Source organism: Daktulosphaira vitifoliae, unplaced genomic scaffold (genome assembly GCF_025091365.1).
Source record: "Daktulosphaira vitifoliae isolate Bord-2020 unplaced genomic scaffold, ASM2509136v1 Scaffold_1, whole genome shotgun sequence".
In the NCBI taxonomy this organism is placed as follows: Eukaryota; Metazoa; Arthropoda; class Insecta; order Hemiptera; family Phylloxeridae; genus Daktulosphaira; species Daktulosphaira vitifoliae.
Genome location: NW_026099572.1, coordinates 23744265 through 23816353, shown reverse-complemented (window position 1 = coordinate 23816353; position 72089 = coordinate 23744265). Strand labels below are relative to the sequence as shown.

General features: G+C 26.6%; 3 protein-coding genes across 8 annotated transcripts in view; 2 read left to right on the top strand and 1 right to left on the bottom strand.

Moving 5' to 3' along the window:
- Positions 1-2302, top strand: part of LOC126896148 (uncharacterized) — a 42939-nt gene extending 40637 nt beyond the window's left edge. For all 5 annotated transcript variants that reach the window (XM_050668656.1, XM_050668654.1, XM_050668655.1 and 2 more), the window contains 3 exons: positions 1164-1433; positions 1499-1517; positions 2065-2302. In XM_050668656.1, the coding sequence (XP_050524613.1) occupies positions 1164-1433; positions 1499-1517; positions 2065-2243 (468 nt within the window). In that variant the 3' untranslated portion in view covers positions 2244-2302. The remainder of the gene's footprint in view (positions 1-1163; positions 1434-1498; positions 1518-2064) is intronic.
- Positions 2303-5660: 3358 nt separating this feature from the next.
- LOC126896155 (uncharacterized) lies at positions 5661-16681 on the top strand. 2 transcript variants are annotated; one of them, XM_050668667.1, is made up of 8 exons: positions 5661-5799; positions 8821-9060; positions 9184-9268; positions 12950-13134; positions 13453-13602; positions 14785-15060; positions 15130-15217; positions 16259-16681. In XM_050668667.1, the coding sequence occupies exons 1-8, from the start codon at positions 5698-5700 to the stop codon at positions 16462-16464; spliced, it is 1332 nt and encodes a 443-aa protein (XP_050524624.1). In that variant the 5' UTR covers positions 5661-5697; the 3' UTR covers positions 16465-16681. The 2 variants fall into 2 exon arrangements, with proteins under 2 accessions (XP_050524624.1, XP_050524622.1); XM_050668665.1 differs by having other exon boundaries at positions 8797-9060; positions 16259-16676.
- Positions 16682-36749: 20068 nt separating this feature from the next.
- Positions 36750-42224, bottom strand: LOC126896147 (testis-expressed protein 10-like). The gene is made up of 9 exons (XM_050668651.1): positions 41898-42224; positions 41473-41835; positions 41224-41404; positions 39689-39837; positions 39448-39630; positions 37690-37966; positions 37302-37557; positions 37076-37230; positions 36750-37012 (listed from the first exon to the last, which is right to left on the bottom strand). Exons 1-9 carry the CDS (start codon positions 42093-42095, stop codon positions 36897-36899), a joined length of 1878 nt encoding a protein of 625 aa, XP_050524608.1. The 5' UTR covers positions 42096-42224; the 3' UTR covers positions 36750-36896.
- Between the last annotated feature and the right edge of the window lie 29865 nt (positions 42225-72089).

Sequence of the window (72089 nt, the reverse complement as noted above, 5' to 3'; positions counted from 1 at the left end):
ACTGATGGAAATGGAGTTGTAGTGTACCGGAAAAAGAATAAACAAAAATAGTACAAACACAGGGGAAAAGTCGAAGATCCGGTGGTGGAATTGAAAGGGGAAAATGAAAAAGAGTTTGTAAAGACGGTAAAAGAGAGGACGATGTGGAATGTCGAGGGAGACATAAATGATGTATGGAATATATTTGCTAGTTGTGTAAAGAATACTGCAAAAGAGATTGTTGGTGAGAGTAGGACCAGATGAAGTGCCAGTAGAATTATGGAAAATATTAGGAAGGGCTGACATAAGGTGGTTGAATGAACTTTTAAATAAAATCTTATTAGAAGGGAAAATTATCAAATGAATGGAGGAATAGTATTGTAGTGTCGATATTTAAAGTAAAGGAGACATGCAGGAGTGTGGAAATTTTAGAGGCATAAAGCTTATGAGTCATAGTATGAAAATTGCGCTATTTTAAACGGTATAATATATACACTTACAAATAATTATATAATATTATGAAGTACTCTGTATAGATATTAAAACAATTAGTTGTTTGGTTGGGTTTTTAATTGCATTAAACACTGTTATATATATATATTAAAAAACCTCAAAACATGTTCTAATATTCCCCAAAAACTGATAAAACATGTTTAAAAGAATGATAAAACCCACAAGTATTGAATTTTTGTTTTCAAGTACAACATATTCAATTGTGTATGTATACATTAATAGTTATTTGTATAAATTTGGTTTTATAAAAATGTTATATCCATACAAGTTATATACTTCTGTATTAAATAGTACAAAACATAACTTCTATACAATAATTGTATAAAAGTTACCTTTATGTTAGTTATTAGACTAAGACAAATAAAAACCATTAAATATTCAGTAAAAATTAACACATTTATATTTCATAAAATAATATTTAGTATAAGTATATATATTTAATATATTAGCTTATTATATTTTTTCTCAGAATAAGATCTGTTTATTTTTAAACAAAATTGTATAGAAGTAGATTATACAATCTTTCAATGTTGCCTCAATCTCAATGTTTCACTTATATTACCCATATTTTCAATATTGTGTTTGTTTTATCACTATAATTAAATAGTTTTTAGATTTTTACGTGATTTTAAAATAAATCTTACATATACATTTATTTTTTAAAAATCTAGAATTACGTTATTGAAGTAACGACAGACCCAATGGTTAACACAAGGCATTTTGTACCAGTTACTCTTCAATGGCAGGCTAGAAAATGTATGCAATTTGGTTTGAAATTAAAAAAAAGTGTTTTTAATCACGATGAACCAGTTAAGTTACTCGGTAATCCAACGGATAGGAACGCAATGCCAAAAAATAACAATAGCCTTTATCATGCAATTTCATATTGGATAACTGGATCGTCTGACTATGCAAAGTTTTTACGAAAGCGTATAAATTCTGTAATATGAAATCAACCCGTACTTAAATCAATTTAATTAAGATTTACTTATTTTTGTTTCTTTAGAAAAAGGACATTACTGATGGTATGTTTCATCTATATTTTTTTTTCTGTTATCATAAATAAAAAAAAAATTCTATGTAGATTACTTAAGCAATTCTTTAGGGACCGCTCTCTAATCGTTTTCTAAATCTATTTTGTAAGTATAGGACTGGCGGCTTTTTGGTATACCGAAAGTAACCGATATATCGTTATTTTTCATATTATAAAATCATTGTCATTTAAATGCATTTCATAAAAACCATAACTAAAATACTGGTATCCAGTTATTAATGTTAATTTGGTATAATTTCTACTATTATTTTGGATAGCAATTCTTAATAGTTTTTGATAAATTGATTTAAATCTTTATCATAGTCTACCTTTGAAACGGAAATTTAATTCAATACCACGAACATTACTCTATTGTATAATACCACTAATCAAAATTATAAAGACTCAGTACTTTTTTCTTTGTTACTCAAACAATTTAATTTCAACTATTATTATTAAATTATATCATTTCCATTTTCTTTTATCGTTAACTTTCAGTAATTAAACTAAACAATTTTTTTTTGTTTTTGTTTGTACAGAATATTTTGAATTTTTTGAGATAGCTCAATTCTTGAACACATCAATTTATCTTCATTCTTTTGGTGTCTGGCAATTTTTTAGTAAAGATGGAATTAATGCTGTAGAAACTGTCCAATCCTGTTTATATTTAAGCAGTGTAGATAAAGTGCATTTTGAAGTTGTAACAAACGTTGAATAATATTTATTTATATTTAATGTGTAATTTTTAGTATTAAGAAATAATAAATAAAAATAATACAGAACTTTTTTTTCTATAATTCCTGGGTAAATTATCTGAACAATTATTTATATAGTAATTGAAATAATTTTAAAAAGTCTTCTAGATGACACTAATTAATTTAGTAAAACTAAATAAATGTATTGAATAAAGTATATTTAATTTTGTAAAAATTATAAAATCAACTAAATAATAAGGGGTAATAGAAATGATAAATCACACTGTAAAGATAAGCAATATTTAAATTACTTAGTATCAGTAGAAATATTTCAAAATGCAGTTGAACCCAACAATTTTAAGACCGGTATAGTGTATGTTTCCTACAAGTCATCTAGGACGGCTAGTTTTACACAGTACAAGAATTCCCGCCTTGCCTTAAGACTGATTCGCTAAAGGTGCGGGTGAAAGGGGTCATTCACCAAAAGTGAAAAGAGGAGGTATAAATTGAAATCTGACAGTAATTAAAATCTTAATACACCTTGCCTAAAGTTATTGGAGAATGTTCGACCAATGGCGTCATTTGCGGGGTAGTAGGATAGGATTTGTCACCCTTTGAAAAATACGTGCAATTTATTTCATTAAACGTTCACAAAAATCAAATGCATGTGAAATAAACTCAATCCTATGCAATTTTAGAATATTTATTATCAATTAAAAATTTTTTTTTACACTACCTAGTTTATTCAAGAATACAGCTGGGTATATACAAATAGATAATATATATTGTCACTATGTGTTACCAATTACTAGTAAATAGTTAAATAATATGTATTATGTATGTTCATTATAACAAATGGGTAGATTAACCTTTTAAAAATTTTCCTTTAGAACATATTAAAATCATTAATATATATATTATTTTTTATAATACTATTAAGTTAAAAATAGATATTTTCATTTAATCAAAATATAGTTAGGATTTTTAAAGATTACTATGATTTTTATTGAAATTATTTAATTCGATATTAATACAAAACAAAATAGTGATTTTAATGACATTTTTAGCTTTTCTCATAAATTTATTTCTAAAAGTAATTATATCTTTAAATTCTCATAACATTTTTAATTTAACAATGTCAATTTCAAACTTACAAATTAAACTAAATATAAATTAGTTCAACATTTAAATTATAAACTTTCATAAAAATCAACTTTAAAGGACTAAAAAAATAAGATAAACATTACATTTTTAATCGACGTTACACGGATTATTTTTGACATATTAAGTATCAAATCAATAATAACTTGAAAACAAATAATTTATTTTGTTTTTAATTAATTTTTATATTTTAGTATATGTTAATACTTGTTTATATTTATTATTTATTATATTTTATGCTCGTATAATCCCGATGTATATATACATAGCTACAGAGGAATTACGGACACTGTTTGTCTTTATTTGGCATCTTTTAATAATAAGCACTCTTATAACAAGAGTAGATAACGTAGGACAATAATTTAAATTTTCATGTTTTGCTTAAAACATTTTTTGTTAAACAAATTTTACCTTTCTTTGTTTATTAGTTTATCTACAAAGGCATTTTGAAACATTTAGAAATAGATATATCCGATATACCTACAGAAGAATTTCTAGCGGCTTTCATTAGATTTTACAAGAAGATTTATCGAAATGAATTTAGATTGTGACACAAACTAAGTGGAAGCGTCTCGTCAAATGTAGACCTTATTCGATCAATATGCGACAAAAAATATATTTCAATCCCGAACATCATGCGTATGGAAGTTTAACCCGCCAACAACACCTCATTTTGGTGGTATCTGAGAAGCGGCTGTTAAGAGTACCACAAGTCATTTAAAAAAAGTAATCGGAGTACAAGTCTTTACAAATGAAGAAATGACGACTCTGTCTCGCATTAAAGAAATTTTAAATTAACATCGATGTCTAGTGTGCTTGGTGACCAAGAGATTTTAACACGGGGTCAATTTTAATAGGATAACCGATTATGGCTTTACCTGACACAGACTAATATCGCCATAAAGCCATTGAATAGGTGGCAGTTAGTGAAACAGGCACAATAATCATTTTGGATACGGTGGTCACAAGAATATCTGGTTACATTGTAGTTACGTCAAAAGTATTCTTCAGCAAAACTTCATTAGATTTTGAAGATACAATGGTCTTACATTCACCATCTCGGCTAATAATGTCATGGCAACTTGAACGAATCATGGATGTTTACCCGCGATAAGATAGTACATGTCGTTACCGTTAAGACAGCGGATGGTGTCTTAAAGCACCCTGTGGTTAAGCTGATAAAACTACAACTTTAACTTTCTACCTCCTTATCCCTTTACTCTAGCAGTATAACAATAAGTATTTATATAGTTTAGTTCTTTAATTATTCAGTACCAAAAAAGAAAACAAAATTTAGAAGAGGGTTCACAATATTGCTTAAGTTCATACAATTATATATACATCATTTTATACATTTTATATATTACTTATATATATATATATATATATTATATTATTATATATATTATTTAATAGAAAAAATATAATAATGTATAATAATTTTTTTATTGGTTTATTTTAGTTCAATGATTTCCTCAATGTATCAATTATTAAAAAAAAATTTATACTCATCTAAGATGTCACTTTATGTTTTCTAATTGCAATACACTAAATTAACTAGATGATTAATTAAATAATAGTCTAATTAAGAAAATGACTGGTGATATCAATTTTTGGACCAGTACTTCAGAAATTGTTAACAAATTAAAGTAATGACTAGAGGTGGAAAATGAGTGCTGCTATTTCTATAACATGACATTTCTTGACCATACTCTTCCTCTTACCTACATATTTATATGTCAATAACTTCCAAAATACTGGTCCAAAAGTTGTTATCAACCAGTCATTTTCTTAATTATACTATTATCTAATAAATAAGCTAGTTAATTAGGAGTTTTGTCATTTTTGGAATTAAAGTTTACAGTTTATTAAGGTTTAAGGAATAAACATATAAAAAAATATTATAATTGAACTAAAAGAAACAAATATAAAAGATGTTAGTATTGCTTTTATTTTTTGGTTAATTAAGTAGTTTATAATAAATGGATCACTTTGTATATGTAAATAAATATTTTTTATATCTTTATTGTTTAATAAATGTTTTGAGCGAGAAAGCCACTCAAAAAATTTGAATTGTCGTCCAAGTCGCACATAATACAATAAATAAATAATAAATAATACAATAAATAATTATTTATCGTATTTACATTTACTTCAAAAATATTAAATCTATAAATATGAAGAGTAAAACACGTGTTTAATGTCTTGAACAAATAATTTACTTAAATGTTTTTAAAATTTTTATAAAAATGTATAAACCAATTTCTACATTATTTTACTGTTTATTCGTTAGCTATTAAATTCTGCTTTAATAGAATGTATTTCTTAAACAATTTTTTAATTTTGATAAACACTTTTAGTGTTTTTATACAAAATCTCAACTCCATTGAAGTTTCTGAAAATGATCCAGAACCATTAGTAAGTCAAAATATTTTTTCACTTTGCTATTAACTATCCTAATCAAACAATTATTAGTATGAACAGTCTTTAAATATTCAAACGTAAATTATTATTAAACGTATTTACAGTCTATATATAACCATTCAATGTTGATCAAGTTACTTTTGAAAGTAACAATGTTAAGTTACTAGTTTAAGTACATTAATGCAATGAAATTAATTTTACGTTACTTACTCATATAAGTAACAAGTAACATTACTTTGTATTATAATAAAAGATATTACATTACATAATATTTACAATCAGAAAATAATTTCGGGGAGAAGGGTTATTATTAAAAAAAATGTTTGATGACCTAATTTTTGTTACTAAAAATTTATCTGCTGCATTGATAAACACCAAAATATTGATAAGTAAAACAAAAGGTCATTAATAATTTTTTACACTGCATCGCTAATTGTTTCGGAGTAGATACTGTAACAAGATATCAACATAAAAAATTTATCAACACATTATATTTATTGTTGTTTAACTACATTTCATCAAAGACTAATTGGTTTTATTGCGAACAATATTTTCTAGAATGTCATATCCTAAAATTTTAATCTAATCGTGGTTCATATTTGTACGCCTTTTTATTTGATCATAGCGTTATTTTTAAAATTCTTATAAAATGCTTGTGAACCCTAATTGATATTCTATAATGAGTTTCTTGCTAACCGTAGTGTGCTTAAGTTTTGTAAAGATTGTCCGTTTTTCTGCTAAATTGTTAAAATACGATGCTTAAAAGTGGCTCTTACACGATCAATATTATTGACAACATTCATATCAATAATACTGAAGAAACTGAATTGAAGAAAATATTGATCTATAAAATATATTGATGCACATTTACAATCGTTGAAATACAATGATAGAAATTTTAATTGACTTGTATTGATAAAATAAATTGACGGTGTATATTGGCCGCAAGGAAGCAATTACCATTTTAACAGCTTAAAGAGGCGTGCACAGAATTAAAATTACTTCGACGTTTTTACCATTCTTTTGGCCAAAGTCTAGATCATTTTTTCTTTTGTTTCTTCATTTTACACACAACCAAAATCAAAGCAAAAAACCCTTAATCTATATAAGAAACAATGTTGAAATTTTAAATATCAAAAAAAATAATTCAATACACCAACAACGTGAGCACTCAGGATCCAAAATCAAATGATTATTGATGGTAGTTATTGACAAGTAAATTGAAGTACATTGTCCTTGATCAATTTTAAATCTTACGACACATATATTATATATGATCTGTAAATTAGCTATTTTATTTTATTTTAATTTAAATACGAAAATGGCCCATCGTTCTAAGTCACTCATTCATACTTAGTTAATTTATATTAAAGAAACGAAAATGTTTAAATAATTCTTTACAAATAAAGTATTTTATTTACTAACTCAACTGCATAAATGCATTATGAAAATATAACTATTTTTAAGTTTCTTCTAATAACTTTTTATTATATATAGTTTTAAGTGAGTAAATTTGTTAATTATTTATTAACCACAGGTGGATTTTTTTTGAAGATCAAAAGTACATAAAATATAATTTTTAAAATTTTTGGATACTTATAAAATATTTAGGGAGGCTAAGCCGCTTTTCTATGGCTACTTATGCTGAGAGGAGATACAACAAATAATTTACTTGACACATTGAATTATACATAGGAGTTTAACTCTGTATGTATAATATAAGTATAATGGTGCTGGACCCCTCCAAACCCCTTCGGAAATTAGCCACTGCTGATAATGATAAAATTTATAATTTAAAATCTAACAAGAATTTCAAAATATTTGTTTTTTTTTTTTGGTTAAGACCAGTTTTCAATCAAAACTTAAAATTTTGATTTTCTAAACCTAAATAAAAATTTCTAAGAGCCCAGTACGACCGGAACCGCTGAAAACATAAAGTACTCAGTCTCTGATTTAAATATTAGATAACTGATAACTGATTAGATTTATTTATTGATAACTCACAAACTAAAAATTGATTAGATAGATATTAGACCCGTTTGTTTAGACCGTTGTGCACTCTATGAGCCGATTACTATTCTATCTCATTACAGTTATTGTTTTTATTATAATAAATTAAATGTATGTAATATAAAATAGTTTGATGATAAATTTAAGTATTAATAAATTTATTAAATGAATTAAATTCTCTTAAGCTAATTGATTGATTTTCTTTTAAATTTCTTTCTTTGTGTAATTTAACTAATCTTAAATAAAAATAATTAATGTTCAGTACTCATAATTATGTAGAACCGCTAATCAAGGCAGCTACCTACACCTAAATTAAAATGTATGGACTACGAAAATAACTAATAAATAATAACAGTAATAACAAATAAACTTAGGCAAATACATTCTTAGTGACTAAAACATATTTAACTATTACTAGTTGAGTTGGTACCATACGTACCAAAGCTTATTTAAAGTTGAAAATATTAGGAAATATCTTTTACTTCAGTGTAATACAAATAAATATACAAATTACCATAAAAAATAATTTTTTTAACATTACTAGCACTAGCGTTAAAAGAATTAACTTGTATATTTTTATGTAGAATTCAAAAGAAATTTAATTAAAATTTATTATTTAATTTTATGATGGTGATAGTTATTTCATACCAGTCATAAACAGGGACGTATTTACGTATAAACAATGTTTTTTTTAATTTATTATAATAATTACGTATTGTAAATACTTTTTTAATAAAAATGCGAAAAAAATAAGGCAAGACTTCTTCCAGCCTACTATAATGGCGGAAATATTTTAAAGACCTACACACAGTAATACGCCTCATGTTACGAACAATTAGTAAAATAAAAAATGCTAAACATAAAATTTAAAACTTTATCAACCTTGTGAAAAGCAGTTTTTTTTAACAACCATACATAAAAACTAAAATAAAATAATAATTGTAATTAAATCACACAACACAACAGTATCTTTCATAATAGGTTTCTAATGACAATCCTGAACAGAATGCGAAAACGGAACGTTATTTTATACCGGTGTCGTATGAATGGCAACTCACAAAGTGCTACGCATTTGAAATAGATTACACTCAATCTTGCGTGGAAAAAGAATGTGAGAAATATCTCGGTAAACCGAAATCAATTCAATCTATACCAGGTGATGGGAATTGTTTCTTTAACTCGATATCTTACTGGATAACTGGTACGGCAAAACATGGAAAATTCTTCCGTAAAAAAATAGTGAAAGTAATATATTAATGTATTATAAAATATGTAAAATTTTTCTTACAAATATAATTGATTTTTTGATAATAATAGTATTATTATTATCATTAATGACAGATTATTATTTTTTGTAATTTTTTTTAGTCAATGAAAACCTCGGAAAGATTTAATTTATTAATAAGTGCCGAAGAAAAACTCAATAAGCACATTCAAAAAATGCTAGATTCCAGTAAGTTTCCATTTATATAAATCAAAGGTGTTAATACAAAATCAAGTTAAATTATTTTTTAAACATTATTATTAGGACTCGGTCGATATGCAATTCAATATTAACCCATTAAGTCCGAAGTTTTCTTCTTTGTATTTTTATTATTTTTTTTTATACATACGTTTAAAATGATATTCAAAAGAAATAATAATAATTTTTTTTGTTATTATGACCTAATGATGAGATATTTAACTTTACCATGTAATAACGCTATGATTACAAGGTGTGATATATACTAAAATTATAATAAAATGTATCTGTATTTTATTTACAAAAACTAAGTTCAAAATGATATCTTACAATGAAGTTGAATAAAATATTAGAAAAAGTACATTAAAATATTTTTTTAATTTAATAACTCTTATACTCTGGTATGTTTTGGTATGGAAAAGTTTAAAACATTCAACGCAAAATCCCACATTTACAGCTTACGACCACTTGAAAAACATCCTTCATCTGCGCATCTTCTTCTTTTTTTTTTTTTGAAAGATGGGAATAACAAGGTGTTCTTTTCCATTATATCTTACGTCATCGCCGGCTTTATGACAAGAGACACTAGAGATCGAAGTTGATTGTCTGCCTCCAACTTTAGGAGCTGTTCCATATTTTGTTAGCAACATACGTACAATTTCCCTTCTAAATTGAAGTTGAGAAATTGTTTGCAACTATGAAGACCGAAATATTTTATCATCGATTCATAATAGTTTATTTTCTGAACCGGCACAAAATTTTCAATACAACGTGTTTGAATTTTTTCAACAGGTTTCTCAATTTCCAAGCTTTATCTCCTGTATTTATTTCATTATTATCTGCGCAGTGTATGAATTTCATTATTTGAAAATCTATCCCTACGCATAGAATTATATACTAATATATTTTTTACAAATTAATCTTGTTCCCAATAATGCCGTTTTTATGGTAAATTATACCCACTCAAAATTAGAATACCGATTAAACATCTTATTTAGTCTGAAGTAATGTTTTGGTCATGACAATTTTTAAATAAAGAATATTTTTTAGTTTCTTCAACCAATAAATCGATACTATCATTAGTAATAAACAATTCAAATAATTCTAATGAAGTCATATTGAACAAATGGCCATATTTCGGGTTCGAAAATTCACTCACCTTTTCGTCAAAATCACCATGAATCTATAATGGAACTATTTTTTTTTCTATTTTTAAACCATTTCTCATTTTTTACGTTAAACTTATTAATACTAGTTAAAATATTTGATAAAGTAACTGATTTTTTTGATGCTTTAGAAGTACTTGAAGATGGTGTAGAATAAATCTGATTTATTTCTGTAGAAACATTAGGTATTTCAATTACAGAAAACCTACCAATTCTTTTATTATTTTCAAGGCGTAATTCGACAGGAACTTGTAATTGTCGACCTGCCAAATTATCATTTGTACCACCCCCATCTTCATCACTAGAATTTTCATCTGTAAGAATAATTCCTGCAAGGGTTCTATAAAAATGTCTTCTAAATGAGATTGATGCTCATCTTCAACTTCAAATAAAATATCAAGCGCTTCTTAAAGTGTTAAGCCATGACTAATAAAACAAAAAAAATGACTATAGAATATAACTTGTGTTACACATAGAGACTTAATAGAAAAAAAACTCAGTAAAATTATAATAAACGAATTTAACTTCCAAAAAAATTCATTTCGATTCAAATACAATAAACACCAGATTTGAAACACATATGAATCATGACTAAATAATAATATCATCTGGCAAGGTTTCATGGAATCAGTTAAATATATAGAAACAATACAGTGATAAAATATTATTATTTCATTCGCTTGGGGACTATAATATATTTAAAAAATATAAATATAGCGTTACCATGTGGGTACGTGATAACTCAATGGGTTAAATATCGGCCAATATATGTAATAAAAGATTTATCGGGTTTTTTTTTTAATTCGATAGTTACTCGGACATTATATAAAAATTATACATTAAAAAATCCAATAATCAGGATGGATTTATTATCAACTTTTAAAATACCCTAATTTTATCACAGAATGCCTCTATATTGATGATTTTACATAGTGTATTATACTAATTACCACCTCAATCCTAGTTCAGCCGTTATTAGTGTTAATAATGATTAATAATGTCTTTTGTATTTACTATATTTAACATCTTTGAATTTAAAAAACAAAATGAGAAAGATATTTAAATTTTATGTGAATATTATTATGTTTTGTAGTATACACTGAGTGATTATTTTAATATTAACTAATCAATTTCTCTTAAAAGATAATTATTTAAAAAAATTATTTTTGGTGTTTTTAAATTTTATACATGTATTTCTCAACATATGGAAAAAAATCATACATGGATTAAGGTAATAACAGGGTTTTAAGTAGAAAGGACACAAGCAGACTTAACCCCTACTTCTAAAAATGCTTAAATAGCGTTCCCATAAAGAAAATTTAGAAAAAGTCACCTGAATGCTCAATTTTTTAATCAAAACTACCAATAAGTTTTAATTAATCATTAAGATTATACTAAACGATTGAATAAAAAAAATTAATTTTAAATTTGCCTGTGTAATAGTATTCAAATATACAATACGTTTTTATATATTTATAGTTTCTACATGAATAAGGTATACTTAGCAAATATTTGGCGTTATTCTTTTTAAAAATAATTTTTACAGTTTTGGAATACGTTAAAATAATTGTTTACCATTTATTTCTAATAAGAAAAGAAAATACAAATTATGAATTTTTCTATTAATTTATGCATTTTTTAATATTTATGAATATGTTAATATTTATGAAATACTCCTTAATATAAGTTTTCGTTAGTTGTAATATTAATTAGAATGTTTACAGATATCTATATATTCATAAAGACATAAATATATATGCAAATATTCAATATTTTCTATTTTTTTCTATAATTTCTAAAACTGTTTTTAAATGTTAAACTAAAATGTTACTCTTAAAGGGCTCAAAATATATCTGATGAAATAATCTGAGGGTTCTGTTTGATTATTGTGCCGAGAAGTAGCATATTTTATCAAATTTTATCATAGATTCTCTAAATCAACTATATTTAAAAGAAAGAATTCCTCAACTCATAAATCATTCTTGATCAATTCATTAATATGTCTATGACATCTATGGATTCATAACAGTTTTTTCTTAGATTTCTATGGCTTCTTTAATTTTTATGCATTACTATGACTTCTTAAATTTTCCATCTTCAGTAAAATGATTAAATATTTAATCTTTAATCATTAGACTTTGCAAATTTTGCAAAGTCTAATCACAAAAATTACTTTCAACTTTTAAAACACTCTTCTAAGAACTGTGAAAATTCCAGTTTAAATCATTTCATTTTAATGCAATAATATTCTAAGTGAATACTAAAATAATATCAAATATCTATCTAATAGTACACTTAGTATAATAATTAATATTTTTTAATTGAAAATAAAAATTTCATTAATATTTCCAAAAATGATTATCAACACATGTCGAGGGAATTTCGTATTACTAGGCAAGTCTGGACTGCATTCGATTTTTATTTGATTATTCATCCTAATAAGTTTAAATAAGTTGTATATATTGTAAAAACATCATATACAGAAAATTCATTTTTTCATTTTTAGAAGAGTGGGCTGACTCCCCTGAAATATATGCTGCAGCAGAATTTTTAAATACATCTATTTATGTTTATTCACAAAATGGATGGAATTTTATAAGTAAAGATGGAGTAGGAGCTGAAGAGTTAAAAGAACCTTGTATTTATATCCATCACGTGAACAATAATCATTTTGAAGTTATAACCGATGTGGTAACTATTTTTACATAAATATAATGTTTAAGTAGCATGATTGATCAATAAAATTAATTCTATTGTTTTTTGACATAAATACTATAAATTAACTAAATAATCTATAACTTTTTATCTTACATTGCATTACAAGAAATAATACCTTAAAAGTTATTAATGCAAATTCCAATTTCAGCCAAACTTTAATATGAATAAAAATTAAGTATTATATAAGTTTTTAAATTGTAGATAAAAATAAATGTACTAATTTGTTATTTTCAGTACAATAAGCATAAAAAATATTTATATTCATAACATTGTTTATTATTTATGTAACAGCATGATAAAGATATTTCTGAAGAAAAAAAAAAGAGCGAAAAAATTAAAAACTCCAAGAAATCAGAAGAGTCAAATAAGCCAAGTGAACTTCAAAGTCTAGTGGAACATAATACTAACATTGAAAATCCACAATTTATAACTAAAGAAGAAGTAATTTTAATTACAATAATTTTAATTATAAAAAATTTAATTATTACAATAATTAAATTTGACATAAACATAAATATTTAGACTACACTATACTCTACTGGAGTAGCAATATATCTAGTGATAAAAACAGCTAACTTTGTCTGTATCAAAATTAATTATAAAACTCAATAAGTTATTTAACTGGCATAAGTAAAATAAGTGTTAATTTAAATCTAATCTTGATTAAAATCATTGTCATAAAATTCTTCAACACAGTGTGCAAAAAGAAAAACATTTTATATTTTTTCTAGCTAATGAAGGAAATATTAAATTGAATATTTATGAGAGATTAAACTAGAATGAAAATATTTACAGAAAAAGTATTGAAAATAAATTTCAAGGAATGATTTCTACTAATCTCTTTTTTGACACGCTAAATATGCGAGGTATTTATAGCATGAAATTCCAGTACAATTCACTATTATCTACCCTTAAAAGTGGGCCTGACCAAGCGTACCAAATTTTTTTTTAACATTTGACTTCCAGGCTTGCACAATTATTTTTAAAAATAGACTAGTGATAACAATAAAACATTTAAAATATACTTTATGTTTTTAAAAGTCAGCAATAATGAGACAGAATATTATAAATATTCATTATTTCAATGATTTAATGCAGCAAATTCATATTCTAATTTAATTATATTCTGTAGTGTTAATGATTTTATTTTGTACTGAAATTTATAAAAAATCAGACCCGATAAAGAGGTGAGCCCCAGGAGTCATCTTGACCTTTTATTGTTTATAAGCAATATTGTCTGATTTCCATGAACACTCTGCATAGGAGGCCCTATCTCAAAGTTACACACCGAGCCAATATATTCCGGTCCAATACAAAATATTTTATTACAATGTGTATCATCTTCATTGGAAGGAATCATTAAGTATCATGTAAAATAACAATAAACTTAAACTATTTTAAAAGCCATGATTGATATATTCTAATCTATAATGTAATTAAAAGTATATAAATACAATTTTTCTGGATAAAATTGAAATTTAATTTTACCGTAATATATAATAACAAAAAAATACAAGACCTGGAGTAAAATATTGTTATGAGATAATTTTTTTAAGTAATATAAAAATAGTTTCAATTTTTTGGACATTAAAAAATAATCAAATATTTTTTATTATATTTTAGGAAAATGTTCCTAGTCCAGATAGTATAAAACATAATAAAAAAAACTTTCAGCGACTATTTATGCCAACCACAAGTGAATGGCAGAATGACCAGTGTAGAAAGATGAATTTTATAGTAATTAATTATGTAAATAAAGAAATTGTAAAATTTCTTGGTAAACCAATTAAGATCGAAGAAATTGCTAGATATGGATTAAATGGATTATCTAGTGCATTGTCTTATTGTATAGCTGGAACAACAAGATATCGTAAAACAATTCAAAGAAATATAATTGAAGTAATAGTACAAAACTATAAAACTAAAAAACATTAAATTCCTAATAAAAGAATTTTCAAAAATTTTAAGGCCATAAAATCGTCATCTACTTACAAATTATTATCAAATTCTGAAAATATTTTAAAAAATCGTATAAATGATATTGAAAATAATATCTGTAAGTATAATGATACAAATAAGAACAAAATATAAAAAGTTTTTATGGTCATGTTATAAATGTTCTCCCCTATTTTACATTTGAAACATTGCCGTTAAAAATTTTTTCCCCAATTAAATATTAAAATGATTTCAAACTTTTAAGGATTAATCTTGTTGATTAATGATCACGGCTAAAACAATCTTAGTATATTTTTATGCACCATGTAATAACAAATCATACAACAAAAAATTTGGAATTCTTTAAGATTTCTTATAATACCTCGAAAATATTTGTAACTTCATTTACTTTTCACGCAGTTTTTAAAAGTTCAGTCATATTTTTGACAAGAGAAATAACTTTTCAGATTCAATATATGCATTTTTTTCAGAAAATAATTTCATTAACCAATTATATTTATAAATGAGCTACTTTGTTATTTTTGAATTTTTCAATATTTTATATAATTAATATTTAAGAGTTATTCTTAGTAAAAAGTTATGTTTAGACAATTATTAAATAAATTTCATTTATAAAAATTTGAGTATTAAATTTAGGAAAATACAGGGAATTTATTACGAACAAATTATTGGTAAATGAAAAATAATCTGAAGTAACTAATTATTACGGCTTCATATTTATCAATTATAACAGCTGATATGTTATTCACATAATTGTACTGAACACTTAATATCTGGAAAAATTCATTCCTACCTATAAAAAAAATGTGAGAATGTTTAAAAAGTAAACTATAGGTGAAACAGTAAAAAATTAACAATACTTTCAATATCAAACAAATCTTAACTATCGCGTCGGCCTAATTCCTATTCACACTATATAGATGTATAGAGTAATTTTTTTATCACAATCCACTCAATTACTCACAGAATAAAAATAATTTTTAATGATACTAAACGCTCCGTATCTTTGATTTTTAATAAACATTCAAAAAAATGTGTTCGTGGTTGTTATACTTATTATTAAAACTATGACAAATTATATGCAATTGCGTCATTGTTTCCTTATTTTAAAATTTATTTAATGATAAAATTTAATTTCAAGGCTCATCTGTGGAGTGTCCTGAATTACAAGTGGCAGCTGAATACTTGAAAACATCAATTTTTGTTTATTATCAAAGTGGTTGGGAATTTTATAGTAAAAATGGATTTGGTTGCAAAGAAACAGCCGAACAATGTATATACTTAAAAATCAATACAGATTCAAATAGTTTTGATGTCGTAACAGACGTGGAAAATAATATTGAATAAAATAAACTTGAATATACAGGGTGGCCCACCACTCACTGACAACTTAAATAACTTTTGATCCAGTTAATATTTTTAGTTGATTTTTTTTTTAAATATTAGTTAGACGTTAGGTCTATAGCTATATCTCAATAATTATTTTTTTTACATTTTATTAAAAATATTAATTATTTTTAAATTTTAAATAAAATGTAAAAAAAAAATCTAAGATAGCTATTTTGTAGAGTAGAATTTAAGAAAAATTTTAGTAAAAAAATATCTTATTAATATTCAGTAGTAAATATTCTGTAGCGTTTTGAAGTTTGTAAAAATTTGAATTTTCATGTACTATTTTACGGTATTAAACATTGAAATACGTATTGAGAAAAGGACAGAAGAAAACGCTATCTTTTCATGATTACTGTGTATACATATGATGATAGTGTGTATACATTACAAACTTGGCATAAATACCATGATAAGAAATTAGATAAGGCAATTATTACTTATCACTCTCATTCAAAAGTATATTGAAAAGATAGCGTTTTCTTCTGTCCTTTTCTCAATACGTATTTCAATGTTTAATACCGTAAAATAGTACATGAAAATTCAAATTTTCACAAACTTCAAAACGCTACAGAATATTTACTACTGAATATTAATAAGATATTTTTTTACTAAAATTTTTCTTAAATTCTACTCTACAAAATAGCTATCTTAGATTTTTTTTTTACATTTTATTTAAAATTTAAAAATAATTAATATTTTTAATAAAATGTAAAAAAATTAATTATTGAGATATAGCTATAGACCTAACGTCTAACTAATATTTAAAAAAAAAATCAACTAAAAATATTAACTGGATCAAAAGTTATTTAAGTTGTCAGTGAGTGGTGGGCCACCCTGTATATCTCACTTAAAACTAAAATTTTATTGTTTGAACAAATTGCATTATTGTAAACCCATTTTATTATTTTATTTACAAGCTATTAACCTTCAACATACATTTGTGTGTGACCTTATTTTTGACGTCAATAATTGACAACTAGTAGTATAACTAGCGGGAAACTTAGAATTATGGTATTTTAGGACACTGCTAAGAATTTTCTGTTATAATAACGTCAAAATATAGAAATTTGTGCTAAAAAAGTTATCAAATTTTATAAAGAGACAAATTCAAGTTGAAAAACCCGTAAAGTCTTTTTCCATTACTATCAAAAACGCATTACAAATTTTATAGCATAATCAAGCAAATTTGCATGAGAGTGCAATGATCATAATAAAATTATCCAAAGAAAATAATATGTTTAATTAACTCAATTACTAATTCATTATTGTATTTTTAACACGCTTATATTAGTTTCACATATATGTTGTGTGTTGTTTGTTTTGTGTTGTGTTGTTTGTAACTTTCCACGCGCACGTATCTACGGCCTTGTGACTAGACGCATTCAACCCACCCCACGCCACGCTCACCACACAACGGCACCACTATTCCTGTAAAAATTTTTTATGACGATATTAGCAAGTATATAGTCTTTATTATCAATAGTAGTACGACACAGTTGTGAATTTATAAATACACTAACTGCCAATACAGAAATTATATCTATTGATAGTCATAATTGACAATAAACACTCCGTGACTGTGATAGCGATGTCATAGAGAACTAAGAAATTAAAAATAATTTTTAAAATAAGCTTAAAACAATAATTCACGAAAAATACTAGTATTATTGTGAAAAAAGCGTGGGTGCTTTATGCCATATTTTTCGTATATTGAGCGCCTGACGCTTTTTTCACAATAATACTAGTATTTTTCGTGAGTTATTGTTTTAAGCTTATTTTAAAAATTATTTTTAAATTTTCAGTTCGATGTACTTTAAAAGCGTGTTTTTTAAACTATATTTATTAACACGCTTATATTAGTTTCACATGTATGTGTGTTGTTTGTAACTCTCCACACACCAAGTGTTATTATCTCGCGTATCCCGTCGTTTATGGCCTTGAGACTTGACTGTCGTAACCCATTCACCCCACCCCGCTCAACACTCGCCGAGAACACTGTTTTCTGTATAATTTTTGGTTTTCGTACCCGTACATGCGGGCGTATCAATATTATATATATAAACAAATTTTTATTGTTTATTATTAGATATAAACATTTAAAGATTTAAATTTTGTTGAGTTAATATATATATTTATACATAAGAGATTACAAATACAGGTAGCTAATTGGTTTTTCATGACGATATTAGCTAGCATATAGCCTTTATTACTATGGTAACAAGACACATTGTTAGGGGTTCATAAACACACTAACTGGCAATACAGAAATTATATCGTGCGTGGGAGTTTGTGCCACATTTTTCGTATATTGAGCGCCCGACGCTTTTTTTCACAATAATACTAGTATTTTTCGTTCATTATTGTTTTAAGCTTATTTTTAACTTTTTAGTTCGATATGCTCTAAAAGCGTGTTTTTCAGTTTTTTTAACTATATTAATTTTTAATATCAGTTATGAATATTATTCAATAAAATAAGGTTAAAAATATTTTTAAAAAACGTATTATTTTAAGAGAAATTGAGCGGCTAGCGTTATAATAAATATAGTTTAAAAAACTAAAAAAACACGCTTTTAAAGTACATCGAACTAAAAAGTTAAAAATAATTTTTAAAATAATTATGAACAAAAAATACTAGTATTATTGTGATAAAAGCGTCGGGCGCTCAATATACGAAAAATATGGCACAAAGCACCCACGCTTTTATCACAATAATACTAGTATTTTTTGTTCATAATTATTTTAAAAATTATTTTTAACTTTTTAGTTCGATGTACTTTAAAAGCGTGTTTTTTTAGTTTTTTAAACTATATTTATTTTATACTTTTTAGTTTCATGTTATGATAGTAGTTACTATCAATATCATGGTTGTTACGGGTAACGGGAAATCAGGGTTCGATTCTGGGGAGGGAGTCTGAGAAACGGCTACCACATCCAAGGAAAGCAGCAGGCGCGTAAATTACTCACTCCCGGAACGTGGAGGTAGTGACGAAAAATGACGATACGGAAATCATCCCTCGTAATCGGAATGAATACTTTATATCTCTTAATTAGAATAAATCGTGTTAATATATTAATTTTAATAGTAATTAGAATATATATATTTATACAAATAATGCGACTTAACTACGTAAAAGTATCATGCACTAAGTATAGCTGTGTTTTATGGCCGGGCGGGTCGGACTAACGTTATACCCGAGGTATAAACGGCGGTAGGAATATATATATATATACGTAAGGCGCATTAGACGCGGGCGTTATTGGTCAGTCAAAATAAAAATTTGTTTACATATATATAATATTGATGACAAGCACGCGTGTACGGGTACGATAACTAAAAATAAATTTTTATAGGAATAGTGTACCGTCGTATTGTGAGCGAGGCGTGGGGAGGGGTGAATGCGTATAACAGTCTAGTCTAGACAACGGAATATGCGATAACGCGTGGCGTTTGGAGAGTTACAAAGTTACATACAAACAACATACAACATACATGTGAAACTAATAAAAGCGTATTAAAAATCGCCAGAATCTTCATACCGGCAATCGATATCCAAAAATCAGTTTTTTTCGATATATTGACTGAATAGATTTTCTTTTTTAATTGTTAGTAAAAATGGCTAGTACACATAATCACTTAAAATCAGTATTTAACCGATTGTATCACCTTTTTTTATCAGCATAAAGTGTACATTTTTTTAAACATCTAATTTCTTATGGTAGGGTAATTTTGGAATTTCACAGTCAAATTCCGGCAGGTGGCAGCACAGTCGCGCCTATAAGAGTGACTGGGCATGGCTATATTAAGAAGTGAGGTAAGGGGCCGTTGATTGATTGAAGTGGGATTAATGATGGTAGAGAAAGCCCTCAACCTTAGTTGTTATTGTTGTTCTCTTTTTAACACGCTTATATTAGTTTCACATGTATGTTGTTTGTTGTGTGTTGTTTGTAACTCTCCACGCGCCACTTGTTATTATTCTCGCATATCCCGTCGTCTATGGCCTTGAGACTAGACTGTCGTAACCCATTCAACCCACCCCGCTTACCACTCGACGACAACAATATTTTCCTGTATAATTTTATTTTTGGTTTTCGTACCCGTACACGTGTGCGTGTCAACAATATACAGGGTGATTTTTTTATCATAACCCACTCAATTACTTGCAGAATAATAATAATTTAAACATTCTTTTTTTTTATTATATTTAGTTACACATTATTCTTGAATTTTTAACTATGTAATACTTTTTAAGTTCATCCCTAATGCCTTGGAGGGGGGTCAACTTTGTTTTTTTAAATGGTAACACATATTTTTTATTTAATAGTAAAAGGCATTTGAATTTTTAATATAACTTTATTAGCTTATTAGATATAAACATTTAAAGTTTCAAAATTTCGAGTAAATATACATGTATAATACACATGGGATTGTAAATACAGGTAGCTAATTGAATTANACACATGGGATTGTAAATACAGGTAGCTAATTGGATTTTTATGACATTGCTGTCTCAGTCACGGATTGTTTATTATCAATTATGATTATCAATAGATATACTTTCTGTATTGTCAGTTAGTGTATTTATAAACTCATAACAATGTGCCTTACTATCATTATTAATAACAATGTTGTGTACCTGCTAATATCGATGTCATAAAAAATCAATTAGCTACCTGTATTTGTAATCCCTTGTGTATTATACCTATATATTAACTCAAAAATTTGAAACTTTAAATGATTATATCTAATAAACGAATTAAGTTATATTAAAAATTCAAATGCCATTTACTATTAAATTAAAAACTCAAACATTTTATTAAATTAAAAATATGTGTTACCATTTAAAAAAACAAAGTTGACCCCCTTACAAGACATAAGGGATGAACTTAAAAAGTATTACATAGTTAAAAATTCAAGAATAATGTGTAACTAAATATAATAAAAAAAAAAAATGTTTAAATTATTATTATTCTGCAAGTAATTGAGTGGGTTATGATAAAAAAATCACTCTGTATATATATATATAAACAAATTTTTATTTTAACTGACCAATACCGCCCGCGTGCCATACGCCTTACGTATATATATTTATATAATCCTACCGCCGCTGCCTCCGTTTATACCTCAGGTATAACGTTCCCCCCGCCAACAAAACACGGCTATACCTAGTGCATGATACGTTTACGTACTTAAGTCGCTTAACATGTATATATACAGAGTGATCAAAATCTGGTAAGACACTCATTTTCTCAGAAAATATTGAGAATTTTAAATTTTATTATAGAGAAAAAATATCAAGTTCAAAAAACTCTACAATAATATGTAATCAAACCATTATTTTTTTCGTCCCTTAGTAACGTCACAAATTCGAAGGTAGACCGTTTATGATTTTTTGTTATGTCTACTTATTTATTTTATCGCGCAAAAGAACCTTGTTCTGACACAGCGGTGTCAACCACTCATTATTTTGCCGCTGACCGCTAGATAAGGCAATAAAAGAGAAATATAATTAAAATCGAATTGTTTATCAGTATTGATCCCTTGCAAAAAGACTGGCTGTGATCGATTTGAAATTGCCGTTAGATCGGTGTCGATTCTTCTCTATTCCTTCTTCTGTCATTGACCGTGCTAGGGTGCACACATTTGTTGTTTTATTGACACTTTTTTTCAATGATGGAGTAGGAGCCGACAACGGCGAACGGCCAGGTTTTTTCGTCGAAGCATCCAGACGATCGGATGGGCCTCTTCGGAGACCGGGTATCGTTTTCTTTTATATATTATATTTATGTAATGAGCTATATTTTATTAATTATTTTATTTCATTTTTATTTTATCGTAAATTAACTTAATTTTGTTTATGTGTGGAGAGCACGTGTTTCCCTTTTCTTCTAGCCAACGCTAAGGAGCGAGTGTCCAGACCGCTGCTGGTGTTTTTCATTAATTTCCGATTAACATTAACGGATGTGTTTAAATACCGTCCGTGATGTTTGTAATATTATTTGTTTTTTTTGTTTAAATATTTTATTTTATTTTTATTGCCTTTATTTGTAGACATGGTTTTTGATGCATTCGCATTTTTGTCCATGTTTAACTAATTTTTCTTTTTTTAACAATTAAATTAAATTTCCTTATTAATTTCAACTGTAATATTTATTTTATTGCGCGAGTAACTTAATTACTCGCGTGTATTTCATTCCTATTCCTTAATCTAGACACGGGCTACGGTATGTTTTACATATCAACCACATACAACTTTGATTGTCATAATTGTGTTCTATAAACCACGAGGCATTATAGTAATTTATACACATAACGACATATTAACTTAGATTATACTTTTAATTAAATTAAAATTAAATTCCACCTATGGTCCGGTTATCATATCTGATAGGTATGACACCTCGCCTAGGTGGTGGCGACCCTTGCTACTATAGCTAGTCGTTATGCAAGTGGCAAACCATGTTGTTGTTACAGGCCTATATATAAAAAGCCCACTTGCACCTTCAAGTATAAAAACCCTTACTTATAATTTTCTTAAATGGGAACCCTTATTTTTAACTTTATAATACGATAGAAAAAAAAAATTACCAACAATTTTGTTCTTATAATTTTTTTATTAGATTAACCGTTCGTCCGTTACAGCTTGTTCAAGTTAAGTGATTTTAGGCCAAATTTCCATTGTCATTTTACTGTATTAAATACAGAAGTCATTATTTTTATTTGCTGTTGCATAAACCAAATTTTATTGATCAAGTTATGACAAGTAAATTAGGTATAAAAATTTACTATGCACTAAATTAATAATAACAATAATAGATTCAAACGGGGTTTTCGGTGTATTATTAATAGCTAAGTCTATGGTTTTGTAAGACTAAAGGATCTAAAAAAATACCGGTTGCACTGCCACCTATATTATGAAAAGTAATAAATGATAATATTTTTGCTGGAAGTCAAAATCTTTAAACAATTATATAACGTGAAAGTTTGTTCGGATAAAAAAAATTATAAGTACAAAATTGTTTGTAATTTTTTTTTCTATCATAATATCAAATCAAAAATAGTGGTTCCCATCTAAAAAAAATTATAAATAAACATTTTTATCCCTGAAGGGATAAAAAAAAAAGTTATTTAACTTCATATTATTGTAGAGCTTTATAAACTTAATAATTTTTCTTTTTACAAAAATTTCAAATTCTCAATAGTTTCTGAGAAAATAAGTGTTATATCACATTTCGATCACTCTGTATATTTATGTATATTTATATATTCTAATTACTATTAAAATTTATGTATTAACACGTTTTATTCTCATTAAGAGATATAGAGTGTATTCATTCCGATTAAAAAGGATGATTCCCGTATCGTCATTTTTCGTCACTATCTCCACGTTCCGGAAGTGGGCAATTTGCGCGACTGCTGTTTCCTTGGATGTGGTAGCCGTTTCTCAGACTCCCTCTCCGGAATCGAACCCTGATTTCCCGTTACCCGTTACATTAAAAAGTGAAAAATAAATATAGTTTAAAAAAACTAAAAAAACACGCTTTTAAAGTACATCGAACTAAAAAGCTAAAAATAATTTTTAAAATAAGCTTAAAACAATAATGAACGAAAAATACTAGTATTATTGGTTTAAGCTTATTTTAAAAATTATTTTTAGCCTTTTAGTTCGATGTACTTTAAAAGCGTGTTTTTTTATTTTTTTAAAACTATATTTATCTACAGTTCAATTTCGATAATTAAAACCATAAACACAAAACTCCGGGTATCGGAAGGCTTATCTCAATATGTGTAGTATTGTATATTTTATAACACTTACTCCACTGGCATTATATATACACTATGTATTAAAATGCTTGTAAATCATTGAAAACATCCTAAAATTACAAATAATGAATATAATGTATAAAAATTACATATTATGTAAACCCTCCTGTAGTCAATTATTTTAAATTATGTTAGCCCTAAAAAACATTTTACCATACATCCGACTATAAATTAATTTGAAATATATTTATCTGACTTTTTGTTGTTCAATATGAATATTTTTTTTTCAAATCAATCATTTATATAAATAATTAAAAGAAAAAACTAATTAAATTGTTAAATCGGCATCTTCTTCCGTCCCTGACAACACATCAACACTAGCAGTACAACGCTAACAACAAGAATATCAGTAACATTATGTTACTATCACTTTATCATCGTTCCCACATCTATTCCTACAACATTATCGACGGCGTCTTTCGTTTAATATTTAAAATAAGAATTATCGAAAGTGAACGATTACAACTTCGAGGAATTTAGTCGCGGCATAATTCACTGCGACATCGTATAGAAGTCTGTTGCTTCCTATAGTTATTAGAACACGACACCAAATGACTAGTATCAATTCTGAGTAATGATGAAATGCGTTTTATACAGTTAGTATTGCGTCATTGACAATCCTTTCGTCATAACTTGCGATTGGATTTATGTCAGTCGCCATCTAGAGTCTTTATTAAAATGTCACTTATACTTAGTTAATGATCTTTGATATAAACTTATCATGATATGTGATATCTCTGATGATACAACAACAATGTACAATAACGGTTAACTCGTTGCTGTGGCCGTAGCCATACAGGAATATACTTTGACATTTCCAAGTCATAATGCTGTTCTTGATCGAATTTTTACAACTTGCCTTCATGCGCTCTAAGATATTCGAAATTTGAATAAAAAAACTCGGTCTCTTATTACAAATTGATCACTATCAATAAAAGCTCGAGTTAACATAATATATTATGTTCTGTGATAAATTACTTATTATGTAAAGCATAATAAAAATCATACGTCGAATACGATTATATAGAATAAGTCTTATACTAACTATCAACACTGTTGTGTTTCCGAACAATACAACTGGGATTACGAATTCTTATGATTAAACAACTCGTATAATTATTTGTATTTGTGACCAGACCATAGACAAAATTTGAATAAAATATTAGGAAGATCTATCTTAATTTCTTCTCTTCTTAAAAATATTTCTATATGAATTTACGTGTAATTTTCATAAGACAAAATTAGGCGGATGCTAAATCCTCTCTAGACAACCCCATATTGTGACTATAGGACAGATCTCCATTGCAATGTATAACTTGTACGGAAAAGTTTGACTTAACCATGTATGCTTAGACCACAATACTGGCATGTGAAACCAATGGCGTATCCAGGATTACATAATGAGGAGTATGGTATAAAAAATTTACAACACTTTAATCATAACACATTTATACAACAAAATATAAAAATTCTGTTAACTTATTATAAATGTAGAGTTAATAGTGATAAAATAATTACTTAAATAAATTACATAATTACACATTTTTTTAAGACATCTAATTAATTTTCTATTAGTACATTTTTAGTTCAACAATACGTCAAAAAATCACAAATCATATCTAGTTGAAGACATTACCCTTATAAAATTTTCCCTAGTTCCCCGCAAATGGGGGACATCTCCAAATAAATTACAAATTTAAAAATCGGTAAATTTTGTCATTTTTTTTTAAACTTCCATAACTTTTTCAAAAATAAACAAATCAACATAATTTTTTTTTATACTAAAACCTTAGATATTTCCCTTTCATTTGATATTATTTTTTTTGAAAATTTAACGCTTAACCTGCTCGTTGGGGGGGATTTAAAATAGCAACTTTTTTACAAAAACTAACTTTTTCAACTTAATTTTTGAAAATGTTCCGTAAACACTGCGTCCTTTAAACATATATCAAAGCTTATTTTATGTACTATAAAATAAAAAAAAAATTTTGTCCCGACACAATCTTCTGCATGCAAACGGCTGCCGTAGTTAAAAAAACGCTATTTTTGTGTTAAAATTTTCGATTTTAAATTTTCAACTTAAAAATGCTATAACTTTTCGAAAAATGTATGTATCAGCACAAATTTTTTTTTTCTAAATACATTATAAGTACAAATTTTATTTGATATACTTTGTATTAAAATTGGACAATTTCCCTTTATATAGGGAGCGTTCAAAACTTGAAACATTGTATACAAAATAGAACTTTTTCAACTTAACTTTTAAAAACGTTCCGGAAATACTACGTCTTTTAAACATATATCAAATTTAAGCTTATGTCATACTATAAAATTTAAAAAAAAAATTTGTCCCGACGACCTATCTTCTATGCGCAAATGGCTACCGTATTCCAAAATATGCTATTTTTGTGTTAAAATCCTGGGTTTTGTTTTTATTTTATTTAAAAATATTTTATAAGGACAATACACTGACTTTCATGAATATTATATAATTTAATTGACATAGAATAAAGTTCATAAGTCATAAGAAATTAAATTTATTTAAATTTGTTTGCTTTTTTAAAGTCGAAAAAGTAATTTTTAAATTTGACATACAGTTGCCGAATCGTTAACACGTGTCTTTCACGCTAAGGGTACGAGATTCGCATCCGCCTGTGGCAATTAATATTTGGCATTTTTTTTGAGTTGGAAAGAAATTTCAAATCATTAAATTTTTATCTCATTAAGATTCAATAACTTCAATAAATATCAAGGATCACTGTAGTTTCCCCTTGTGAGAAGAAATTTTTTATTCATGTTAATATTATTTTTTATGTTTTTTTTTGATGACGGGATTTATTTTTCCAACCCTCACTTAACCTACTTTTTTCAACGATACGTCAAATGATTACAATTCGTATTTAGTTGAAGATATTATCCTTAAAAAATTCCTTATTCAAATAAAATGTAGCTTAATCAGCTTTTTCCATATAAACAATAAAAATCATTAATTTCTAATATTTTTAAAATATATTGTCGAATTAGATTTGATAACATAGAATTTTTTTTTGAAATTTATTAATTTCAAACTTGCGAATTGAACTAAAAGTTATGGTAATAAAATCATTTTTTTTTTATTATTAAAAACTTTAAATTTAAAGGACAAAAAAAGTAGGTTAAAAATTATTACTTTTAACATATTAAAAATCAATAATAATTTGAAAACAATTAATTATAAAAATTATATAATATATAAGTAAAAGAATTACTAATCTGGATACAATTAAGGAAATAGAAGTTGATGTTGCTTTTGTAATACCCCACCAATTTCTTAGAATTAAACACTATTTACAGATTTGCATCGAAGCGTTTCTTATGATAGTGAGTTTAATCACTGTCAGATTAAATCTATACTGGACACAACTATGCCACGTCCCCACTATATTTATTATAAATATTATCATTATCAATATATTTTAATCATCCCCTTTCGTTGTCAGTGACATTTCACACGCATACTTGCGACTAGTCTAATTATTTTTTTAAAAATTTATTAGATTTAATTGATTTAAGAAGTATTTGTTTTTATTTATAAATATTATTCAGCCTATAATCTGTCAATGTCTTGACGTTCATATATTAGATGTTAGTCACCAATTTTACTTCATAAGATTTTGGCCTGATTGGATTTCACTCGACAATGAAATTCATTACTAATTTTGAACATTTCTTAAAATCAGGCCTGTATTTAGAAAAAGTATCTGGGAGGGCAACATAAAATTTGACACCCCCAACATTTAAAATAACCCAGCACAGTGTGGTCACGGCACAGTGAGGACGTGGCATAGTTCGATCAAGTATAATGATATCTGACAGTGATTAAAATCACTATCATAAAAAACATTTTGATGCAAATCTGTAGATAGTGCTTAATTTTAAAAAATTGGTGGATTATTCCAAAAGCAACATGATCTCCTATTTCCTTATTTATATCCTGATTACAAGTTTTATGTTTTATAAGTTTAATATATATATATAAGGAAATGGTCCGATTTAAAAAAAAAGTATGTCGTATAAAAGAAAAATATAAATAGTACTTATCTTAAAAAAATTATAATGATCCATATATTTTTCAAAAAGTTATAGCGTTATAAAGTTAAAAATATCAAAAAGAATTTTTTTACAAAAATCGTATTTTTTTTATTAACTTTGATGTCTGTTTTCACCTGAAAACAAAATGAAGTCCGAATTTTCTTTTTTCCATAATAAAGTATATTACATAAGCTTTAATTTAAGATATAAAAAAGTATCAGTATTTCCGGAACACTTTCAAAAGTTAAGTTGAAGAAGTTAAATTTTTGTGAAAAAGTTGTCATTTTGAATCCCCCCTGTGGCCAGGTAAAAGGCCATATTTATAAAAAAAATATACCAAATGATAAGTAAAGACATCATGCATCTATAGAAAAAAATTATATTGATTTGGTCATTTTTGAAAAAGTTATGGCAGTTTTAAGTAAAAAAATTGAAAATTAGCGATTTTTATATTTATAATTTTTTTAGAGATAAATTTTAAAAGTAAATTTTTTGAGAAAAAGTTGTAATTTTGAATCCCTTCTGTGGGCAGGTAAAGGGTCAGATTTATAAAAAAAATATTATATTGATATGTTCATTTTTAAAAAAGTTATGGCATTTTTAAGTAAAATAAATTGAAAAAATTTCGAAAATTAGCGATTTTTAAATTTGTAATTTTTTTGGAAGTTTCCCCCCATTTACGGGGAACTAGGGAAATTTTTTCAATTTTTGAGGGTAATGTCTTCGACTAGATACGATTTGTGATCTTTGACGTAACATTGAAAGAAATCGGTACGGTGAGAGTTGAGAAAAAGTGGTAACAGACCCAAAAAATAATAAAAAAAAACGCATATAATAGTAAAATTAATATCTTCTCAGCTTCGCATCGAAGCTAAAAAACGATAGCACAGTTTGAACAAGTATAGATGATAGTGATTATAATCACTTTTTCTTTGATTTTAAGAAATGGGTGGATTATTCCAAAAGCAAAAATAACTCCAATTTTTTGTTCTACATCGGCTGCCATTTGCACATAAAAAATAGGTCGTCGGGACAATTTTTTTGTTTCAACTTATAGTACATAATGTAAGCTTTAATTTTACATCTGTTAATAGATCGCAGTATTTCAGAAACATTTTCAAAAGTTAAATTGAGTTTTGAATCCCCTTTTGTGGGCATATAAAGAGTCAGATTTTTAAAAATATAATATCAAATAAAAGGGAATCTCTTAAGGTTACAATATAAAAAAAAAATGTTGGTTTGGTCATTTTTCAATAAGTTATGTCAATTTTAAGAAAAAAATGTTAAAATTTAATGATTTTAAAAATCGTAATTCTTTGGGAGATTTTCATCATTTACGGGGAACGAGGGAAAAATTTTTAATTTTTGAGGATGTAGGGATTAACAAAGATGTTCAATAACACGTCACAATGAATGCTTTTATATATGTTTATATGTTTTATCTTAGATGTACTGCAGTACGATAACACTCCATGTATTTTTTTTAGTCTCGCGCTGTTCGTCAATCCAGTGACACTTTTTATTTTGTACTCTTTCTTTTATGTATGTATAAATCATATTTCATTATTAAAAATTATTAATTATTATAAATTTTAATTGTAGTATTTTTGTAATAAATATAAACACCGAAACACTACAAGGACAATGTCTTCAACTAGATACGATTTATAATATATAATAAAGATATAATTTTTTGACGTATCGTTAAAAGAAATAGTTCCAGTTAGAACTGAAAAAAAGTGGCAACAGACACATAAAAAAACACATCATAGTAAAATTAATACATTCTTAGTTTCACATCGAAGTTAAAACTAAATAAATACAAAAAAATATATTTTATTTATTTTTTTAATATCCACTTATATTAAAAATCTTTTGTTAGAAATACATAGCTTATAATACTTAAAAAAAAATTGAAAATAATTTTTTTTTTCTTCAACTATTACAAAAAAATACTAGAAGTTTTATTTTTATTTATGTCGTAAATAAAGCCGTGTTTAGTATACGTACGTTTCATCTGCTCAAATCTTTTATTTAAGTTAATTTCTGTAAATTCGTAGTGTTGAAACGTTTTTGGTAATTTATTATCTGACATATATTGCTCTTGATCGTGCGTACTTTTATTTACACAAAAATGACGTTCATCAATAAAATAATTGTTTATTATTTTTTGCAAATTATTATTACTCCTTTCACAGTTTTCACAGAAATTTTGATAAATTTTGTTCGCATATGAATTATTATCTTCATTTTTTTCTCTTCTTACCAATTTAATAAAAATTGTTAATGCGTTTAAAATATCTCTGTTGGTATTGTCATTTAACAAATCCTTTAAGAAATGTATTGCACTAATATATCGTGTAATAAGTTCTTTGGATTCATTAATAATTGAAATTAAATAATTCACATACTTCGCGTAAAGAGTTGGACCATTTTCTTTAGTAGGCCATTCTTTAAATATAATACAATATTTAGCGAAATAGTTTATGTGATTTACGATGAATGCTAAACTTATTGTGTACTCATAATTAATTAGCATCAATGTATTAGTTATTTTTTCATGAACATTTATTTCAGTGACGATGTTATTATTATTTAATAAAAGATTACATACGCCAAACGAATAGTCTTTACTACGGTTATGCACAACTGTGTTTGGTGATATATCCCAATTGCTTTCTTGTAAAAATAAATTTAAAAAATTAATTACATTTCCTTCATTACAATGTTTGCGTTCATTCGTTGCGTTGACTACCAAAATAAATATAAAGATGTTATAATTCATTGTTACTATAAAATGATAGATTTATTACGTAATTATTGAAAAACAAAATAATTTTTTTTAAATATGTACGTATTTTTAAACATGCAATTTAGTTAAATTAAAAAATTAGAAATTTTTTTCAAATAAATGCAAAATTAACTAGTTGATTAAATGATGGCGTACTATGTAATGTACAATAAGCCACGCACAAGTTGTTGACGCGTGTTCAGTTGTTATTCACAGTGTATTTAATTCTTTATAATAAAATTTACTTTAAAAAAACACTATATTTGTTCGCTTTTATTTTAATATATACAAAATTCTGAATTTTAATGTCTTTACTATCAAAATAATTATTTATTCCAATAAAATTAATGAAAATTAAATTTTTGTTAATTTTTCAATTTATAAAATTCATCATTTTAGATTTCAAAATAAAAAAATAAATCGTCTTCAATTTCTTTTTCGTGTGGCAGAAGAATTATTTTTGTTTTTTCTTATAAGGAAATACTGTATTTGTATTTTAGATTTGTATTGAATTGATAATAACGCTTATAGTGATAATCGTGAAAAAAAACGTATTTCCTGCTATTTGAAATGTCGTAGGTAACAATTTTCAAGCAAAAATGCGTTTCCGTGAACAAATTTTATTCATAGTAACTCATGGACCGATGAAATGATATTAAATAAATAATAATATACGTTAGGGCAAAAAAAGTTAAAATATATAATTTGGTTTATGCAATACTAAAAAATCAACATCAGCTCCTATTTCCTTAATTATATCGAAATTGCATGTTTTATGATTCATAAGTATAATACATGAATAAATACTAATTATTGACGCGTAATCCAATATCGTTGAGCACACGTAAGTGACGTATATATAAATATATATATAAAAGGATATATATATATATATATATAATCCGACACCACGGAAACAAAAACAATTAATGTCTATATATTTCTTTCCGCACGTTACACTGTTCGAGTAAGTAGAAAGATATGTATATATATCTGAATATATAACTGTGTATAGGTAGATATATGTATGTATTTACGTGAGATGCGCTACGTGTAGCTAATCGCACGAACAATCAGATATGCTTGCAAACACAACTTTCACAACCGTAAACGACAGAAAAAGGATAAAGAAAATGCTCACAAAAACGCAACGAACCAGTTAGGGTTAGGGTTTAGTTAGGGTCTACGTCGTAAACCGAACGGCAAAAACACACCCGATGAGGTGTACGTCGAAAACGGAACAGAACGCAATATCCGTAATCCATATTCGGCGGCGGCCTTATCTCAGTGTCAAGGGCGGGGAGACAACCGATGACCACCGATTGTCATATTAATAGCTGGACGGCTGTTATCGAGAGAGACACGGGCGAGCGCCAGCCAAGAGCAAAAGGCGGTGCCGTGTCATTATAATAATTAAATTTGGTATGAAATTGATATTCAATTATCTACTATTGTAATTCATATGGAGAAATTATAAAAATGTATGAGTTATTTTATAAAATAGTTAAATTTAGTTAAAAAATACACGAACATTGTGTTTTCCGCTAAAGAAACTGAAATACTTAAGTTAGGTCTTAAAACAAGTTTTTCCCGAAAAAATTTCCGATGGAAGATCTACTAGTAGACATTGTTAAAAGTGTTGATTTTAATAATCAGTGGCGGCTCTTGGCTTGAACGACGGGACGATCGCACCCTCAACTAAAGTTAATTAAAAGAACAAAATTAATTATATTATTAATTAAATATTCTTAATTCTAAATTTTTATTAAAAATGCAATTTTTTAAGTAGCATAATAAAAAATAATAAAATAGTTATAATACATTTGTTGTGTGCGAACATTAAAGTTTTGGACGACCGGCAGCGTCGTCCATAAAAATAACATATTAGTATATTACTAAATGGGGTAATTTATTTTTAGAATTAACTACGTGTACGCTCGTCGTTGTTCGTTTGCTATAATAGTATAATCGCTATTATTATTATTATTATTTTCATTTCTATTTTCTACTGCGACCTTTAAAATAATAATATGTGTATTGTGTTTTATTTTATTTATATTTAATTTGACAATTTTTTATACCTATAACTAGCGATATTATATTTAAAGTCGCACCCCCACCACTAACATCCATGAGCCACCACTGTAAATAATCAAGACTTAGCAAGAAGGGAGTGTTTAAATTTTCTACAAAAAAATTCTGTTGTAAATAAAGGGTTTAGGAAAAAATAAAAAACATTCACGACTCATACAGGATTAAAAAATAAAAACTATTTTTATTTAGAGCTAGATAAGGGGTATTCCATAATAATACTGAAGATAGAAGATTATTTTGAGAGAAATTAAAAAGAATCCATTATTATTTAATGGATTCTTTTTTAAAATGATAAGGGAGGCTACACAAATGTTATCAATAGTTCAAAATTAATAATTAAAGAAAAGTTCAGGTTTTTTATTAAAATTTCAAACCCTCAAATACTTAAACTATTGGCTTTGCTAAAAATGCATAAGCCAGGAAATTATATGAGACCTATTGTGTCGAATATTAATGCTCCCCGACTTCCAATTTGGCTAAACACTTAGTAAGGGTATTTTCATCTATTAAAAAATTCGATAGCTTTTCAGTTAAAAATAATATTGACTTAGTTCAAAAATTATCTGGTTATACCATTGAAAATAATGACAGGGTAATTTCTTTTAACGTAGTAGCCTTATTTCCGAATATTCCGATAAATATAACAATTGGTTTTCTTAAAGACTGAATAAAGGAACAAAACATAGAACAGGATAAACTAAATGAGCTTATTAATTTACAAAGTTATGTACGAGTCAAAATGTTTTTCAGTTTCGAAATAAATTTTATGAGCAGCAATGGGAAATTCGTTATCACCATTTTTAGCAGAACTTTTCATGAGTAGGTTTGAAACAAATTTAAAACACACTTATGGTGATTTTCCAAAAATTTGGGTTAGGTTGATATTTTTACAGTAATAAATAAAGATTTTAATATGGAGGTTTTCATACAACATTTAAATTCTTTTTACCCATCGATTAAATTCACATATGAACAAGAAGTCGAGGGAAATTTGCCTTTTTAGATTTATTAGTTAAAAGAGCAGAGGGGGAAATACATTTTGAAATTTATTGGAAAAACACGCACACGTTCAGGTACATTCCGAACAAATCAAACCATAGCTGGCAACACAAATTGACAGCTTTTAATAATATGGTTTACAGTTTAATTAATATTCCGATGAATAAAATGAATTCTGATAAAGAACTGGTGGTTATCAAAGAAATAACTAGATTTAATGGGTATAACGAAAACATAATTTCAAAATTAATCTGAACACAAAAGTGGAAAAAAGAAAAGAGGGCAGCTAGTACACTCACTAGCGTGGAGAACAAAAAGTAATTAGATCACCCATTTTATATTATCCGGACATCTCAAATGGATTAACTAAAATATTTAAGAATTTTGGTATTACTTAAGTGACATCTAAGAGTAATAATTTTAGAGACTTATTAGGTAGCCTTAAAGATAAGGTAGATGAAAGAGAGAAATCAGGTATTTATAAAATACAATGTGAATGTTGTAATAAATGTTACGTAGGACAAACAAAAAGAAATATAGGGGGGTCAGGTTTAATGAGCACTTAAAAAACATTAAAAATCAAGAATTTGAGAAATCTCTAGTGACTGAATATTTATTGACACATAATCACTCCATTAAAACCTTAAAACTAATTAAAAACGTAAATAATTACAAATAACTTAATATTAGAGGGGCAATAGAAATTTTTAAAAATAAAAACAATTTAATTAATTGGGATCTTGGCCCACTGAAAACTCATTATTAAACTTGTGTGAACTGGCAAAATATGATAATATTACTTAGTGATGACGTTACTCAGGGTATATAAGGGAGTTTTTTATAGTCGGGGTGACAGTATGTGTTTAGCGTTGATAATTTTAACATTGTTTCCGAAATACGTATCCGAGACTTTTCAGTAATTTTTTGTGGCTTTTGAGTTTAATATTTTTGTTTATTTTTTAATTTTATATATAGCATTTTCTATGAATACGGGAAAAGTTAATTCCAACTACTATGTCTACTTTGGTAAACATTGTACCAAAAAAAATTTTTTCCCAAAATTCTACCACTAAATACCACTTAATAGTACTAATATGATTTTTAATGTTTCATTGATTTTGAGGATAAAATAAAGATTACTCGTAACTTAATGAATATAAGCAATAGCTTTTTAAATTATTAATAAATTATTTCTATCCATTTCACAACAAATGTTGAAAAAGAAAATGAAAAATATAGTTTAAAAACGTGTTTTTCAGTTTTTTTTAACTAACTTTTTAAACATAAATTTTCAGCATAAAATTTACAAATGCAGGTGCTGGGGTAACGTTACACTGACACCGAGAGAAAAAAAATCTATTTTCTTGGGGTTGGGGGGGTTGTACAAAAATTAATTTTGTTTGTACAAAATTGTATATAAAAAAGTACATAATACTGAATTTTTTTTTTTCAAATTTCTAATATGCGGGTGCCAGTGTAACGCACCTAAAACTACCAATAAGAAGATTAAATTCAAAAAATATTAATTTTTAAAAACATGCCTGTGTAATATTATGGAAGTATAGTGCTAGCAGCTCTATATTACAAACATTTTACCTTATAAAAACGTTTAAATAGTTGTAGTATATCATAGCTGGTACATTTTTATATTTATTAAATAATATTTAATACATTATTTTATATTAACAGAATTTAACAACTTATAAAATAATTAATATGATATTTATACTTTGTTTCCATTTTACAAGTCACAACATATTTTTAATTAAAAATCCTTTTGTAATATTTTATTTCAATTAATATTTTACAACACTTTAATCATAACACATTTATAAACCAAAATATAAAAATTCTGTTAACTTATTATAAATGTAGTTAGTAGTAATAAAACATTTCTTAAATAAATTACATAATTATACATTTTTTTAAGACAGCTAATTAATTTTCTATTAGTAATTTTTAAGAAGTGATAAACTTTACGCTCTACCCATCTTCAAATGAAGCCACTGATCTAGAAATATAATACTACAATTTTGAAAATTTTTTTTTTTTTTCAAGGATATTGGTTTCTGTTATGATAAATTTATTTAGCCCTTCACTTATAAAATAATTTTTTAAAAACAAATTTACTGGGTTTAATTTAATTTTAGATTTCTATAGAGTATAAGTTAAACTGAATTTCAAAATTGAACATTATTTTATTCATATTTTATAATATATAACATAAAGTTGGTGATTATGTTATGATTGGCAATTATAGAATTCCTACAATCTTGTATTAAAATACATAAAATTGTGTGTATATCTTGAAGATATAAATGAGAAGTATCTTGGTAATACAAAAAAAACCAAGAAATTCTTCTAAAGCAATATCGAATTTTAATTTGGTTTTATAAAAGCTAGATTAAACAACAAATTATTCCATTTTAATTAGATATTGTAAATAATTAAAAATGTATGAAATTAATTTGTTCAATTATTTATTTTTAACAGTTAGAAATAAACATTAAACAAAATTGATTGTGTTTAAGAATAAATAACGAATATAATTTATAACAATGTTATAATTTATTTTAACAAAATATTCATTATTTATAACTAACGCATAATCTAACTGACTATACCCATTACTTTTTCCCAATCAATTTTTGTATACATCATGTTTTTCAGTATTGTTTGTCCTTCTAGCTTTTCAACTTTATTGTTGGCAATAACTTCTACATTATCTACAACATTAAATAGAAATAAAATATTATAAGGTTGTTAAAAATATTTGAATATAAACAAACCAATGATTGCCATTTTTAGTAAATTTAATGATTTAACAAATTGTGGTAAATTATAACGAGCAACACTTGCTATTGCTTTAATTATATGAAATGGTACTTTACGTTGACACAAAAATTCAGGTAATAAAGTTAACCAACTACCATATTCTTTCACTCTGAAAAATATTTTTGACTGTAATGTAATTATGATTTAAACAACAATGTAATACTTTTATTTATTTCATACTTTTCAGCCAATTTTAAATGTGGTTTTGAAGCTAATGAACACAAAAAGTTCAGTACTAGTTTAGTTTTTTCTTGGCGATGGCGTCCATCATTTATAACCATGTCATTATGAATATCAACTAATTTTTCAACAACACTATTAAAATCAAATGAATCAGCTGACATGATTAATTTTAAATTTTGAAGAACTGCCTCTAAACATTTCATCAATGTAATGAATGACTGATGTTCAATAGTTTTGTATGAATCTAAACAATCTAATAAAAAAATTTCTTAATACATATATATAAAAAACAATTTATAATTAACCAATATACAAGTAGTAAAATAAATTTTTAATTTTTATAAACTTGTAATAAATATTCATAATATAGTAGAATTTTTCTTACCATTTATATAGATAGATATTAAATTGATTGATACAGGTAATTTTTTATATTTACTGAGGAATAAATAGATCAAGCAAAGATCTAAATTCTGTTTAGTGCAACGTGAGTCATTTTGTGATAAACTATCACCAAATAAATCTAAAACAACATCAGTATCAGTTTTATGTTTTTTAGCTTTATCTGTTACACGTCCAATGTTTAGAGTTATATATGGAAACCCAGTTGATAGAAATGTATGACATATTTTTTCACCATAATTTTCACTAAACCATAGCATCTAAATAAATTCATTGAAATTTTAATTTATTATAATATAGAAAATATATCTAGTCTAAAGTTTATTTTTGTGTATATTTTATAATAATCTTTTATAATTATTCTTGATAAATTCTACCAGATCTTAAACCTTGTATAAAATTGTTATAATTATTTTTTTAAATAGAAACCTTAGTTAATTTTAAAAATTCAGCAATATTTATTTTTTAGCTACTATGCAGAGCTGAGAAGGTATTGGTTTTGTAATGGTGTGTGCTTTTTTATATTTGTCTATACAAATTATTATTTTAATGATCAATACGCAAAAAGAACCCAATTTTAATCTAAAAGAACTTACCGTCGACAAAAATTAGAAAAAACCCCTCAATTTTAGAAATAAAGAAAAATATCTCAAAATAAAAACTTTAAAAAATGGTATTTTTAAAAAAAAATGTTTCGTAATTTCAAATTATTAATACTTTTTTATAAAAACACTGATATTAATAACATTTATCCAGATATACTAGAGATAATAAGCTTTCTGCCGGTATGCTTTTTAATTCAAAATTCAATGAAAAACCTAATTATAAGTAGGGTTTTAAAGACACTACTTACACATGTATAAAAACATCTTTCTATTCTATTTTTAAAAATGTTATAGTAGTGGGTGTTAGGTAATGTTATGTTATAAATAAAATCTTCAAATATATCAAATTAAAACTTTTGAAGTGTACTACAATATTTAAAAAATTAGTTTTGCTCAATAATTGTTCTTCTATGAGAAATAATAGAAACCATCAAAGTACAAAAAATCACAATTATTTCAAAAAACAAAAAATGTTTAAATTGACAAAAGAATGTAGAAAAACAATAGTAAGAAATGAATTTTATGTATTTCATGTTCTAAAGGATAGTAATTGAATGTTTAGCAATCAATATAACAATCATTTAATATTCGAGTGAAATTCTGGAACATAGCAATTGGTTAGGTGGAAAAAAGATATAAACTATTAAAATATTTTCAGTTAAAAGTTACCTTTTCTATTTAGCTATTCAATTAATAAATCATTGTAAAATTTAAAAAATTTTCATCGAAGCATTTTAATGATAGTGATGTGAATTACTGGTAGATATCACACATACATGTCCCACTATGCCACATTCCTACAGTTCTGGCTTTTAAATAATACTAGTATTTATATTCAGTGGGCAGTTAAAACCTCAGATACTTATATATAATTTTGATTTATTTTTTGGTATGGAAACCAAAAAAATTTTCTAACAAGTGTCATCTATATTACACGAGATAATGAAATAATTTACAAGATATTATGATATTAAATAACATTACATTTAGTTATTAAGCTAAAACTGTAAAAAATAAGAATAAAATAGACCAAATATCTATAAATGGTACTTTCGAGGAAAAATTAAAAATTTTTAGATGAAAAGAGTATTTGGGTTGAGTAAAATTTTTTTTGATTAATTATATAAACAACATACCAGTTCAGATGGGTTGTCAGAGTGATTAAATATACTCCAAAGTAAGAGTACAATGTCAATAATGCATTTTAAAATTGACACAGTTTGCAAAGATAATTCAGAACAGTTTTTATTTTCTCGTTTTCCAGGAGCAACTTCAATAAATGTATCAATCAAAAGAGGCATTAATGAAACTGTGTATTTCTAAAAAAAAAGAAAAGTTCTAGTTATATTTGATAATTTATTTTTCACTTTTTCCTACCTGAATTTCATTCATAGAAGAATTTCCTTGGGACATCTCAGTAACATTTAAATTTAATGGAGCTGCCTTTAAGCTAAATTGATTATATAAAGGAACACGCAAACGGCAAGAATCCTTCCAATTCACAGTTCTATTTAGAGTTATTGAACCTTAGGAATTAATAGTTTTTTAATAAGTTTTTTTTATAATAGAAGTGAGGAGAATATTATCTAAACTACTTAATTATACAATGAAAATTAATAGTGCAAGATCTCATTTAATTTTTTTACTACAATGCTAATTTTAGATTTATATTTAAGATACTATCTTGTAAACTTATATTTAAGAGAACGGGAATATTTGTAAAGAACAAAACCAAATTCAGTACCTGTGTACCAAAGTGAAATATGTTCCTGACCATACTATGTAGGCATTTCTTTAATATAGCTGAATAGTATTTATAATTTATTATTCATGATAAATTACTAATGACAAATTAACTTTTCATGGATGTTATAAAGCAATTAATGATTTTAAGAACAAAATATTGATTTATTTCTTAATTCAGCTTTTAAATTATTTGATAAAATGCTTCAAATGTTATTTTTTTAAACTATTTAAACGAGATGCTATTAGTCTGAATAAATCTGTGATTATTTTTTAAAAACTAATGTATTAGTTTTAACTATTTTTCAGGAGAACAAAAATAAATTAAAAATTTCAATAGTTATGAAAATTTATATTATTGAAATGCCTTTCCGATAAAATTTAATCTTAATTTTTTTACGTGTGAAAGAATACATTCTTATCTCAAAATATGATAATAAACCTCAAAGACCCATTTTTGTAACTCATCAAATTTTGGATATAAGCTAAAAGTATTTATTTCCATTTATCAATTAATATTACTTAATAGTACTTTTACACAAAATATTTTTGAAAATATAAAAATTAATCACTTTCAACAAATTCAACAAAAAAATATTTATAGGTTAATTTTTTAATTTAATTTAATTTTTAGTGAGTTATGATTGTTATAAGTTTGAGGGAAATGAAAAAATAAGTATTTATTTATACTAGGAACTATAAATCGAGTAGTAATATCAGTTCTAGGACTACAATGATTAGTTATAAGAGCATAGGTACATTAACAATTTATGATTATTGTTCGCGTTCACATCTTGTATAAATGAATGCTTTTATTTTTATCTTTCACAAACTTATAAAACTTGTAACCTGATGGTAACAAAATAAAAGGGTTATTTTTCTATTATGTCATAATAGATAATAGTAGAAATTTAGTATTTCTCATTAAATAGCTCAATAAAGAATCATTATTGTTGTAAAAATATAAAAAAAAATTAACTTGTATAATTTCAAAAATATTTTGTGGAACACAGTTAAGAATCCCCTTGTATTATTCACCTACCATATTAAAGATAAATTTAAAAATAAAACTTTATTTGAGTTTTTTAATTAAATAATAAAAGAAACATATATTTTAAAAAGTTAAAATAAAATTTAACATAAATAATATTTTTCAAATAAAATTTTACTTTTTAAGTCTCCAACAGAATTTTGAACAACAGCACTAAGTAATGAACGTAAACTACTTAATACTTTTAATCGCCATACACTTGTAGTAGTATGTTCATTTATTTGTACAGTTAGTTTACGGGATCCTGTATCATTTAGTTTCGATGATATTAAATCTAAGAATCCTGGTAAAACAACAGACTAAAAATTAAAACATAGAGGTTAGTAAATAATAAAGCTTAGAACAAATTTAGTTCAAATAAAAATACCTGACACTGAGTAGCTGTCAATTTTGGACATTTTTCTATAAGAACCTCTAAAACTTGTAGTGATGTTTCTCGAACTGCAGAATTAATGTGACTCATTGCACAAGCTAAGTATCTTGTAACAATTTCAAATGAAGGAGCAACTTGATCTTCATTGACTGCAGTCAAAATAGATGATAAAAGTTTAACTGCTAGCTTACGAATATCAGCTTCGCAGTCCAAGGAAAGACGTGAAGCAGCTTCTAAAAATGATGACAAGTGAACAGCCATAGTTTGTGGGGGATAAAATGCTACAAGATCATTTAATCCCTCTAAAGCAGACTGCCTTTGCCACATATTATGATGGTTAAGTCTTGTAAGCAGTTCCTATAAATAACATTTAAGATTAATTTTACAATAATGCATATATTAACACAATTTTATCTTACTTTTATGTTAAGATTTCCTTTAGAAAGTATTTCATGTTCACCACGTTCTTTTAACTGGCCTTTCAAAACAATTTTTTGCACTTTAAAATTGGTGTTTGTTACATTTTGTCCTTTAGGTAATAATGTTTGATGAGAAACTTTTAATTTCACTTTAGATTTTTCCTTTTTTAAAAATTTTTTGTGTCCTGATTTTACCATTTTTCAAAATGATAATTATATTCAATTAATAATTTAAAAAAATTACCAATAAACAGTAACTTCAGGTATTGATTTTTTTAATACTCGAACAGTTACTAGCTTATGTGTTGAATCTATGGATCATTTGTTATTTAATTGAAAAGTTGATAAAAAATATCACACGAGGTCGTACAGTGTAGGTAAATACGCCAACATTAAATATACTTTTTCGGCATCACTGTAACACACATTCTACTAAATTAGAAGAATACTGCCAGTGATCAATAAATCAAATGTATCGTTATCCGACAGTTCCATTGACATTATTAACATGTATCTATTATCTATGGGTAGCTCTGAGTATACTATAATAAACATGCGTTCAACCAACCTCAGCCATTACATACGTCTATACAACCTTCTAAAATTCTTAGTGTGCTTTGTTACACCCTAGTGTGGTTCAATAAGAGTGGGAAATTTAGATATTGGACTACCTGACAGCACACCACGTACATTGGTAATCTATAATTTGTGTTATCACGATTACACGTATTTTACATTGTCGACATCTACATCAAAAGCGGTTAACAAAAGTTGTAGAAAAAATTGATACATAATTTTAGGAACGCTTCTAATTTCATAACAAATACTGAATTTACAACCAATTAATTAAAATAAATTACGTTTATAAACATTTTATGTTAATGTTTGGTAATGAGAATTACTAAAAATTGCTATATAAAAAAGTACTTTTAGTTTNTTAGTGTGCTTTGTTACACCCTAGTGTGGTTCAATAAGAGTGGGAAATTTAGATATTGGACTACCTGACAGCACACCACGTACTTTGGTAATCTATAATATGTGTTATCACGATTACACGTATTTTACATTGTCGACATCTACATCAAAAGCGGTTAACAGAAGTTGTAGAAAAAAATTAATACATAATTTTAGGAACGATTCTAATTTCATAACAAATACTGAATTTACAACCAATTAATTAAAATAAATTACGTTTATAAACATTTTATGCTAATGTTTGGTAATGAGAACTACTAAAAATTTCTATATAAAAAAGTACTTTTAGTTAACAGGTTATCGTGTCAAACAACTAGAAACTAAACCATCACATTCTCTTTCTTAAGTAGCACAACTTTTGAGAGGAGAGGCTTATTAAAATTGAGCACCATAAAACGTCTTTTTAATATTTTATTTAAATGCATTAAAATGATACGAAATTATCAATCTATTCTCTAAGTCACTATATAGTTAAATGTGTAAATAGAGTCTATAAAAATAGTAAGTTTTTATTTTTAATTTTTATTATTTCAAATATTTTCTTTTAATATATTAAAAAATATAGGCACAAAAATTCTTAGTGTTGTAAAGTTATAATACAAGAATGTATTATATAATTGTCTATTGCCACCTATATTAAAAAAAGACTTTTTATGATTAAAAACTTCTGTCAATTTTGAATAATAGCATTACCATAATGTAAAAAGTTGATTTTTGATAGTTAAAGTAACATTAATACTAAAGTAAATACCATAACTATAAAGAAAACATTTGAGATACAAGAGAAATTATTTTAATAATAAAACGAATAATGGGGTGACTTCGCCAATGAATGAACAGTTATTAATTTTTAATACTACACTCATTGTGTTAATAAAAATTTGTTCTCTGGAAAATTCTCTACATAATAATGTTAAAATGTTTATAATAAACTATAACAAAAATTTGAATTCATTAAATGTTGAAAACTGAAACTTTCTAATAAATGAACAGTTAAAGATATTGTATCAAAAATTGTTATTGCAGTAGGATTTAATTTAGATATTTCCTTTGTTAAAAAAACTAGTAACAACAACTCATTACAATCAGATTAGACAATTTTTTAAATAAAAATTCAGTGCTTTTCGTTCACTGATGATGTTTCCCTACTAAATATTTTATACATCAACTGAAAGTAATATTATATTCTGTAAGTGTCAGAAGGAACTCGCTTCCCAGGCCAACTGCGTATTTTTTTTTATAAAAAGAGGGTGTGAATCAATAATTCAGTACCATCGGGCGGAGTTAAAGGGCGTGACTTTAATACTTTAACACTGATCGTTGGCTTAAATTAGTAGTTGGGATGGCCTACCGCCAGGTCATCGTGTACATTAAGCACGCTCTATCGGTTTTTTATTTTACTATAGGAAAGAAATGTTTAATAACTTTACATGCTGGTATTATAAAATAAAATAAACTATCATCGGTGTTGTCATGGGAAGGCATACAGCTGTTAGATTCCCCCGTGATGAGAATCCCAAGCACGCCGCTGTAAACGAATTTAAGTACAATTTAAAATAAAACAATTATTATTCCCATTAAAACAGAGATTGCATTAATTCAGTTGGAATTTTTTTTTATCACATATCACGTACACAGTTTAAAGAGAAAGAAGTAGAGATGCTAAATTTGAAAAAGGTTGGTAAGAAAAAAATGGCCACAATTTCTCGCTAGGCCCACCTATTATTTCGCCGCTGTGTATAGAAACAAAATGATATACATCACATCTTTTGGTTTCTATATCAAAAATCTAACATAAATATCCAATAGGGATCTAAATTATGTATTTGAGTCCCTATAATGAGCCCAGTATATTTTTTTTTTTTTTTTAAACGATTTGAAGCACTATTATCCTCATACGCAAGGTTTTTATTGAGATTTTGAGTTAAATAATGAAATTTTAAAGAAAAAAATTAATCATTTAGGTCAATGAAAAAATTGTTAAATATAATTCTTATTTGTTCAAATAGTTATTCAGAGGTTCTTTAGATACCTGGTTTCTAATTAGTTTTAATAATAGTATAGCAAATCACTGTCATGATTAATCTAACTCATCAGATCATCAGACGATTTAAAAATAGATTTTAAGTATTCACAGTAAAATTGTATATACTTATAAAATAACTTTATTTCAAGTAGAGGACAGCCGTCTACATTAAACCACCTTGAATATTTTGGAATTTCCTAGTGAATAATTTTCAGTTATAAATAACTTTGGTTTCAGAGTAGGCAAAAGTTATAACTCAGAAACGAAAACCTTTATGAAATATTTTTCTTTTTTGTAATTCAAAATATTTGGGCAACAAATGAACACATTTTTCTGTCAATTATTGAGTTTAATTAAAGGCAAATCAATGAATTTGTATTTAAACTATGGATGAATTTTTTACCAGTTGAAATCTTTCGCGATCAATTAACTATATTTTAACGTGTCAAAAGGTCGAATTAGGTAAAAAAAATTGTATTATCATGTTTGTTAATATTGATTGTAATATTAAGTGCGTTAAAAAAAATTAAGTAGATTATAATTTAGAAATTGCCAAGTTTTAATAATAAATTCAGTTAATTTACTAGTTATTTCAAATAGTTACAGTAACGTTTTAACCTAAATTAAATATGCTAATAGAAATTTTTACTAACTATATAAAAAGTAATCTTTTTCATTCGAAAGAAGAGATAAATTCTGATTATTTACTATAAAAAACAACAAAGGAAATCTATTTTTAACATTTTATATTATTACTAAAAAATGTAAATACCATAGAATCTGTTATTGCTGTTCAAAACATAGATAGTACAATATCTTCACGCCGAATAAAATAAGTATAATAGTTTTCATTATTTTAAATTTCTAGTGAACATTTTACATTATTTCGGTACTACACTAAATAATCAATTAATGAATACTAACTCAATTTATTAACGGGGACTTAAGGAAAAATATTAATATTAAAGAACAAAACCTACAAATATTATCAACATACAGTCGATCAAAAAACATTTTTTACTCAATAATGGCCCTTAAGATTGTATGATATTTTATTTTCTTCATATGTGTTTTAAGATTATCATCATAAGTTCAATGAAATATTGGAAAAAAATGTTGTCTTTTTTCTTATTAATGTGATTTAAAAGGAGATTGTAAAAAATTTGGGAGCGTCAAAATTTATGTAACTTATTAAAAAATAAAAGTTAAGATACTTATTAAATTATCTAATTATGTTAAAACATTAAACTAATTTATCTACCAATTTTTTAACGCGTTAGAGACCAGTTTTAGAAAAAATTAAAATAAAAACTTAAAATAGTGTTTTATAATAAAATTTAAATACAGATTTTTTATTTTTTTTTTATTTTGAGCAAATTATGAACGGTCAAAATCTCTTTGGTCAATTGGCATCGTGCTAACCCTAACCTAAATATTCTCACGACGAAAACTTTGTCTGAAAATCAAATTTTTGTATTACGTTATGCGAAATTTCTTTTTAAAGTAGACTTTCTTGTAAAATTAAAGAAACGAAATATCGTATAATTATTTGTCACCCTACAATTTTTTATTGCACCTATAATATTATAAATATTACTTTATATTCATAGTATTTTAATTGTATTTAGTGGTTTTCAATACAAAGTTTAAACTGACATTATATTTTAAATTTGAATAAAAAAAACCTAAAATTAGTAGTAGCTAACCAGGTTTAAGCCCGTGGGAGATACACACATAAAGATGTTCACTACCACCTCCAAACGAAAAAAAATTGTATCTTCACAGTGTTATTATTTTTGTCATGGGGATATGATACCCATACCCTTTGAGAATTAAATCAGGGAACGGTGAGATTAAAATTTCAATAAACGGGACAAAATAAGTATAATTTAATCTTTGTTTGATAACACGAAATTAATTAAACACAGATTTAGCCGCAATCCTTTTTTAATATTATACATTCATGTTTTTTAATTTATGATAATAGGCCTTTTTAACATAGTAATCTTAATCTGAAAAAACGTATGTTTCACTTGTATCGCCTATGCATGACTGCATTAATTATTCATTCGGGAACATATTCTGAACTGTACTCGAGTCTTTCAAAAGTGCTCATGCATTAAACATTTGACACCGATTCGTCTAGCCAACGGTGATAACATAAGTATAAGGCACTTAAGGTCATTATTGTCAATTCAAACACTTAAAAAAATCAGGGGTCATGCATAATTTGTTTTTCCTTTGCATTGAAAGTACTCATTTAATTTATTGTCTGTATTCTTAAAACACATATGCTGTTTGTATAGTTTTTTCAAGTTGTAAATAATTCTATACGACTGTTTAAAACTTAAAAAAAAAAATTTCCTTTAGGAATATTTTTTTTTTATCATAATTACCAACTTATTTTCAATTTTTTTGTATTAAGTTTTTAACGTTAGTGAATTAAAGTACTTCAGATATAAATATAAATTCAAATTCAATTAAGTTACGACGCGAAGGTGAGAAGGTAATGGTAAATTCTTCCTTCTCACTGGACCAATTTTAATGATCATCGTGTCAAAAGAACCCTATTTTAATTTAGTGGAACCAAAAATAAAAAAACTCATACATTTTTAGAAATTTAAAAAAATATCAAAAAATTATACTACTGTAAAACGTGGTATTTTCGAAATATTTTTTCTGCATTTTAAAACTGATCAAATTTTAAAAAAATAATTCAAATAAAATTTTAATAGAGACAATACCCTTTTTTATTGTAAAAATCCGATGAGAAACCTTAACACAAGGAGGTCTTACAAGGATTAAGTATACTACAATATTAAAAAATTCCCGTCAATTGATTTACTATGAGAATTTAATTGTTATTATAGTAAATTATTTAACAGCCATTTAATATTTATGTGTAATTTTAACACATAGAAATTGTAAAATAACAAGTATACAAGCTGTGAAATTTAAAGGTTTGCATCGGAGCGGTTTTTATGATAATCGTGTTAATCATTATCAAATATTATCTATATTTGTCCCAAATATGTCACATTGCCACTGCATTGGTTTTTAAACTTTAAAACATTACTCTGGATAGTTAAGTAGTATTTTTGTAAAAAACCAGAGTGTCAAGAACGCGCATACTTCCTCCCATTGTCTAGCCATTTTGTTATAAAAATTATATTTATTTATTATTAGTTACTTTTTTTAACTAGTATTTCAAAATAACAATATACAGTAATGGATTCTATTGAAACAAAAACCACCACTACCTCATATAAACGCAATTCGGAGTCTAGTAAGTTAGTTATTAGTGAGGTGGACATAATGTACTAAGATCTGTTGGTTTGTGCACAATTTGGTGTCTAAAACAGCATTTTGTAGCAGTCCCCAAAAAATAAATAAAGAAAACTACGTGTTAATTTATGTAGAAATATTGTTTAAGGCGAGAAAAATTAAATTAGATACTCGAGAAACTCTGTTTAAATGAAATTCATTACTTATTGGGAATGTGTATCGGCTGTTACAATAAATTGGATTGTGTCAAACTTGTTTAATTTATTTTAAAAACAGTTTTTAAATTAAATTTTAATATGAAATTGTCCGAAGAAAATTCAAATATATGTTATAAAAAAGTAATTTTATTTGAAATTACTGAGAGAGAATTACTTTGCAACATATCAATGTTTTGAACTACATAAGCACAGTGCTGGCACAAGTTTTGACGTGCGGGGCACGTACCTCGGGGGCCCCGTAAATAACATTGGCGTAGTTAGGGTTTTATTTTTGGGGGCGATATACATACCTCCAAACGAAAAAATTATCCCCTACACAACAGGGGATTTGTAAAATCTAGCGCCAACACTGCACAAGCATATAGAAATGTTCGACTTATTAATAACATCACTGCACACGATAAAAAAAAAATTGTATACTGTATAATACGCAATTTTCTACCACTAATCAAAAATAATGTATACAAATAAGATACGATTTTTTCTAGGATCTATGTGTATAAAATCATGGGAATGTGAACGATCTAATAAAAATAATCATAACAATAAACTATAGTCATAACGTGCATAATTCATTACAATTAAAAAGGAAGTACACATACATTGAAAATGTCAATTATGTTTTCGATATCGATTATCACTTGCTTCAAAATTACAGTAAGAGAATGGCTTGTAAGTTTATCGTAACTATTTTTAAGTATTGTCATGTTGTTATTATTATATTATTGATAAAATTGCGATATGATCTCGTGAGTGTGGGGAATTCCAATCGCACGGAACTAGTCGGCGGCTAAACAAAACCCTTAATGATTTTACTGCGAATGAAACACGTTTTTAAGGCATGTGCAAGTAATTTAGTGATAACATTCAAAATAAAACAATATTTTTTTGACTGGTCGTAACAGACCACCACAAATCGATTAGGTTTATGTGAAATATTCGATTTTCCGGAACAACATCGTTATCTTATCTATTGAGTCGAGTTTAACTATTTTTATACAAATATGTACATATATACATTAAACACTTTTAAAACATGGACAGTGTTGTTGTAGTAGTTGAATGCGAGTGGGGCCGTTACGCGGATAAACGCTATGCGCCCCCTCAGTAGCTTACGTTGTACAAGATACATGACGATTTAATACATTATTTACTCTACGCATACACATGGAACGAGTACGTCCCCTTCGACTATCGAATCATGACTAGTAATGGGCCTCAAGGACAGCGCTCGGAACTTGAACAGCCTACATACAATTTAACATTGTCGATCATTAGTGTAGTATGCTGCACCGGACGGAGTGCGCACAAACTCTACTTGATTACTATACTGTCGGTGAAAGGCAGAGCCAGCGGGCCGTGTAATAACATTTCACGTCGACGACTTGGCATCGTCGCAGTTGCCCGGCCACTACCCGCACTCGTTTCTACTACTGCGGTTATGTATAAACATGTACACAACGAACGGTCGTGTATAAGGTATACCGGTGTGCTGTATGTGCGTGCGTACTGTAATAACAGAGTCACGAACCACCACACCGCCGACCGCGTTCCTCGCATGACTTGCGCTCGTCCGCACACTCAAACGCCACACGAAGCGCGTTATCTGTGCATGTATTTTTTACCATACCATCGCGATGAACCTTGAACACATTACTCGTCGCGGACCCCCTCCATTTTTAATATTCTTTTTTTTTTTTTTTTTACTGTGTTTTTTATTCTCCTTTTAAACGGGCGGCTTGCACGCTTAATAAACAACGTACATTAAACGACACAATCACATGTGCTGTGCTCACCGACGACTCGTATAATCAGTGTTTCCCAAACTTTGGTCGAATACATTTTTTTTTAATAACGTTTTTGTGTATTGACTGCTGACAGATTGTTTTCAAAAGAATATTTATACGCAGATTATTTAGCAGCGTTTTATATAGAAAGACAATAATTATTGTTGTCTATACCAACTTATACAAATCATGAGCGGTCAAACGAATGCCTGTTTATTTCATTCATTGTACAGCAAAATATAAAATTTTAATTAATTTACAATGTTCACCAGCTAATAAAATAATTCGAGTATCAAAAATACCTGGAAATGTCACAGTATTTATTGAAATATCGCTGTTATAAATAATTTTCTACTTAATATTTCAATATTAAGATTCTACGGATAATACAATACCTCCGTTAATGTGGCCGACATTATTTTTTAGATAATACTCGAAATCATTTTAGGAATTATTCCCATACTGAGCATTTGTGATACCAAACAATAATTGGTACATCTTCAACGCAGAACTAAAATACGTTTTATGTATTCATACAGCGCACTAAACGCCCCTGCACGTCCATTATGTTAACTGTAACACCCAATATGTCAGAATCGTCATTTTGGGATAAAAACCTATTGATGTTTCTAGGAAATTCACTCGGTCCAATGTGTAGTTGAGGCATTGAGGTTTTAAATTGCAAACCACACGATATGATTTATAGTTATTTGCGTTAATCATGACACGCGATGTTCAGCATAACTATAGAAGAATTATTTATACAAATATCCAATTGTGTTTTTTGTTGCGCTGTCAACACATTTCAGTTAGTAAACAAATTTTAAAATTACGTTTGACTAAATGTCAGTGACGATATGCAAAAATAACTGTAGTAATGACATAGATTTTTGATAATTTCATTTCTTTGAGAGATTTTTCCGAGAGGACAACATGTAAAGGTACAGCCGAAAATTGTTGGTAGCGACTTAAATTTATATTTCAATTAATCAGTGGCGTATTTATTTTTTCGACACCCGTAGACTATTTAATGTTTTACCACTCCATACTACTGTATCAGAGATGGAGTTTTTAAAAATAAAAATTCCGTTCCTTAAAAATGTAGCCGCACTAGGCTCCAGCCTACTTACTAACCCCATCCTCAAATAGGTAACAGATTTTATTATAAAAAACAAATTACGGAAGGGGGTTCGGTTTACATGTAATGAGTTATAAAAATTTCATTGAAATACTTCCAAAGCTCATACAATGAAGAAAGGTTTGTATATTTTAATTAACTTTTCGGATCTAGTGATCCAAAATACTTTTAACCTCGACGCTAAATTTTCGTTTTAAGTTATTTAGTCTTATTAGTGGAACATTTGTCTTTTCTTAGAAAAATCTAAATATATTATTGATATTATACTTCCACTTTTTATTGATATTATGTATTCAAATAATATAGAAATTAAACATTTATTTACGTACACGAAAAAAATAACTGTATGAACGGTTAATATAGTGACAAGTGCAATTACGACAATTACAATAACTAAATAAATGGTTAACCTAACCATTTATTTTGTTATTCTAAGTGTTTTTATATGAGCTTTCATAACATTCATCGTTCATTTTTTCCTTGTAAAAAATGTTGCTTTTATTATAATGCTAGTGAATTTGTGTTTCGAACATATCTATTCTCTGAATATGAATGAACATTATGTCATAGGTTTCCAAGATATGCATGACTGCGACTGAATCAAGTATTTCTTTTAAAAAAATTCAACTGTAATGTGTTTTGGTTGTATGATATGTTTGCAAAAATATGTATAAAATTCTATTATTATTATTATTATTCACGTTTGCGTTTAATTCGAATACATTTAACACAGCTAATTTTTATTAGCATATATTGTAACAAAATAATACATTCGATTACAGTAAAAAATAAATAATAAAATACAGTAGGGATCCACTAATGTAGAGTTCGTGTATTTTTTAGATTAGCATTGATTGATATCAGACTGTGAATAAAAACACAGCACTGTAGTAAGAAATGATCCGGAAATTCCCATACGTCAGTATATTTTTTTTTAATATACGTAAAAACTTCCATTACAAGAAAATTCGGATATTTTTATTTAATAGTTTGTCGTAGAACACTTTAATACGTATTTGAAATATATTTTAATAAATTTAACATAAAAGAATCAATGGATAAAAACTCATGCTAAAAACAAAATATGCTAATATTTTCAAAAATTGTATCATTTTTGATATTGAACTAAATCTTGGATATCGAAATTCGGGTAGTTTTTCTCTTTTATCTTATAATACATTGTATTAGCTTTAATTTTTTATAGGTTTGAATAAGATAGTTTTTAACAAAGTGAATACTAAAAATATCAATATTGACTGTTTTATGACAACTGTAATTTTTTCAAACATTTATTTTTATTAAAGAGACTGCGGATAATTTTTTTAAATTATTACGCTTCTATTGGATGTGTTTTATAATATTTTTACGATTCGTCGAATAAAATTGGTATAGTAGAAACGAATGAACTGAAACAAAAAAAAAAAAACACGGCAAAGTATAACTTATAGCTTTTTGGCTATCAAACAAAAGCTAATAGATAAAAAAAAATATTCAAATTATTGAAATGTAAACCTAAACGTAAATCTAACACATACGGTATTACATTCAATATAAATTACATTTACTCAAATAGCCTAAGTTATTATCAATTAACATATTTATTAGGGTGTCCCTTATTTATAAAATTAAAAAATTACAAAGTGCCACCCCCTAGAATTATTCGAATACATGTAAAAATAAATTGTACGAAATTTGGAGACGATTGGTCAACTCTAAGACGTGCCCCAAGGGGGTTAAAAATAACCCCCAAGGGTGATTTTTTAGTTTTTTATGTTTATCTCAAAAACTTTAGCTTTTGCGAAAAAGTTTATTGGACCTTTTTTGTAGGTATATAATTTTTCTATAAAAAGTATATATAAAAAATTTTTCGAAAAGTTCTTATTTAGCCCTAAAAAAATAAAAACGTATATGTTCTATTCTTGCCGTTAAAACTGTTAATTTATAATTCGTTCATTATAAAAACATAAAAAAAATTCATTTAACCGTTGTTTTAAATTTAATTTTCTATACATTTTTAAATCGACATTTTTTCTATTATTTACTATTCAAAACCTACAATTTTTTTTAATTTTAATTAAAAAAAATACATCAGAGTAAAATTAATACCGTCTCAGTTTCACCATTGAAGCTAAAATAATGTTCACTTACAAATTTATATACAACTAGAAACTATATAAACTTGTAATAAAAATACATAATGAACGAATATTATTTAAATAATTAACTCTTTGATTGACAATTCAAATTGGCCACGAAACAAAAAAAATTTTCAAACAATAAATGGCCTTGGCCATCCAACGAGCATAATGGATTGGGCTAGGAATTTTAAAATAAATTCTATGTAAAGCCGTTTCACCAAAAAATATTATGACCAATTCTAAAAGTTCCTTATAGTCATCTCGAGGTTGGTATTTTTTAATTGTTCAAAACTAAATTTCAAAATATCGTCTTTTTTGTTTTTAATTTTTCTAAAATAACAGTATCTTCTATTCCACTGAAGTAATTTGTTTTATTTATATTTTGCCAAGACTTTTGGAATTTATTGAAAATAGGAACATCTGGTTTACGTCATCTGACGTATTAAATTTTACTTCAAAAACACTTTTCAATATAATTTCATAAATGTGATGTCTGCATGGTAAGTATAAAATATCACGCCCTAACATTTGCTTGGAATTTATTTTAAAATTTCTGGCCCAATCCATCATGCTCATTGGATGGCCAAGGCCATTTATTGTTTAAAAATTTTTTTGTTTCGGGGCCAATTTAAATTGTCAATCAAAGAGTTAAATATTCGTTCATTATGTATTTTTATTGCAAGTTTATATATTAAACAATGATTTAAGTGCACCAATGTTGCATTAGCGACAAATTTAGATTTAAAATTTATTAAAAATATAATTGATTATGAACCAATAGATAAAGATATTTCTAAAGTAGTTTTAAAAAAAAATTTCGGGTCACTTATGGTACTTAGTATCCCAATCAGCAGCATTGGCATTTTTTGATGATGATTTATGTGAAGACACTAAAATTATAATAGTAAACTCATTAAATAATCGGGAAGAAGATCTATGTACAAACAAACGTATAGTAGTAGGAGTAAATGAAATTTATGATTTTAAAAATAAAAGTATAGATGATTTTATTTCAACTGATTCAAAGAAGTTGTTTGAAAGATTTGTAAGACATTGAAACAGATTTTTTAAATATCAATCCTTTGTTGTGGAAAGACAACAGTCAATATATCGGAGAAAAAATAATAGTAAATATTTTAAAAGTTATAAATGATTTGGCAGAGAGGTGCGTGAAACTCATAGAAGAGTATAATAATATTTTAACAAAAGTCGAAGCACAAAAATAATACCTATTACAGATTGTTACAGAATACCGGCTTTGTTTTCCTAATTGCAATATATACACATTATCCCAAGAATTTTAAAAAAGATAAATTATTTAAAATTTGTAGTAAATTTTTTTAGTACGTTTTTCTTTGTAAATAGTTAAATAGTCTCAGTAAACTGAGACGGTATTAATTTTACTCTGATGTATTTTTTTTAATTAAAATTAAAATTAAAAAAAATTGTAGGTTTTGAATAGTAAATAATAGAAAAAATGTCGATTTAAAAATGTATAGAAAATTAAATTTAAAACAACGGTTAAATGAATTTTTTTTATGTTTTTATAATGAACGAATTATAAATTAACAGTTTTAACGGCAAGAATAGAACATATACGTTTTTATTTTTTTAGGGCTAAATAAGAACTTTTCGAAAAATTTTTTATATATACTTTTTATAGAAAAATTATATACCTACAAAAAAGGTCCAATAAACTTTTTCGCAAAAGCTAAAGTTTTTGAGATAGACATAAAAAACTAAAAAATCACCCTTGGGGGTTATTTTTAACCCCCTTGGGGCACGTCTTAGAGTTGACCAATCGTCTCCAAATTTCGTACAATTTATTTTTACATGTATTCGAATAATTCTAGGGGGTGGCACTAACAAATATTAAAAAAAAAAAAACCTCTCATGTAGCTAAGGGTCACCCTAATATTTATATAAAAACTTAAAAGAAAATAAGACGACACAGTTGTGTTTTCAGAAAATTTGTTTAAAACAATAATCCTTTTAAACAAAACATTGTCGCTTTTAAGTTCAATGAGAATGAATTAAAAGAGAAATTACATAAATAATTTTTAATTTGAATTATTATTGGTGTATCAAATCGTCTCATTTAATAAATGTGATTGTGAACTGATTTGTAGAGTATCATTTATAAATTTTAAATGTATCATTTCAAATACATTGAACCTTTTAAAAATTGTCATTAGTTTCAAATGTATCATAAATTATAATACAATTAAAATCAAAAGTTTTTATTTTATTACAAGAATATTGTAATCTATTAATAGACAAAAACCTAAGTAACAATGATAATCGTATATTAATAACAAAACACGAACAACATGATGAGGAGTCGGTTCAGTAACAGTAACTCAGAAAGTTAATAGTCTTGTAGTTTAAAATTATATTCTTGTAGCCAATATCACTTTAAAATGACTTTCAACAATATTTGACAGTGAATTTATACAAAAATATAGGAACTTTATTAATTACAGTCTTAGATTTAAGGTAATAATGGGTTAAAAACTGTGTTTTTTTTTACCAACTCTCACAGGACGACAAATCACAATATTTTTAGAATTTACGTTATTTATTAGTATAGAAATTTTAGAACCAGTAAAAAAAAAAATGTTTAAAAAGATAATTATTTTTCTATTATACTATGAGATTAGATTGTTAAGTATACGAACGTACTGATAGTGCAGTTTGAGAAAGTTGGTATTATTATTGTACGTGACATTGCAATTTCTTTTACAGAGAAAGTTAGTATAAATTAACTACAGTTCATAAATCTTTGGTTCACACAATTTTCCAAATAAAGAAATCGGATTTCATTTTTCATTTGAATAAATTAAACATTTAAAACTTAATTTTCATTTTGTTGTTGGCTCTTACAGTGAGTCTAGTAAAACACTATTCTCGGCTTAATATTATGATAATTGTTTATGTCATTTGAAAGTTTAATTTTAAAAGAGACTCTTTCTAGGGAAGTCATAAATAGTGACAGTTATCTCTAGAATTTGGTAGATATAAATTACAGTTAATTAACTTTTAAAGTAAAGTGAAGTTTCCCGAAACAAAATTCTGTTGTTTACTTACTCTCAGCAAAAGTTTTTAGCTTATCGTGCTCGATAACTAATGTTAATTAATGTTTAACATTTACAACATATTTTATGTAATAAAAAATAAATCCACTGAAGTAATTAATTTTTCCACTATCAGTACAACTAGGATTTTTTTTAGGAAAAGGTTATAACTTAAACAAAATATATATTTTATTACTTAAAATTTAATAAAATTGCTTAAAAAAATTGACGAACAAAAAAAAACATTTTTACTTTAATAATAAACTAAAAATCACGAAAAATTTTAACAATAAGTAATCAAATTTGGGGATTATAACTCACTACCTCTTGACTATGACACTATTCTTATTAGATGGATTAAACTTAAATTTTTGGACGAAAAAATCACAAATGTCACCAAATAACAATATTACATTATAGTCATCAATATTATTTTAATGATATTTTTAATTATTTATGTTCCCCAAAAAATGTCTAGAGAATCTACAACTTATAGATGCATGATTGATGTTTTAATTAATATTTTTGTGATTATAAATTTTATTTTACAATGATTTTCGAATAAAATTTAGTAAGAAACAGAATAAAATTACTAGACATGAAACACAAACTTTACTTTTTGGGAATGCAATTTTTTCATTATATTTCTCGAGGTACTAGAATTTATTTATTTATTTCGATTAAATATACTTTGTGTCTCAACTTTTTTTACCCTTCGAGCTTGCGCACAATACGTCCATAAAATCGTTATACAGTTGGAACCGCGTAGAAAGCGCATCGGCACGTGTCGAACACTATAATTACACTCGGTATTTGGAATACACTATACAGAGAGTAGTATCGGATTTTGAAATTTTACTAAAACAGTTATTACCATAATTACGATGATTGTAAAGTATTACAATATCTCAAAAACGTGATCAGTACAAGACCAATTCATACTGTAGTTAAATTCGTGTAACAACCATCGGAATCATTTATATAGAAAGAGTGATTTCGGTGCATTTGAAAATAGCCGATGTAAACTAGTTTTACCGCTAAATTCAAAAAATGATTTTTGACGGCTTTTTAATATTGTAGCAGGTGCGGCGTTTCAGTAAATGCGGGACCTATATTGTTAGTATTTTATTATTATAAAATATTATGAAAGGGGTGCTGCTGACAGTCGTTGTAACGGTATTGATCGCACGAGTGGCAGTGCCGACTATGTATACCAGTCGCACAAACATAAAACGTGCAACCCTCGACCTCCACTGCCTCACGAACCCAAAGGGATCGATACGAGTCGTGGAATGTTTGGCCGCGAGCTTTAATCCCATTTCCCCAAATGCCATGGGCACAGCGGCAAAACTGAATCCGACTATACCCTTTCCAATTACTTTTATCTAGTTTTCAATTTAAACTTAATGTTGGAAATAAAACACTTTTGAAGTCGTGTCATGAGGAGTTTTATTATAAAATAAAACAGAAGCGCGCGCGTCTTTTAAACAACTAAAACGACCCATAAAAACAGTCTTGGTTTGTTGTCAGCTCTGCTCTATTGTAACTACGATTCGATTTACTGGTTTATAGCGGTACTGAATAATAATATAGTAACGTACATCTTATCATGCGTCATTCAATTGTAACTGTATCTAATACATTGATGCGGTTTGCAACGCATATGTAACGAGGGTCGATGAGTAAACTGCTAAGAAAAAACACACCCCTTTTCCAACGACGTTCGTTCGAGAGACGCCTGAGGACTGATTTGAGAACGTGACCCCTCTCAATGAAGTTTCTGCGACGTCAACGCCCTCAATTGAAGGTTATTTTTGCTTAGACATATTAATAGACTGAACGCTGTAAAAAACTTGCTATGGCCACACGTACACAACTTTCATATTGTCTCGTTGAAAAACGCTGGTATTAATTATATGTAAAATCAGAATAATCGAAAAATTGATTGACATGTATTTCAAGTTTATATTGTGTTTTATTAGTCTACATAGGCAACAGTTATTTTTCTAAAATAAAATAATCATTTAAAAATCGTTGTTTACTCAAAATTAAATAAATGTCATATTTGTTGGTATAAATTTATCAGAAAATGATATTAGGGCCGGCGGAAGAGCATTACGGTCGATGCAGTTGCTTAGGACGCTGCGCTTAAAAGAGCCCTAGATATTTGTATGAAAAGGTAAAAATAATCACTTTTATAACATCAAATTGAAAAGTGCCCCCCAAAATTGTTTTTGAATTGGGTCACGCAATATCTAACACCCAGTTTCGTTACTTATGAATTTATTATGGGATCCAGATATCTTTTAAAACTTAGAGTAGTGACAATATTCTCCCTTCCACTACCCTTTGCTATGGTTTCAAGTCAATTTTAAGACAATGGTGTACGATAATCTGCCGACGAACCAATGGGCTAGCGAAACGAATTAAACATATTAAAAACATTATTTTAAAGGTAAATACCTTCAATTTTGAAAATCTCTAAGACTATTTTTTGTCAATTTATACAGAGGCAAATATGGAGTCAATTTTTAAGGGAGTATGAAGTGAAATTTGTCGATTGTTGTTGGCTGATTAATTTTTCGATAAAAGTATATTAACAAGTAAAAAAGTCTACAATTTATTCTAAAAATGTCAATCACTTATGATGTTAATAAATGTTTGGGGTAGAGTGTGGCCCACCACATACCTTTCTATGAAATCTCTCATAAGTCTGTAGAGAAATTAAGTACAAAAATAACTTTACAACTGATTTTGTTGATACTCATTCTGAATAAAAGGATAAATAAAAAATGATAATCGAAATATTTTGGTTTTTTTTTTCATCAATTTCTATAGAAAATCGAATTTTTTCTTTTATAAAAATGGATTTTTCAATTGATGGTATCTATAAAGACTCTCTTAGAAATAAATATTTCAATTTTAATTTTAATGTTTTTTTTTAATTTCTAGATTGATTGTCTTTAACATTTCAAATATAATAATTAAATATTACTAAGAATTATTATATAATAACGTTAATACATAATAAATATTATTTACTACATATTTTGTTAACTACGAGTTATTCATATACCAGTTCTAATCGAAAAATTCATACTTATTTCATAGACTCAGTTAATTCTAAAGTAAACCGATAAACAAGATTTATAAACATTGCCTATTTATAACATTTGATGTATACCCAGAAATGAAGTATAATTGATCAACGATGAAAAAAATAACAATTGCCGTATACATTATTCTCGATAATCTATATTGTTTTCTAATTAGTACGACTACGCTTTGTCGTAAAAACTGTAAATGTTTTACAATTTTTATTTGATCGTAAAAATGTATATTTTATAATAAAAACTGAGAAAGTGTTTCGTGTGAATAATTTGTTTAAACTCCCTCCTGGATGAAATTTGAATATACCAGACTGTATAAAAGATATAATATAGTTTAATAACTCTATTAAATGCTAGCTTAAAAAAAATTTCAAGTAAAAAAAATAAGAGCGAATTCTATCGTCAAAATTTGCTTAATAGTTTTTCACGAAACCTCGTTCGATAATAATTATTTCAGACAATTCAACATCCAACTTGAATACTGATTCAATAATGGCACTTAACTATGTTCAGATATTATTATATTCTCATAATTTCAGATTGATACAAATGGGTGCGTCTTATAACAAAAAATGTTCATAAATTAGTTTCATAATGATACATTGTAGAGAACATCAATAAGATACACAGCTGCTGGGTCAGGTCCCGACCGCCATTTTTCATCTGAACCCGAGGCGACAGTGTTCTTCAACACCACCACCCGGTAAGATTCAGACGTGCGGTACAGAGTGCCAAGACGGCGGCCAGATGGTGTGTTGGCCACAAAAGATAAAAGAGAAACGGCCCAACGCGTATAGTAACCGGTTTTTTAAGTACACCGAGTGTCAAGTCTCCGGTTATATGGCTAATGATGAAAAATACATAATATTATAAATAAAAATACTTAAATATTCAATTCAAGACAAAAATTCTTATCGAGATGTACATGTCTGTAACTTCAAAGACTTCCGTGGTTAACGTGTGGCAAACGTTTAACAAAACTTTCCTTTTATTTATAATTTTAAAGAATATTTCTTTGTTCGTTTTCTTTAAAATATTAATTAATTAGTATATTAATATTAAAAATAAATAGTTTTTTTTTATAAAACACCGAATGAATTAATGCAAATACGTGTATTTAATTCGCCATAGATTTTAACCATAGACGAAAATAATATTTCGGAATTTTAGATGCCAAGTACTAATGCCTGCAAATATATTTAAAACAAAAATAACCTAAAATAATACAGTCTAATGGCAGTATAAATCCGCAATAAAAGTTAAAATGAACAATAATATAAGGAAAAATAATCAAAAAACACCAATAAAAAACGTAGAAAACTTTTTTTTTCAAAAACTGTGGAAAACTAGTGATAAACTGTAGAACAATTGTGAACAAATTTCAGAACATATTACATTAAATTATAAAAAAAATGGCCAATGCGTAACTACTATTTAACAGGTTCTCTTAGGTTTTTCACAACTTTCAAACAAACATTTTCAGGGGATCTAATTAAATTCTCTCTTTTCTAATAAATATATCTGTATAACTATAAAAATGATTTGTTTAAGTTTTTAGGAAGCTCATTTGAAGTCGAAACTAGTAACCTCAGGTAGAGCCTCGTCAGGTTATGCCCTGAAGAATTTATACTACCCGAAGCACAGTAAAAACGTCATAGTGTAGTTATTCTTATCATTTTTTAATAACTATTGAAATGCTTAACGCAAATTTATTGTTGAAAAATAAGAACACGTGCTTTTTAATAATGCGTGGTGGCCGAATTACATCACCTTTTGTACATTGTACTCGTATTAATACAATATTTTCTGCCTACATGACATATGAATACAGAGCACACATACATTCCATTACACGTATTATATTTTTATAAGCCAAGTGTAAATTGAAATTTGATCTCAAATAATCGCTGACAACTGACAAACATTTCATCATGCACATCTAGTGTAACACTATACAAGTATTACTATTAAATATCATAGTTGTTGTTATTATTGTACATATATTAACCCAGATATGACATACAGAATAATTAATGTAAAACTCAAAGACTTTCATTTCAACGTGATAATAACATATCCAATAACACTTTATTGTTCTCAATAAAATATCTAACATAGAAACAAATTCTACAAATGCTTCGTGATACTTTTTTATTTGCTTTTCTTGAGCTTCTATCAGTTATTTATGTTAAATTATGATAATTTGATAATGAGATTATAGACGCTAAAATTTTACGTTATCCATAACATTTAGCTTTTAAGTTCACAAAATTTTTAAGGCGTGGTCATTCCACCATCATACAATCTTAGTCCTGTAGTTTATATTTTAATTGTAAATATTAATTACTGTAATATTAAATACTTACTGTAAAATAAGTAATAAATAAACAATGATTATATTATTGAAAGTATGAAGTGTACATTTTGCGTTTAAATAAAATTCAAAAATCTGAACAATTTTCTTTTTTTAACCATATAGTTAATTAGAAAATTTTCAATTTGATATAAATTAAAATTTGTCAGACTCCCGGAATATTTTCAGAATTGTTCACAAACAATTTTTTGTGAAAATTATGTGATTTTAATATTACATTTTACTTTAAAAAGTCAAATTTGATAAAGCTTAAAACTTGTCGGACGTTTTTAAACGTTATCAAAAATTTAAAATAAATACAATTTTTTATTGCGTAGATAGCTTTGTTCAAACCTTACAATACTTAGGTTTTCAATTGGATTTGAATAAAATCCCTCACAGCTGAAAGTAATACCTACTTAGCAACCATATTATTCACAGCTTATGATGTATAATTTTTTGGTTTATTTAAATTAAAATAACCAGCGTATAGTTATTTTGTAAAATACTTGTAATGTACTCGTACTACAATAGTAAAAATAATTTACAAATTTAAAATTCTTGAATATGTGTTTTTAAAATAAAAAAACTAATAATATATAAGTATTACAAAAGAATATCGAACAATTGATCTAACGAAGCTATACCGATTAATAACAAAAAACAATAGAATTATGTTTATTGTTTGTAACCAGATAATTATCAAAATAGTGCTGTATAAATTTATCTCCATTATGCATCAAACGCATGCGTGCTATTCTATCCAGATTTCACATTTTCCATAATAGTAAAGTAATTAGTATAGAAACTATATTCAATGTGCAGTGTTGTAATAGTAAAGCAATATAGCCTCTAGATATGATAATGATGTAATTGTAATTTTTATTTAGCGTGACGAACTTTTGAATACAACAATAAAATAAATACACACACACAAATGGTGTACATACATGCATAAATTTAAATAGACAATTAATCTGTTATTATATTTTAAAACACTGATAAATACTAGGGAGTTGTGAATTTTTATATCTTGGTCAAGCTTAATATGATGTTCCGATTAGCGTTTAGTCTTCAATATTACCGGCTCTAAAATTCACAAAGAAATTTCCATCGCAGTCAAATTAATAACAGTTAAAATAATTGAATATGTCGTTGATTTTATTAAAACTAAGAGTTCAAACTATTAGTTCGATTATTAACAAACCCAACATTGGATTATTTTTCTATTAAGAGAGATCATTAATTAGTTCGAGTTAGGCCTCGGAGATCTGTTATTAACAGCCCGTCCAATATCCGGACCTGAACTCGCATGTACACTTAGACCTTAAGTTGTTCTTAGGGCTGTTCGTTCTTCAGTTTTCCGCGATGACTAAATACTAGTTATATCATCAAAAAGTAGTGAGAGATGACGATTTTTTCATTATGACACTATAATGTATTACTTAATAATGATGTAACGTGAACATTGGGAGCTCTCTAGTGAGAGTTCAAAAACACGGAATTGAAAAGTATTTCTTAATGAAATTCTATGTTTTTTTGAGGAGTTAAGAAGTATTTATTTTCAAATTATAAAATTATTTAGGAAAAAGTTTATCAAAACTTTTTATAAACTTGCTAAAAGTTCTCAGAGCTATAATTCTATCTACTTTTATGGACCATAAATTTAACATAGAGTTTTAATGATGTAATTAGTATAACATGTAGTAATTATATCATTACAACTTTTAGGGGCCGACAAGTGACACATAGGTATAAAAATCATTTTGTCTTAATACAGTTTTATTTTAGTGTAATAAACATAAAGTTTAAAACAGTAATTTAAGATGATCAAAAGCGCAGAGCTACTGTTCTAAGTATGGTTTGCAGAAATTTCTATTAATGCTTAAGAATCTTTGTATTTTGAAATAAATTAGTAAATATCATTTTAGCGTTTTACGGGTTGACCTCAGGAATGTAAAAAATCTAATTATCATAATGTTTTGTGAAATAGCTTATTATTGTGCAATCAAATAATACATTATATTATAGTACAATAATAATTAAAAGATATTCGTATTTTTATAATGTATTTCAAGTACATTTCATCAGATTTTGAAAAAAATGCATTCTTGTGAATTCATTAAACGAATTAGTACATTCACTAATATAATTATATTATAATTTATTCATAATGTGGATATTAATTGAATTCGAAAATACATTCATCGACCAATTAAAAAAATATAATGTTTTAATTTTGATAAAAATTTAATCTGCGGAGTTCGCACAAAAAGAGGCAAGTCAAAAAAGCGAATTGGGGTTATAAAATTAAAAGATTAAGGAGAAAACATAATTTTGAGATACTTATTGTAAGTCAATAAACATTATTTACAAAAAAATTTTTTATTATAATTTTAGTTATTTAACATAACTATTTTTGAAATTGTTATCAAATATAGTAATATATTATAAAAATAATTTAAATAATAAGTATATTTTTTAGGGGTCTGTAACAATATTTTTTTGGTCATCGATATCATTTCGATTTTTTGGATATTTTACCGTTATGTCGATATCACAATCCCATTCAAATAGATATTGATAATATTGCGATATTTGAATAGAACATCAATAAGAAAATTACATAAAATTCGATAATTGAACTCTATACCTGATATTTTGTTCCCATACCAATTTGACCAAAATAATTTTCTTAATAAATTTTTAAAGATTCAATTTTATTTTTTCAATAGTTTCAATTTTACACTTATTACCCTTTGCCCAAACACTACAGATTGATTATTTTCATCACCGAGCAGCCTACAGAATAATCCATTTACGACAACCCATTCAATTGCCTATAAAATAAAAGTTATGTTGAGGTTTTTCTCTATTCATTTTCTTTTTTTTTTTGGTAAAGTCACTATAATGAGTTTATAGCGTGTAGGGTATCAATTATTTTATGTTCTAATTCTAGCATACATATTTAAATTAATCATTTTTCTTATTCCTACTGCTTAAATTCTTTATATATAATTTTGAGGAGGCTAATTTTAACATTGGAAGGTTAAGCCCCTAGGCAAGACCACAAACTTGTGCTCATCGAGTGTATCAAGCTAGTCATTCTTAAAAAATAAATAATACATTTTTATTGAAATGTATTCGTTTTTTGAATAAATATTCTAAACGTTGCGTATTAGAGTTTATGGAACGTTTGCGTAGTAATATGTGTTGTATGTGAGAACGTTGAGGGTCCCGTGCTCAGGTTGTCTTCTTACATTGGCCCCAAATATCCCCACTAACCGGCCACTAATCATCCAATCGCATTTTTACTACCCCGAACGGCAGATGCTTAGTGTCATCGGCGTCTCACACATTGTTACAATAATACTTGTTGTAACTATATTCATAATTATTTTTACATTATAAGTTTATAATAAATATTTATCACAAAATATAAAACACATTTTTTTTTTTATTAAAATGAATTTGTCTTATTTAAAATTAAACCTAACATATCTGAAATAAGGGAAGACGGGTAATCATAAGGTTTAGATTAGTTTTTTATTATTTTGATTTTGATCCAACGTAATATTTTATATTTACCTATATCGACTTTTAATATATATTTCTATGAAAATTAATAATGTAAAACTACAATTAAATAAATCATAGTAACTATAGAACTATTTAGATAGATCAATATTATTAGCGCAGATAAGGCTCAACAAAAATAACAATTTTGAGGATACTAAATTAATTTTTCCCAACCCAAACATTTTTTTATACAACGGTATAACTTTATATAATTTGAGAACTGGAGAACTGGAGGTTTAAGCTCTCCTAGCCTTCTTGGATGAGATCCTATGACTATTAGATCGTTATCATCTACAAAGTGCTAATGAATAATTAATATATCAAATTTTGAATTCAGTTTAGGTATTTGAAATACGTACACTGGTTTATTATTTATAATTTACTAACACTAATAGTTAGAGTAGTACAAAATTTTACATTTTCCCTTATATTGTATCTGTTAAAAACTTCCAATGTACATAAGTGATAATTTGGCGGACCTTTTTGTTCTTCGAGAGTGCATGTCTACTAAGTAAAAATAGTAAAAATAAACAAAGGAAAAATATTGGAAGTTTTTATTTATCTTGTGCTAATAACAAGAACGTTTATAGAAAGGAGTACATGGAAACTATGCGTGGGAGTCATTACCATCGATTTGCGACCACTGCGCGGTCTAGGTTGTTCTCAACGAATCAATTTTTTATTATAAGTGTTAAACTCAGCATATTCTATGAGCAAATTGTACTCAGTAAAAAATTTTTATCGAATAATATTATAACGATAATAAAGCGTTTACATTAATCAGTCAAGTATAAAAATATTCTTATGTAAATATCTATGCAATAATGTAACACTAAGAAATAAAAAAATATCTCGAGAAACTTTAAAATAGTAGTTATTTTACAATACAATTTTCAGTACAACATTTTTTTTTTTGAAGCATTATAGACTATAATTCATATTAGTCATGTAAACTTTAAAAATCCAGTATAGTTGGGTCCCACTATTATGTTGATCTATATAACCAATATAGACATAGTAAAAACCAGTTTAGATCCAAATATTATAGTGATCTAAAATCATTGATATTAAACACTTCGATAAACGTTTATATGATGTTTGACTATTATTGCCTTTCGTGGTTATCAATCAGTTTTGGTAAAATTAAAAATATAATTTAATTGAAGAAATAGAACTAATAGCTCAAGTCTATGATACAATTTGTGGAAACTCTTCCTAAAAATATTTCAATGCTGCAAAACATACAACTTTTCTAAATTTAATGTAGAAGTTGGTTTATTTTTATGTTTGAGATAAATTTCATTCGTTATTTTATTTAATTTTACCTTATATTTAGAATGTTCAGTAAGTAAGGAAACAGATTTCTATTTTAATAATTGACATGTTTCTATACTTTTTGAACATTTGTATATATTTGTATGCATTTATAAATCCGTATTATATATAACTTGATTTAAAAAAAAAATGTGTCTTTTTTTCATAATTAGTTGTCAAAAAAAACTTCATTACTAACTTAATTTTGTATAATATATATTATTTGTATTATATTTTTCTTACGTTTGTATATTTTATTAACTTTTTGGAAATCTATCGAAAACGGCATTTAGACAATTTTTAACATATTTTGTATTATAAGTAAAATAGTGTAAATTAACAAAAAAATCGTAAAATTTTTGTTAATTTTTCAAAATTATGTTGAGCGACCAGTTAGACTTTCTCGATTGACGTAAAACTTACAAAACTTACTAATTTATGATAAATATTGTACTATAAATATTAGGGAATGCAAAAAAAAATTATTTTTTTATGATGTTAATAAAAAAATTAGCTCAAATTTTATCAAGAAAGTATCAAAACTAATAAAATAATGTTTCAACCAATCATTAAACCATACTTAAAGGTCTGCGAGACGACGGTAATTCAACAGGTAAATTATTTTTTTAGAATATTTGCTTGACTGACTGTATACATATAATTTTGATGAAATTTCAGAGTATTCATGTGAAAACAGATATTTTGAAGTTTAGTACACTCAAAAAGCGACGTATGACTATGTTTTAATAACATAGATATTATATCAAGATAAGTTTTTTAGATACCATCAGACTCACCCATATAATTACATAATACATCTCTGATTTCCCATGGAGGTCACGTTAAAAAATAATAGCTTGGTCGTTATACCCAAAAATTGACAGTAATAACATGTATCTAATAATTTATTGAGTTTCAAAGTTTGTTCATGAAAATAATATTTCATTATCTGCTTAGTCCTAAGTGGAAGGCCTACTATAAACATTATAACAAAAATTTCTCCCCAATTTTTTAATTTCGAATTTTTTCCTCATAGATTTTATATTACTGTTGATTTATAAAATATTATTGAAAAGTTCATTAGAATAAATTCAAAAGATTGAAAAATGTCATAAAAAAAAAAATCAAAATTATTATTTTGATAACTTATTATAAGAATTTCTAAAAATATTTAAAATTTTATATTATTAGTAAAAAATTAAACTCAAATTCATTTTAACTAAAAAATAGGATGTTAACGAAGTACGCTTTTTTTAATTTCTATAATTTGTTTTTGAAATTTTTAATTATTACAATATAATCAAGTATTTTTCTGTTTTTTGTTTATTTAACATATTTAGTTGTGCAAGTATCGAAAATTAAATAATTTGTCTAATAAACTACTTATTTTTTTTACCAATTTAATGTGTCTATTATATTTATATGAATACTTTAAAAAATTTATTATATCAAGTTATGCATTTATTTAGAAGTTCATTTACGTTTCGACAATTAATTGGCTAAATGCCATCTACAACATTATTATAATTACTTCATATGTATTTCTATTTTGAGCTTTCACGACTTCTCGAGTAGCCCGTAAAAAATATAATAAATACATAAAACAAAATCAACTAAATAACGTAAAACAAATATTGGTTCGTAGAATGTACCAAGACATGTTTTGTTTTTTTAACTATAATTATTTCTTAAAATAAACAGCAACTAAAAAATACGTAGTTACTGAATTCATTTTTATTTTAAATTATTACTTTAAGAGTTTACCGAGATATTCTTTAACCACATAGGCACAATCTGGTGGGTCTTTAAGGGACTTAGCTTCCTTAAGTCTGCCACAGTTCCCCGAAAAATATTACAAAAATTACATGTAAATGTATTAAAAAGTATTTTTAATAAAGGGAAGAAATTAAATTAGATCCTCAAACATATTGTTCAAATTGGGCCTATATTAAATGAAAAATTTCATTACCTTTATTCATTTTGGTTCAGATATTAATTCTAAATAAATTTAAAATTAAATTGAAGATTTTAATTAGTGCTACCTTTAGTATAAGGCAATTCTCTGAACATTTGATTAAATTTAAAAATACCTTTAACTGAAATTCACAATAAATTACAAATTTAATACGTTTTTCGCAGGATCGACGAGAAAGTGTAAAGCCATCAATAGTTAGGGCTCCGTACTAAAAAAAACACCGGAAGCTTAGACGAAAATGGACATTTTTTTATTTTATGCAAATTGAATGATGAGTATCGCAAAAATGTTTACATTAGATTCCGCAATATCTAACGCTGTCACTAGTTTTGTATATTTAATGTATTAAATTGTACGATTATTTTTATTATATTTAATATCATACACTCCTTTAATTTCTCAGACAACCAATTTACTGCATTTATTACATGATTTATTATTACTGTCTTTATTTTCATTAACCGACGGAATAATTGAAATATTATTAATTTAAACTATGTTATATCGTAGCGAATGGCAATGGAACGAAATTATACGTTTAATAATCTATTCTATAAAATTAAATGAGAGTACCCGCATTATGTATAATAAGAATAATGTAAACGCGGAGAACACATTCAATAAATTCAATTGATCAAATCATAGTTATGTAACATGATTTCTTCAAAATAATTTACTCAACCAAATATTTAGGCACAAAAATGCTTAACTCTGAAGGCTATAAAATTTTAAAACCTTTTTAATTTCATTAATTGTGTAACTGGAAAAGGTTCAGCTTAAAGTAATAATTTTTACTCTTTTGAAACTATAGACCTATGTAATTGTATGCATAGCATTCCAAATGTACTGAAAGTTATTTATAGTGTTGCGTACACATTATTTTATACTACTGTTTGCATGGTAATGATAACCTTAGATCTCGATGACCTATGAACAAATTTGAATAAAATGTAACAAAGGAGTATTAATTTTTATGCACATGCGTTTATGTTAATATTAATCATGAAAGATAAGAGTTGACATATTAAGCATTTCTACTACGAGATAGTGTTTTTGAACAAATACAAATATTAGCATTGTATGTTTCGTATATTTTTACTTTCCAATTGTGCAAATATATATTCAAATATATTTACATTTTTGTTATTTACACAAATTTGAACTCTGATGGAAAAATGTTCAATTAAACCCAATACTTTATAAAAATACTTTACGGTAACGCATAATTTTATCTTCATCAAGATATTTTTCAAAAGTTTAGTTGACATATCTAAACATCACGTGAGTTCAATCATTACACCGATAATTGTACTCACAGACCGTGTTGACAATAGTTGTTTTTTTATTTCTATTTTCATGTATTCGTCTTCTCGCATACACGTATTTGGATTTCTCATTTGGAAACGCTAAGAATTGTTTTAGTGGCGTAACCGGATTTTTTTTTTACAACTCTGAATACAGGTAGCGATACAATGAGGCTTTATTTCTTGTTTTTTTTTATAACCGATCCGTAACACAATTCCTATGTGTGTTGAATAGCATTCATCGTTCGTTCCGCAGACCAATCATAGGACTTGAATAATGAACCACTGTCCACACATAGACTATGAAGTTAAAATTCATAGCACGTTGCATTGTTGTGTTTGGATTTTTTTTATTATTATTTTTTTCAATTACACTACAATTGATATGAACGGCGGGGTGTAATACCGCAATCGGTACACCAGGTCTATTGATAAAAGTAGACAATAGCGTAAAACATAAAAATAATAGGACATTTTAGAATCTTTAGATGATTATCCGACTTAAGTTGTAGCTAAAAATAGTTACTCCTGTTTGTGAATTGTTATAATAATAGTTGCCGTTGGGTAATTACCGTGTAGTGACTAAATGTGCAAAGGGTAAACGGAAGAATAAAAATAAATCCAGAACATTGCGGCCGATAATGTAATAACGTGAAACGAATCGCCATCCGAAGAGCTGATACATTGGTGCTTCGGATAAAACGCTATGAAAGTGTTCGGAAAACGTTTAGCTCGTAATTAATAAAACACATTGATAATCGATTTTACTACCGGCAAGTTGTCGTGTGTTTAATGATGCGACACGGAAATGCTGTTATTTCTGGACAATGCGACTCGACGGTGTTTGCAGACCGAAAAGCGTCACGTCATACACTTATGCCACGGGCCATTACACAGCGAAACTCATCGAATTATACTCGAATTTGTCCAATCGTCGGTATAGAAATAATTGCTTTCTTCGCGTACCGGCTCACAGCGTATGGTGTAAACACACGGGCTACTTAATGCGCGTATTTTCCTCTCGTTAAAAACTCATAATCACAACACTGCGCGTATACCTTCAGCACACGTGTTCCTAATCACATTGATCGATGCATTGTTATTATTATCATTGCCGTCGGTGCCGCAACTCCAACGCGCAGAGCCTTCGCCAATAAAACATCAAACGCGGCTGGCACACCACCACACGGTTTATTAGCGTTTGTTTATTTCCACGCACATAATCCAATATGTAAACAAGTTGGCTGTGCGTCTTTGCTGTAGGGAGTCGCCTTTCGTATCTCTGTGCCGAGGATGACGACTCCCAAACAAGCTGCAACAATAATTATCTCTATTAACGACGATGTCGCTTTAATATCACTCCACGCAGCAGGAGAACCTACTTAATTGATCTGTGCTGCTCGGCGGTGACCAGAGAACACGTTATGGAAAACACAAATACCCACTCGCTTAATTACAATCGATTATCAATATTTCAATTGGTATTTGTTTTTATGGCCGTCGTACGGTCAACAAAAACAATTCAGGCAATCGGTCAAAAGAAAACTTTTCTACGATAACTTGTGATATGAAAAAATGAATAATTGTCTCTAAATTTCTAACCGCGGGGTTGGGCTGAGAAAGCGTTTGTTTTTTTATCACGATTTATCTGGTGAATTTCCAGGATTTCATTTGTTCTATGTTGTTTTTAGACCATATTTGTTTTACACCTATTTTAAGGGCACGTGTATTAATGTTCGAATAAAAAATATTTCTATTAATGCCATCATTTATTTATGTTTGAAATACTTCAGTCGACTATTTTGTCGTATAAAATATTATTCTTCAAAAACTAGTGGCTCATTTATTTAGAGCTCGTCGTTGAATAAAATTAACATTATATATCTTAAATCATATTTGAGATTACCCTTAACATT

What these genes read in the sequence shown, in the direction of transcription:
- LOC126896155 (XM_050668665.1), top strand. Translation starts at nt 5,698, where the DNA reads ATGTATTTCTTAAACAATTTTTTAATTTTGATAAACACTTTTAGTGTT. An exon ending in TTCAAAGAAATATAATTGAA is followed by an intron (nt 15,061 to 15,129) that starts GTAATAGTACAA and finishes AAAAATTTTAAG; the next exon opens with GCCATAAAATCGTCATCTAC. An exon ending in TGATATTGAAAATAATATCT is followed by an intron (nt 15,218 to 16,258) that starts GTAAGTATAATG and finishes TTTAATTTCAAG; the next exon opens with GCTCATCTGTGGAGTGTCCT.
- LOC126896147 (XM_050668651.1), bottom strand. Translation starts at nt 42,095, where the DNA reads ATGGTAAAATCAGGACACAAAAAATTTTTAAAAAAGGAAAAATCTAAA. An exon ending in TTCTGTTGGAGACTTAAAAA is followed by an intron (nt 39,838 to 41,223) that starts GTAAAATTTTAT and finishes TTAATTCCTAAG; the next exon opens with GTTCAATAACTCTAAATAGA. An exon ending in ACTAAAAATGGCAATCATTG is followed by an intron (nt 37,013 to 37,075) that starts GTTTGTTTATAT and finishes TTAATGTTGTAG; the next exon opens with ATAATGTAGAAGTTATTGCC.